At 42.5% G+C, this 70,193-nt stretch overlaps 6 protein-coding genes across 10 annotated transcripts in view; all 6 read left to right on the forward strand.

The window, feature by feature from the left end:
• The first annotated feature begins 742 nt into the window (after positions 1-742).
• On the forward strand, positions 743-7,521 carry LOC311507101 (uncharacterized protein). The gene is made up of 7 exons (XM_084571308.1): positions 743-861; positions 1,208-1,516; positions 2,528-2,812; positions 2,945-3,238; positions 3,350-3,673; positions 4,717-4,851; positions 4,946-7,521. Exons 2-7 carry the CDS (start codon positions 1,237-1,239, stop codon positions 5,287-5,289), a joined length of 1,662 nt encoding a protein of 553 aa, XP_084427434.1. The 5' UTR covers positions 743-861; positions 1,208-1,236; the 3' UTR covers positions 5,290-7,521.
• Positions 7,522-8,184: 663 nt separating this feature from the next.
• On the forward strand, positions 8,185-9,272 carry hspb9 (heat shock protein, alpha-crystallin-related, 9). The gene is made up of 2 exons (XM_084571551.1): positions 8,185-8,581; positions 8,734-9,272. Exons 1-2 carry the CDS (start codon positions 8,358-8,360, stop codon positions 9,203-9,205), a joined length of 696 nt encoding a protein of 231 aa, XP_084427677.1. The 5' UTR covers positions 8,185-8,357; the 3' UTR covers positions 9,206-9,272.
• A 19,019-nt stretch (positions 9,273-28,291) lies between these two features.
• Positions 28,292-33,873, forward strand: pyya (peptide YYa; the record flags this gene model as incomplete). The annotated part of the gene is made up of 3 exons (XM_084570358.1): positions 28,292-28,479; positions 33,367-33,447; positions 33,530-33,873. The coding sequence occupies 3 exons, from the start codon at positions 28,292-28,294 to the stop codon at positions 33,552-33,554; spliced, it is 294 nt and encodes a 97-aa protein (XP_084426484.1). The 3' UTR covers positions 33,555-33,873.
• Positions 33,874-39,506: 5,633 nt separating this feature from the next.
• On the forward strand, positions 39,507-47,416 carry mpp2a (MAGUK p55 scaffold protein 2a). Its single transcript, XM_084571474.1, has 13 exons — positions 39,507-40,703; positions 41,631-41,731; positions 42,632-42,784; positions 42,862-43,032; positions 43,166-43,273; positions 44,012-44,131; positions 44,333-44,464; positions 44,577-44,679; positions 44,883-44,951; positions 45,051-45,212; positions 45,756-45,958; positions 46,463-46,591; positions 46,679-47,416. The coding sequence occupies exons 1-13, from the start codon at positions 40,673-40,675 to the stop codon at positions 46,853-46,855; spliced, it is 1,659 nt and encodes a 552-aa protein (XP_084427600.1). The 5' UTR covers positions 39,507-40,672; the 3' UTR covers positions 46,856-47,416.
• Positions 47,417-50,968: 3,552 nt separating this feature from the next.
• LOC311506102 (all-trans-retinol 13,14-reductase-like) lies at positions 50,969-59,079 on the forward strand. Of its 4 annotated transcripts, XM_084569986.1 has the most exons (12): positions 50,969-51,733; positions 53,000-53,182; positions 53,510-53,648; positions 53,809-53,911; positions 54,655-54,850; positions 54,938-55,135; positions 55,332-55,451; positions 55,529-55,667; positions 55,897-56,006; positions 56,493-56,659; positions 57,218-57,377; positions 57,685-59,079. In XM_084569986.1, exons 1-12 carry the CDS (start codon positions 51,568-51,570, stop codon positions 57,834-57,836), a joined length of 1,833 nt encoding a protein of 610 aa, XP_084426112.1. In that variant the 5' UTR covers positions 50,969-51,567; the 3' UTR covers positions 57,837-59,079. The 4 variants fall into 4 exon arrangements, with proteins under 4 accessions (XP_084426112.1, XP_084426110.1, XP_084426111.1 ...); XM_084569984.1 differs by having other exon boundaries at positions 54,655-55,135; XM_084569985.1 differs by lacking the exon at positions 57,685-59,079 and having other exon boundaries at positions 56,493-57,224.
• A 7,740-nt stretch (positions 59,080-66,819) lies between these two features.
• LOC311506502 (SWI/SNF-related matrix-associated actin-dependent regulator of chromatin subfamily E member 1-like) overlaps positions 66,820-70,193 on the forward strand; it is a 10,402-nt gene continuing 7,028 nt past the window's right edge. For both annotated transcript variants that reach the window (XM_084570479.1, XM_084570480.1), the window contains exons 1-4: positions 66,820-66,865; positions 67,421-67,478; positions 68,887-68,930; positions 69,623-69,721. In XM_084570479.1, the coding sequence (XP_084426605.1) occupies positions 67,472-67,478; positions 68,887-68,930; positions 69,623-69,721 (150 nt within the window). In that variant the 5' untranslated portion in view covers positions 66,820-66,865; positions 67,421-67,471. The remainder of the gene's footprint in view (positions 66,866-67,420; positions 67,479-68,886; positions 68,931-69,622; positions 69,722-70,193) is intronic.

Genomic DNA, 70,193 nt, shown 5'->3' on the forward strand with positions numbered 1-70,193 from the left:
TTGCTTTTCTGCTAAAAAAAACAACAACGCACAGATACAAGAAATCGAAAGAGGAAGTGTTTCAGGAAAACAGGCAGAGTGAAGTGAACCTGTACACCACCACGGTTCTTAGTTCAGTTTTCTTTCATCTGTTCCCATAAGTGATCAGAGCAGCGATGGGCTACAGACGGCAGAGAAGAAGCTGTCACTTTCTGACACTGGGTAAGACATATTTTCCGTTAAGTAGTTCCTGATACTTGTTTTTTGTATAGAGCCACTACAATATACATTAGAGGTAGGAGGTATTTGAGACATTGAGTTTTCTGTGTCAATCTCTTTACTTCACTTTACTTTCAGTTTTCTTCTAACGTTTTTCAGCTGAATGTAATGAACCGTGCAATGTTTTCTTCTCCTACAGTCTGTTTTCTCTTGATCTCATCTTCACCTGCTGCAGGTCAGTCTATTATTCGATCATATATAAAATCTTTTACTTTTTCTTTAAAGTATTCATTTAAAAAAAACAAACAAACAAACAAAAAAAAAACGATCATTATGTCTTGTTCTTGTTAGGTCAGATCAGATTGGCTGGGCCTGGATCAACCCGGTGCTCTGGACGGGTTGAAATCTACCACAGTGGCTCCTGGGGAACAGTCTGTGATGACGACTGGGACTTAAATGATGCTAGGGTGGTCTGTAGACAGTTGGGCTGTGGGACAGCTGTGCGTGCTCCTGGATCTGCTCATTTTGGTGAAGGAACTGGAGAGATTTTGCTCGATAATGTGGCCTGTTCAGGAAGCGAAAGCTCTCTAACTAATTGTCGACACAACGGATTCAGGACACACAACTGTGGACACAGTGAGGACGCTGGTGTCGTCTGTTCAGGTAGGAAAACTTTTAGATAACAATAAGAATGCGCACCTCTGTATTTTTTTATGACTCAGTCACCCTGTCAGCATTCCCAAGAAGTGCCGAAAACTACAGGACACACAACATGCAAAGATAATATTGTAATTGTAATTTGAATATAAGAAATGTTCAGCAGGTCTAACTTGAATGTTCAGAAACATATTTTAACTTGAAATTTATTTCATATATTTTTCACTAGCTTCTTCAGAAGTTTGACAGATGCAAACTTTGTAACATTCAGAAAATGTGTTTTATGAAAGTGAAGAAAAAACAGGAATGTCTTGTCTTCTCCAGTAATGGTTTGTCTGTGGTCTGTTATCAGGTGCTGAGATCAGGTTAGCTGGGTCTACTATGTGCTCTGGAAGAGTTGAAATCTACCACAACGGTGCCTGGGGAACAGTCTGTGATGACAGCTGGGACTTAAATGATGCAAAGGTGGTCTGCAGGCAGTTGGACTGTGGGACAGCGCTGAGCGCCAGTCAATCAGCCGTTTTTGGTCAAGGAACTGGACAAATCTGGCTCGATGATGTGGCCTGTTCAGGAAGTGAGAGCTCTGTAACTCAGTGTCAGCACAGAGGACTTGGGACTCATGACTGTAAACACAATGAAGACGCTGGTGTCATCTGTTCAGGTGAGAAGAGTGAATAATTATAATCTGAAAAGAAGAGCTAATAGAATGAGCTAATGATAAACAAATTTAATATTTGTTCTGTCTTTACTGAACATTCCCATCAATCCCATTTGTCTGGGTCGGCGTGTTAAAGTCCTCTCCTTGATTTGAGCTACCACCATGCCCTCCACCTCCAAATTCAGACTTTCTTTACACTACCTCAGATGTCTTGAAGTTGCACGTGCTGAACAGACTGGTGAAGAAGGCCAGCTCTGTTCTGGGCTGTCCTCTTGAACCTGTGGAGGTGGTGGGTGATCGGAGGATGGAAGCAAGGCTGTCCTCCCTGAGGGAAAACCAATCCCAACCCCTCCATGGTGCTATAACAGCACTGGGCACCACCTTCAGCAGCCGACTGCTTCACCCACGCTGTGTGACGCAGCGTTATTACAGGTCCTTCCTTCCTGCTGCTGTGAGGCCGTACAACCAGACCTGCTCCCAGTACACCACATACATAGAACCACCATGTTTAACACTGCAAATTTCCCCACTGTGGGATAAATTAAAGGATTATTTTATCTTCATATTCTCCTACTGAAGAGAGTATCAAATCATTTGACTGATAGATTTGTGTGTTATTGGTTAAATTAGATTGTCCACTTTAGACTGACAGCTGTCGTGGCACAATGTAAAGCACACAATTTGTTTGCTACTAGCTAATTTGTTGTGTGGCTACTCTGACTCTGTTAAATTAAGCAGTTCCCCAAACATGACCAATATAGGAAGTGCTCAAAATATTTTTCATTTTCATAAGTCTACTTACCAAGAAAGAACAAAAACAGGCATTTGAAATATTCCATGCAATATAAAACCATGGATAGAATTATCAACCATTGAAACATCACTTCTAATGAATGAACAATCATTGTCATTCTCGTGATAGTTCCTCTCCTATAAACACAACAAGTCAAATCAAACTGCATAACATGTCTTAAATATCATCCTTGTGTAATTTTATTTTTTTTTTTTTTTCAGCGAGCGCCCCAAAGCCCAGCATCTCCATGAATCCAGGTGGTGAGGTTACCTGGGGTCAAGGGGTCAGTTTCACTTGTTCAGTCACAGCCGAGGCTTCAGGTGGAACGTTCATCCTCCAGAAGACGTCAGGCTCCTTCAGAAAGACTCAAATGGGTTCCAACTCTGCTACCTTCACCATCTCTAACGTGGACCTTGACCATGATGGCTCGTATCAGTGTCAATATGAGAAAAGCATTTTAAGTCAAACGTTCAGCTCCTCTGTCAGTGACTCTGTCAGACTTTCTGGTAAGAAAAACAATTCTGAGGTTGCTGCTACATTCACTTAACATAATCCTTTAATTTATCCCAAGTCAGAATCAGTTTAGCTCAATTAATCAGCAACACATCTAATGCTCTAATATTGTGTTGTTGTTTCAGTGACTTTCCCGAAGCCCAGCATCTCCATGAATCATGCTGGTGAGGTCACCTGGGGTCAGGATGTTGGAATCACTTGTTCGATCTCAACTCGGGTTTTAGGTGGAACATTCATCCTGATGAAGACGCGGAGTTCATTCAGAAGGACACAAAGTTCAAGTACCAACTCTGCTACCTTTACTATTCCCAAAGTGGACTTTGATAATGAGGGATCATACCAGTGTCAATATGAGAAAAGCAGCTCAAGACGTACATTTAATTCCCCTCTAAGTGACTCCAGTGAACTCTCTGTTACCGGTAAGAAAAGCAAAATAAGTCATAAAACAAACTAATTAATCAAAAAAATAAAATAAAAAATACAGCATAAAATCTGTCTTGACATAATTCTGTTGTCCCTTTCCTACACAGTGAGACTGCCGAGGCCCGATATCTCCCTAACATCACCTGACGCAGGGCTGGTCTGGGGGCCTGAAGGTGCAGTGGTCACAAGGGGTTACAGCTTCGTCTTCAAATGCTCTATCAACACCAGCTTTTCGCATGGGCATTTCTTCCTCTTTCACTCCAGCGCTAACCCCACCGACACCAAGCAAGCCGTCAACAACTCGGCCTCCTTTGACTTTCCTGTAGCAGAGTACGAACATCAGGGCAACTACAGCTGCGTGTATGAGGCCACAGTGTCCACGAGGAAATTCAATTCTACTGAGGCAGCACCAATTAGCGTCACTGTTATATGTAAGTAGAAGTTTTTTAATGTTTTTACATTTTATAAATTACATTATAATAGCTAATGCCTTTCTAACTTCACAGTGTCCTCGCTAACTTCTGCAAACTGTAATTAAAATGCCTTGACATTTCTGTGTCTGTATCTCTTTTAGTCCTCCAAAGCACAAGCTGACTTGAAAATAAAGTCTTGAGAAAAACTGTGGCAGAGAGGAAGTAGAGTGGGCAAGGATAAAAATTTAAATGAACAGAAACAGGAACTTGGGTAGCTTGCTTTTTTGTGTGGTTGCATGAAATGACATAGACTAGACATAGTAAGCAATGCAAATGACCGATTAGCTCAAGTTCTTGCAGTTTGTTTGCAAGAAGCTCTGCAGTGCAATATTTCCTGCCTTGGTTTTAAATAATCATTCATCATAAGTGTTAAGATGGATATCTCTACCATAAAGGCTTCAGTATGGTACAATGAATGAGAGTAATAGTAGAGTGGAATGAGGAAATTTTAGATGTATGTAAATGCATACTGCCTTATACTGCCGCAAAAGGAGGAACAAGAACAAACAAGTTTACTATAGCACTAACAGAAGAAAAGCAACTGCATGAATGAATTAGTTGTGAATGATTAAATGAAAAGGGGTGAGGAAGTTATGTTAGTTAAATAGAGTCTTACAGTGCAAGTGGTTGATGTGCTAGTGGCCATTCTATAGACCTGTATTAATGACGGGAGTTGTTTTTGGCTGAATGAAGACCAGACTGCATGCAGCACTGTGGCTTGTCCGCAGGGGTTTGCACATGCGATTGTTATCACAGTGGAAAGAGATGGCCAATGTCTATACAAAGAGTTGGGCTGCACACTCAGATAAGAGATTAATCTTTCTGATAGTATACAGAGACTTGACCCAACATTGTCACTGAAAGTTGGTTGGTCTAGTTTTCTTGCCGACCATGTGTTTGCTCAGAAAGTTAGGGGACCAAGCAGAGATCCTTGTGGCACTCCAGTGGATAGAAATTGACAAACAGATAAGGTTAAACTGATCAAATGTTGTTTCTCCTAGTTTCTTTGCTGCCGCTGGTCTCCTCGGTAGCTGTTGGAGTCCCACTGCTGTTCATGCTGATCTTGCTGGTGCTCTGTCTGATCCGAAGAAGAAGACGACAAGCCACGGTGCCTACAGTCCTGTTCCAAACTCCAGGTCAGTGCATATGAGGATTTTTACATTTCAAATGCATACGTTCACCAAAGTGTTTCCTGTATATTTACATTCCGTTGCGTTTATTGTATTTCAGTAGCTGCCAGAGTCAGCAATACATATGCATCTGAGCAGAACGATGAGGACGACTATGAGAACGTAGAGCTAGTGGACACAAAGGAGAACCTGAAAGAGGGTGCCGGGGTAATGGATGAAGAGGATGGCAATGATTATGAGGATCCAGAGGGTGACAGTGATCATGATTATGAGATGGCGGGGCCGGATGTTAATTACACGAAGACCGAGGACTTATGTGAGAGGGCAGATGATAGTAGCGAAGAAGAAACCAGCGATGATGAAAATGACTATGAGAATGTCACCGGGCAATTAGATGGACAATCTCTGGGTGGAAGAGATGAGGACATATATCAGAACTTTTAGGTTTCAGTTGATTTCAATTGAACTTTACCTATTGTACAAAGTGCAAAAAATGTTCAACTTTACCAGTGTATTTAACCAAGTAATTTCCCGGAATCCTTTTATGAGATTGCTCCTCAGGGTGAATTGCACTCTTGGTAAACCTTTAACCCTTTCATATTCACCAGCCCTGAATACGGACAGAGTGAAAATCCTGCACTGTCATTTTTTTTTTTTTTTATCAAATTATACAGAATTTACCACAGGGCCTCATGATTCAGACCATAGTTACTAATGCAACAATAGTAGGAGTGTCATTGCTTGCGCTGTAAAACAGGAGCTTCTTACCTGTACTGAATCACTGCATGCTGGACAACATTTTTACCAAACAACAAACTGCAAATTGCTTTTATTTTTATTTAGTTAACCTTCTCCTTAACCTGAAGTCAAATATTTTGGTTCAAATAGTTTTTAGACATTCCCATCAGCTTCAACTGTAATTTGAGTGTCAACATGTATTAGCTTGCTAACATACATATTATACCACGCAAGAACTAATTCATTTGGGGGTTTTATGCTGCATATATTATATATAAAATTTATATTATATATAAAATTTTAATTCAATTTTAATTAACCCCTTAAAGCCTAGTGTTGCGAATTCGCAACGCACTGACTCAGACTGCAGCCGAAATAATGCATATAATACTCCAATGTCGGTCTGTGCACATTCAAAAAATTCCTAGGAACCTTTTGCAAGCACTAGTTTCTTGTAGGACCGGCCGGAGTGGTAAGCAAAAATACAAATAATTCACTTCTTTATATAATTGAAAAATCAATTCAGGTGTTAAGGGGTTAAGACCTCTTCACTGTGGTTTCTCAAAATGATCTTTATGTCCTATGCTTAAATTTAATTTCTTGTCTTTTTCCTTGAAGTTGGACGACACGATGATACCGCGCTCATTTCCCGTGTTATGTATGAAACAACTCTTTGCGCTAAGCTAACCTGCTGTTTGTTGCAGCAGCTTATTAGCCATGAAGATGTGTGCAATGTCGATATTTGTTTTCATTTAACTTGCAGGAAGAAAATGTTTAAACGTAAACGTATTAATGCCAGGATTGCTGCTAGAGTAGCAATCCCTTTGTGTGCAATAACCACGCTAACATTACGTTAGCAATAATAAGTGTATTTTTCCTACATGTTGTAATGTGAACTAAACATCTCAGGGTCATTGCTAACATAATTATCTTTCTGTTGGCCAAAACAGTATTAGGGTTATTACTAATGTAATTATGCTAATATAATATAACTCTTCATGCTAGCAACAGCCATTTTAATAGCCAGATCTAAGTGTTATTTGTTACAAATGAAATCTACACCTATATGTATTTTAAAATTAACCTCTAACAGAATTAATCCTTTCAAGTATATTTTTGTACATGCACACACACAACACAGTTATAACCACGTGTCACGTATGCACAAATAATAACCGGACTGAACTGGGTAGTATAGCTATTAATGTCCTCATAATTTGGACCCTGGCTAAAGGCAGAATTTCCCTCTCTATTTCCATCCCTGGCATCCCCTGGTCCACTGACACACTGCTTTATTTCTGAAGTAGTACCGCTGATGACTCAAAGCTGACTATATGGGTTTTCTTCTGTCTTGTTATGTCTTAATTCAGTTCAGATCTGTTGTGTTTACAACTCAAATACAGCCACAGAACAATAGCTAAAATTCACCGGGGAGTCTCAAAAGCAACAGTAACACTGTTGACACAGTGATAAACTGAATTAAACACAAGTATATACCCGAAATACAGAACATCCCACAAGATAAAGTGTGTTTTTTTTCTCGGCAGGCTGCCACATTCACAAGTGGTAAATACCACGATGAGACAGCTCTTCTCGGCCAATCACGTTGCAGCTGGTTTACAGCTCTGAGCTAATGACGTGGCGGCAATTTTACAGTGTACCGCCTAGTAGACCACAAATAGACGTGACACGGACCTCTTGGAACGTTCGCATGCTGCTTCACACATACACACACACACACACACACACACACACACACACACACAGAGAGACTGGGAGGAAATGTTATCGCTCTGAGCTCATCCTGGGAAGAAGCAGTGATGAAGGCCTCGTAACCTGACACAAGGCTTTGTTTTTATTGCCGGCCTATGTACACATATCTGAACAGCTGCTGAAGTCAATTCGTGCTTGTTAAAATACACACACACACATATATGTATATATAAATAATGTGATGTCTGGAGGAGATGTCACAATCTATTTTTCTCACTTGTTGAAAAATGTTACAGTGGGTTTTTCCATTATTGGTGCTACTTAATGTTTGTTTCTATATCTGCATTCCATTGTTTCAATGAGTTCTTCAATGAAAAGTCGCTTAAATACCATTTATGAAAACTTGATGATTCACCTTTTTGTCAAAAAAAAAAGCAAAATAAATTGATAGCCATTCGAATAATTGTGTCCTCCAGCTGTTGTTCCCTCCGTCGTTTGTCAAATCTTGTGATAAAATGGTCAGCGATACAAGATTTTCTGCAGTAATACAAATGTTGGAAATTAGATTTTCTTTGTTCGTTTTAACAAAGAGTTTATACTGAGCAGAAATGCCTTTGTTAAATAATATGGTTCGAAGTTTTTTTTGGGGGGGGGGTTCCTTGACATCAGTTATTTTAACCTTTCTCAGCCTGGCGCATCTGCATAATGCAAAATGTGTAACGAACGAAAAATGTGGACACAAACAGGACGTGACCATGAGCTGTCGTGAGCTTTTTGATGAGTGGTGGGGTATTCCTGACCTCCCTGGCAAACTCTAACAAACAGCAGTGAGCTCATGGGGTTTAAATAGCATGGTGGGAGGGCCGCAGGAGAGCAGCTGGGGTGTATAAAAGGGTTGCCGTGTAGAATCCCGTACTAAGAGAAGCCTCACAAGACGGAAGAGAAGGGAACATCCAACAGTGACCGCTCACTTGAGCCTACAGATACTGAGTAGGAACATATACCTGCAATCAAGGAACCGAAAGTCAAGTTTTTGTCTGGAATTGTCTTCTGAAGCCGACATGATGTCCCAACGCACAGCTTTGACCGGGCTCTTCAGCGATGACCCTTTCTTCAGCCAGGATCGGCTGCTGTGGCCACTGCACCACAGCGCTCTGTCCTCTCTGCAGCAAGACTTCTTCGACCGGAGAGCCAAGCTGGCCGACAGACTCCTGATGGAGCTCCACGATGGGCCCCAGCTGCTCACACTTGGCCAGCTGCCCCTCGTTTCCTCCACGTTGGCAAGGTATGTACAATAACAGATGCCCTCAGTAGTGGATACACTACACATGGTGTGTTTTTTCAAACCTAGAGTTGGTTTGATCTGGTCTGAATGGGTGGATGTGCAGGCAGACATGATGGAGCTGATTCTGATCCACATATTTGACTCCCTTTCAGGCTGAATGATGGCACAGAGAATCAGAGAGAGGTTTGCAGCACGGAGCTACACAAGGACATCCAGCAGACCAGCGACAACAACAAGGACTTCCTGGTGACCCTAGACGCTCGTGGTTATGCCCCAAATGACATCACTGTCAAACTAGAGGGGCGGAGCCTGGCGGTGGTGGCCATGAAGCAGGCCGGAGCGGAGGAGAAGCAGTCCTGCTCCTCCTCCTCTTCCGCCGCCTCCTTCTGCGCCTCGGCGTCGTCCCAGATGGGGTTCGCCCAGAAGATCGACCTGCCCTCTCACCTGGATCTCTCCGGCCTCTCCTGCTCCCTGATGGATAACGGACAGCTGCGTATCCACGCCCCCGTGGCCAAGCAGCCAATCAGCGAGGAGTGCGAGGAGCGCCAGGAGCCCGTTCGGTTCAGGACATCGCTGGAATTTCCCATCAAGAAGGACAACACAGACGGAGAACATACAGACTAATGCACACACACGCTGAAAGAAAACACGTTTTAATGTTTTTATGCACATGCTTCCACTTAAAGACTCTTAATAACGAGTTAAGTTTACAATTCAAATGAAGACAATATTTATTTTATGATTATTATTTGCAATTTGTATAAACTGTTGAAAAATAAAATGCTTAATGGAAATTATTTAACAAATAAAAACACTTTTGTTAAGGATTTTTGTGACCACATGATGGTGCCAGCAACCAACTTACATTCAGGATGGAGACGGAGGAGAGAGAAAGAGACGAGGCCTAAATGCTACAATATTACTTCCAACTCCCCTCAGGTGAATGAATTAGTACCTTTAAAAGGTTCAAGTGACATTTGGCTTCCCGGGGAGAACTTATTTTGTGGGAAACAAAAGCAGCAGTTTAATATTTTATGAGTCCTGCCTCGAGGGTGTCGTGATAGAGGAGAGGAAAAAAATAAAAAATAAAAACGATGGGAAGAAATGAAAGAATGAGCACATCGCTTCTGTTCAAATACTGGTTCCTCTTTTTTTTGGTTTGGTTTTCGAGATATCTGCTGACCTCTCAGTGGAGGTGAATGGTGTTCCGTTTTCCTCAGTAAGAAATAGTCCATATGAAATCTGTAACAGCTAATCTGATTTTTTAATATTTATGGTGTTTCGTGCATTTAGTTCAGTACTGCACTGCAAACAGAAATCCATTGACTTCCATTGTTTAAACCTAGACAACATAACCCAGGCTGGGTAGAGCCAGAGGTTTGGACTGCGGTGGCAAAGGTGCCATCTGGAAGATGACCGAGCCAAAGTAAGAGGGGAAAAAGTGTTTGGCATGTTAGTGGCAAGACGCCCAAATAGTGCAACAGTGACCTAACACCTAATGGTGGCTGAAGGAATGAACAAGTAAGGCTTCATTTGCACAGTCTGAATATTCTGTGCATGTAAACATTGCCCTGTGGCTTCAGGGAATGTACTGTGCTCGAGTGTCCCGGCTAAGGCCCAGATTTTCCAAGAATGACGACGCGTATTTAAATTTTCACGTCATTTTCCAGCACTGAACGATGCCGTCATGTTCTGTATTGAGTTTCCTGTTTGAGTTTGTGAAGCTCTTCCTTGGTTTCTTGTCTGGCTTTCCTTTTCTGCGATTCCCCCTTGTGATCGCTTCATTGGTTTCTCCTTGTGTGCTCCGCCCTGATCAGCTTCACCTGTGTCTCGTCACCCCTCTGCCCACTTGTGTATATATAGCCCTGCCTTTCCCTTTGTTCTTTGTCGCGTTGTACTTGTCATCCTGGTGTGTTCATGCCTAGAGTTTTTTTTTTTCTTGTTGAGATTATGCTATGTGAGATCAGCAGCAACCACAAAGCATTTTCTGCTCGCCATTGGCGTCCCTAGCATGTGGTGTCCCTAGCATGTGGTGTCCCTAGCATTTGAAGTCCCTAGCATTTGGTGCCCCTAGCATTTGGTGTCCCTAGCATTTGAAGTCCCTAGCATTTGGTGTCCCTAGCATTTGGTGCCCCTAGCATTTGAAGTCCCTAGCCTTTGGCATCCTGACTTGTGAGTTAGGTGATGCCAGGCTGCAGACTTAACCCCCAGAAATCATACGTGGAGAGACTTGAGGATGACAATTCACAAGCACTTCCCATTCAATCTGGCGTCCATTGTCATTCAAGGCGCCTTCTTTAAGTTGCTCTAGCCTGATTCTGCTTCTTCTGCAAGTCGCTTTGCCGCCCACCTCCGCTCCAGCTCTTCCTCTTTCACTCTTGATCTCTTGTAATTTCTGGTAATTGCTGGTGCACTCTCTGCTTTAGGCTTTCCATGTAGGTCTGCATGGAAGGACAGGGTGGTGTGCTCTGTCCCTCCATGTCCCAGTGTGGAAAGCCTAAAACTTGGATGTCCCAGAATAGAGCCATGCCGCCAAAAATAATCACTGCAGATGTTCATCTTTGACTAAAGTGGTCTTGCCTGGAGTAGACTGTATATGGCAGTGCATTTGAATTGAATTGAATCTACCTTCAGAGCACATTCTTAGTAATAGTGTCATGACTTTCTACGGCAAGTGTGTGTTAGGCCACGTCATACACTATGGTTTAGAAGTGACACTCGACTATAAATCAAGCCTTAATACTACCACTTGATTTAGGGTGGTGGAAAAGAGGAACTAACCCCTCAGCTGCATCCTCTCGCTAAGCTGCGAGTTTCTTATCCCTATACGTATCGGCTAAGTTGTCTTACATAACACCGGAAAAAAACTTTTGCCTCTTGTATATGCAATAGATTACTTGGTTTACGCTAAAGTCAGTGTTGTGAATGAACATATTTTTGTAAACTGTGAACTGAGCGCATAATTTTTCCCACTGTGAGCGCAGACGTGAGTTACGCTCAGTTTGGAGGGAGATAAAGACGTTCACCCCCGTTGAGGGAAAAAAAAGAAAAAGTTTCACGACAGCTGTCAGCCGACGTGCGATTTGCAGCATGCAGCACGAAAGAGAAAGAGAAGCCGCCTCCGCCACCGCAGAAGTGGCTGATGCACACAAACGGTTGAGTTATTTCCTAGTAAGTACAGTCAGTGGTTATTCAAAAAACCATTGCATTTCCTGGTGGAAAAAATATTACGGGCTGGGGATGGACGGACCGGTCAGTTAGAGATTCTATTGAACAAGAATAGCACGAAGCTGCTCATTTAAAACAACAACAACAACAAAAAACTATGAACTTGAACTAGTTCACTATTATCTGTGTGAACTTCACTTTGAACAAGTTGTTGTTTAGTATGAACTTGCACAACACTGGCAAAAGTTTATTGCTCTACTTTCACTAAATATTGGCATTTCTGTCTGATTGTACCCTGGAGCTTGACAGTTATAACATACCAAACACATTACAATTCTGGACCCAGTAATTAATGAAAGAAAGTAACATTCAAAACTCACTGATAATCATTCATTTGCACATTCCTCGTATCCATAATTATGAAAACCATTAGTTTCCATGCTATTATGACAGTTCTTTCTCGCTCTCACTGTTTCTGTCTCCCTTCAAATTCTCTGTAATTGTTCTCCCCGAATGAAATGTCTTCACAGGCTCCACAGGGGTTTGTTGTGTGTAGGTGTATGTGATTGTGACTGTGCATGCATTTGTGTTATTTGTGTATTAGTGTTTGCATGTGCGTAAGTTCCTGCATTTCTGAGACCGTAAGCACCAAATGTGCTCACACGCCTTCCAGAAATGTGTGTGTGTGTGTGTGTGTGTGTGCGTGCAGTTGTGGAGGGAAGTGCGCACAACATAACAATAAAGACCCGGACGTAGCGCCGCGTGCACACCTTTGCTGGAAATGACTGCACGACAGTTATCAGGTCATAATGATGACAGATCCGTCGGTTCATTGAGGTGGCAAATTTTGTTTCTCCTGGAGACAGTCTTCCTCATAGGATGGTGTTGTTTACACTGGCAGCCACTTCACTGGAAACATACAAAGGTTTCATCTCAATAATCTGATTTGTGCATGTGAGGGCCTCCAGTCCTTTCCTACTAAATGTTTAAACACCTCTTTGATAAAATGGTGGAAGCAAATGTGTTAGAACCTTAACCAAACCTTTTCAACTACCAACTTGCCATGAGCTGCTCTTTTCAACCTAATCTAATGTATAATATTTTATTTAGAAAGTTAACAGGAGCCCCTACTTACAACACCCAATGGACTATGACACGTACAAGCTAGGACCACACCACACTGATAAAAATAAGACATTCAGTGAATGTTCCAAATACTTAAATCACTTGTATGAATCTGTTAGGTTTCCTCAAAAAACTAGATCCACAATACGCAGAATACCAAACCCTGGCAGAATCATCACGTTTTTGAATGAACCATTGGCTTGGCCTCCAGTTCTCACTACTGCAGGAAACCTTGGGTTTATATTTGACCAGGATATGTCCTTTAATTCGCATAAAATCAGTGTCTTCTTTCACCTGCATAATATTGTCAAAATTAGGAACATCCTGTATCAAAATGATGCTGAAAAATTAGTTTATGCATTTGTTTGTTTCTGCTCAGGTTACTGTAATTCATTATTATTTTGTTGTCCAAAAAGCTCTCTAAAAATCTCAAATTGATTCAAGATGCTGTGGCAATTAGCAAGAGAGTTCAGATTACTCCAGTTTTGCTTCTCTTCATTGGCTTTCTGTAAAATCTAGAACACAATTTAAAATCCTCCTCTTACATTAATACTTACATACCTTAAAGGCTTAGCTCCATTATATCTTAAATATATAATAATACCATATCACCCCAATAGATGGCTTTGATCTCAAAGTGCAGGCCTATTTGTGGTTCCTAGAGTTCCAAAAAGTAGAATGGAAGATAGAGCCTTCAGCCATCAGGGCCCTCCCCTGTGGAATTCTCTTTTCCTTTTTGATAATTAAGACTGGCTCAAGTGACACAGAACAATCCCTTATCTATGCTGCTATAGGCCTAGGCTGATGGGGGATGATGCACTGAGCACTGTTGCACCTATCCTCTACTTTCTTCTCTCTCTCGCACTGAACACCTGTCCTCTACTTTCTTTCTTCTCTCTCACTGAGCACCTATCCTCTACTTTCTTCTCTCTTGCACTGAGCACCTGTCCTCTACTTTCTTTCTTCTCTCTCACACTGAGCACCTGTCCTCTACTTTCTTTCTTCTCTCTCACTGAGCACCTATCCCCTACTTTCTTCTCTCTCGCACTGAGCACCTATCCTCTACTTTCTCTCTCTCGCACTGAGCACCTGTCCTCTACTTTCTTTCTTCTCTCTCACACTGAGCACCTGTCCTCTACTTTCTTCTCACTCACACCAAGTACCTATTCTCCAGTTTCTTATCTAATTTCTTCACTCTTACTATCCATGCATTAGTGTGCATGTATGCTTTAAGCTGACGAGTCCACCCCAGATGAGCTGGGTTCTGCTCAAGGTTTCCTCCTGTTAAGAGGGAGCTTTTCCTTGGCATCGTCGCCTGAGTGCTTGCTCTCGGGTTTCAGGCTCCGGGTTCCGCGAAGTGTCTTGAGACTTGAGAAAGTTTTTATTTTTACGACGCTATATAAATAGTATAGAGTATTTTTGGCACGTTGTCCATTGTTCCAGAGTCTGTCACCAAATGAACCTTCGGTCATGCTATTACAATTTGTGGAATTAGCACATCTACAGTATTACCAGGAAAAAAAAAGAAGACTAGATTTGCTGTACAGTCTTTATAGTCATTTGAATCTTTGGCCTACAGGGGAGATCTGAAACCTAAATGCACTGAATTTGAACATCCACGTTGCCATAGTAGGGGAGGGAGACGCCGATTTTGAATAATGTTGTGTTTACTTGTATACCCAAAATGTGTTATAAACAAGGCCAGAATGAGAGTGACAATGCATGACTGTTTGCAGCTCAACACAGCTGCCAATTATGGTGTGAAGTGGGTGTGAATGTTAGATCATCCATAATGGGGTGACGTGGACACCCACTATAAGATGAACTTAGGTCCTGCTGTAGCACATCAGAAAGGGATGGACAAAGGAGGTTTCAGAAGCTATGCAACTGAGAATGAATAATGTTTTGGCCATAATATTCCACAGTCAAGAGAAATTACTTTAGCAAAATGGGATTCATTCATTAAAAAAAAAGAAAATTATTATTCTAAACTGCATACAGTATGTTCCAATGCCCCAATTAGGCAAGAAAACTGCCGACTCAAGCAAGGCATTCAATTACTTCTGCTTCTCCCATAAAAACAGTAAAAATAAATGTGTTTCCAATAGAAACGTACTGTTTAAACACACACAATGTGAGAGCATGATGGAACAGTAACTTAGCAGCACAGACTATGTAGCTCTGAGCGGTTACATTCTAATGCTGCAATACAACTGTTCTACCTTACTAATGCCTGAGTGTCTCAACAGCATTGTCATAAGCAGTGGAGAGAGTTTCAACCTGCAGGCTTATGGTTTTTATCTCTCTCCAGGTATCACAATAAGTCCATCATTCCACCTCTTGCATTAGTGAGCGCCCTGCCCTACGACTCCCTGCCAAAATCAGATGGATGACTCAAATAAAAGTAAGATCTCCTTACCTGAAGGAAAGACTTCACGGCGTGCTTGCTGTGAAACAACTTATTACAGACTAACGCTGATCTCTCTTTAAACAATTTCCTTTTCCTTTCACAGAAATGATACCTCCACAGTCTCGGTAGACGCTGCTTTATTCGCAGCCCTACGTGGAAAGAGTTAGACACTCTAACACCGCCAGGGTTAGGTCTTTTATTCCCACTGGGCCTCGCATGCTAAAAGTGCCTGGACTTTTGTCAGCTATTGTGAGTCATTTTGGATCAAGATGTCCACCAAATGGCATTAGTTATGACATGACGGCAACTGATTCATCAAAGGTGACAAATGTAGCCTCGCCGAGTACTGTCGATTTTTTTCACATCTGAGGAAAAAGAAAAATAGCTGCTTTTCACATTGTGTACTAGGGGGTATGTGAGTTTGATTTGTACAGCAATAACAAAAGACACAAGTATTGTACATGGGGGTTGGAGTCTAGGCCAAACTTAACAGGCGATCCCCAGCTCCCTACCCAGCACCATAACCAGATGCACCTATCCAGATGTGAAACAACATATCGCTGTGATGAAGGCCTTTAAATGATTGGTAGGGGGTTCTCGTACCAACCATCCACACCAACTCTTGCACTCTTTTCTGCCTCGCAGTGTTTCAGTAAATTAGTCCCAACTCCGACACAATCTGCTCAAGACGCCGTCGTTTGCAATACACAAAGAAACTGAAAATCAATGTTTTTAAGTGAAAAATCTGTTTACAATATCTAGCCCACCCCCACAGAAAACACTAAATATTAATCAATGCCTTATCCTGACTGATTAATGATTCCACCAGTCCTTACATCCACACTTCTTTCTATCATCATTCCCTATGCTGTCATGGCTACTGGTAATGAGTCCAACAAAACATAATCTATACAGAAAAAAGCCCGAAACACTTGAGGCAGCATCCAAATTGCTCCGTCATGCTCTGACGCACCAGGTGAAGTTCTGCTTCGCCACATTAACACCACTGACTGACACATTGGAGCCACACAAACTGATGTGTGTTTTGCTGGATGAAGATGCTGCCTTCTCCTTTTTAGCGACCCACAACCAGGGACGGACTGGAACAATAATATATTAAAAATATTTGTGAAGGCACCATTTTATGTGTTAACTTCTACCAAGTGTATGTTAAGATTTGTGCAGTGTTGACCTTATTTACTGGGCTACATCAGTGGCTAGTGCCGATTGCAATTAAAAGTGCACTTATTTTTATTTTTTTGGGGAAAACGTTGCACGTGCCAATTTGGAGTGTAGCTTTTATTGTTCAGTTTTGTCAGTCTACACCGATCAGACATAACATTATGACCACCTTCCTAATATTGTGTAGGTCTTGCGTTGTGTCTCCGAAACAGTTGTGACTGGTTTATAGCTGTTGTTGCAAAATGTGCCAAAAACGTAGCCGCCTGGGGGCTAACTTTTTCGGCAATGACGCCATTCTTGGTTCATGCCCCTCCTGCAGACACACGATTTATCCGTCAGCTTGTTACTACACTATTGTTGGTCAACTTGACTATTTAAACACCCTATAATGGCTAAAATGCCTTTCAGCGGTCAGGTCCACACAATAATCACCATCCAACTTTAAAACAGTGAATGAATGAAGTTAAACTGTACAGTGGACTGACTTCCAGATGTTTTTGTTCTTGCCATTTTTTCTTTCTGTTCAATCCAAGAGGCCAACAGGTTTGTGCAGGATGTGAGAAGATTGATGGATGAAATGAGCTTTATTGATCGAAGGAAAGGCTACCAAAAGCCCAGAGGCTCCTAGTCCACTTCTTTATCCTTCCCTCATGTCTCTCTTGTTTCATTTTTTTTTCTTCTTTTTGAAGATTTATTTTTTTACTTTTTAATCAGTTTTACTCTCTGAAACCACCTTTTATCCCTGGTCCTCTGTTTTTCTGACACATTTGTCACTAAAGCCCCACAAACAACAATTAACCTGCGTATAAGGACCCTTGAGGCTCCATCCAGCTTCCATCTAGCACCAAGATAGAGTCACAGTAGGACATGAGTTCTTTTTAAAGCTCTTTCTGGCACAATTTACAACACACACTGATCAGGCATAACATTATGACCACCTTCCTAATACTGTGTAGGTCTCCCTTGTGCCTCCAGAACAGTTGTGACTTATCAAAGAATGAACATGGGCCTTCTGAGGGTGTGCTGTGGTGTTCTGGCAACAGGATGTTGTTAGTGTTGAATGTTGGGGGGGCCTTTGGTTCCTATGGGTTGAGGTGAGGGGCCTCTGTGAATCATCCCACAGGTACCTGATCTAGTGAATTTGGAGGCCAGGTGAACACCATGGGCGGGGGTGCCTGGTCTGGTCTAGGTGGGTGGTACATGTTTAAGTAACATCCACACGAATGCCAGGTCCAAAAGTTTCCAAGCAGAACAATGAACTGTCACAAGATGCTCAATGTTATTGACTTCTCGGTGTCAGTGGTTTTAATGTTATAATTGATCGCCGTACCTTTTATACCAATTCCTTCAGTCAGAATGAGCCAGGCGTTGAGCGATGAGGATAGGGTATGGGACAGTCAAGATTTATTGACCAAGACCTCACAATGAGAACACTATAGAATTCTGCTTATTTTCCGAAAGTTGTATTTGAAAGTGCTCAAAACTTTCTCCTCACACTCATATATAGGACTCTCTTGTTTGTTGTTGGCAATTCTTGAGATGTTCATATTAAAAGCCAAAGACTGATGGAATCATATTGGTAATAAGGAGGTACAGATAACGAGTTTAGCAACTAGATAGAATTCATTTACTGCTTGTTAGTGAAAAGGAATACAGGCATAATAAACGGCTATGAAACCGGAGCTCATTCATCTCATCTATTTGTATTATCATTAGCTATATTTAATAAAGCAGGGGAGGCATTTTCCGTATGCAGCAGGTACAGATGTGCAGAGAGGAAACTAGAGCACAAGGCGGATGCACACATCAGGCAAACACAGTAATATACGATATGAGGCAAAGTGAAGGATATACACACTCAACCACATGCACACAAGCCCACAGCAGGGTCCATTAGTGTGATGTGTTGTTCTTGGCGCTGATACGGTTATCAGTGAAGTCTGGCTGTCATGTTGGCCTGACGGAGGGAGATACAGATAGAAGAATCCCAGACTTAAACAAACACTGAAAGGCTCCTGAACATCAGGACAGGAGATGGGCTTTAAAAGCATGTGTGTGTCAGCGCAAATGTGTTTTTGTGTGTGCATACAGATGTGCTTACCGTTTTGCCAAAACACCTGTGCTTATAGTGCCTGGTAGGTTTGCTTAGGGTGTGCTTCACGCGGTTAAAAAACAAAATACAAAATGAGACAGAGAATGACACTGTGCAATTTAAGACGCAAGCGTATTTGTGTACGTGAGTGTGTTTGTGGTGATCTTGAGTGATGTGCAGTGACAGGGACAGCGCAGCGTGTTTTATCAGCGCTGGTTAAATGTTTCCTGCCACTCTTCCTCCCCGCTTTCAGCGATTCCAACCTTTACAAGGCTGCCGTTGATATGATCAAATGCAAACACACCGATGCGAACACACACACTGACGCAGACACACTGGAACACTCTATGTAGTCTATTAATACAGAAAACGTGTTAACATTAACACACTATGGATCTGCAGGAAAACACATATGAGGCAGTCTTGTCAAGAAGTACAGATATTGGTACATTTTTTTAATATACACTGATCAGGCATAACATTATGACCACCTTCCTAATATTGTGTAGGTCTCCCTTGTGTTTCTAAAATGGTTGTGACTCATCAGAGAATGGACATAGGCCTTCTGAGGGTGACCTGTGGTGTCTGGCAACAGGATGTTGTTAGTGGGGGGCCTTTGGGTCCTATGGGTTGAGGTGAGGGGCCTCTGTGGATCATCCCACAGATATTTGATCAGTTTGGGATCTGGTGAATTTGGAGGCCAGGTCAACTCCTTTTGCTGTTTTTCATGTTTGTCTTTTTTGTTTGTTTTGTTCCTAAAGCATTTCTGTGTGTGTGCCTGTGTCAGGGGGATGGCTGCCATCAAGGAGTGTCATTGCTATGAGAGGGTTAGGGTTAGGGTGGTTAGGGTTAACCCTAACCCTAACCCTAGGGTTAGGGTGGTTGGCCTACCTCAACAAGCAAACGTTTGATCATATGAACAAATTGTACTAATTTTCACCATTTCTTAAAACAAAGTAGTAGTTTTGCTCTCGAACCAAAACAATGAGCTGAAAGACGCTAAAACGGTTTGTAGAGATGAGCAGGACCCGTAGTCTAAAGTGATGATTAACTGCGAGTTCATCGTTATGGGCAACCCATAAGAGAGTCACGTGATCCGTTGTTAATATAAAAGTATGGATTATATCAATTATGGTCGACTCACAAGCAGCCTTGTCCTAGATAAGACGTTAGCTTGCTTATCAATATCAGCTTGTGGTAAAGGTCAATTCACTTTGATCTGCGCATACATCCGGTTCAATATTACGCTCACTGTACGATGGGCCCCTTTTTGGTTTCTGTCAATATCTTTCATGTCCGTCTGGATGAGCCAAGTCGAGGCAATTTTCCGGATCATTCCATTTTATTCCATTGGGTGTCGTTCAATTCCTTCGTCTCTACGGCTGCCGAAATAAAAATCCGCTTTTATCTTTTTATCATCTGCCTTGTTTTGTAGATTAGGCTGGAATCTTAGGCGAAAAGGGTTCATGGACGGCGCAAACGTAGACACTCGTGACAATGAGGCCGCACACACACAAATACAATCGACAGTGATTGCCCTTTTAGCAACGCATTATCACAGATAGTGTTTGTGGAAGGAACTATGGTATTCTGGCTTCTCCAAACACACCCACATTCTCGACCACATGCACAAAGTAAGCTGTCGGCTCCCGTGTTTGCTCAGGGATTAGACAAAGGCTGAAGGCGAAGACATGTTTGCACTGCTTTCACTGATTTAAGTGAGATAGAATGGGATCATGCGAGACGGACAGATGAAAGAGTCCATCGTCTGTTTGGAAAAACTGTCAAAATAAGCATTACCATTTGTCTTTGTCGCGCATTTGCACCTAGACGACTCCACTGCGTTTACCCACACCTACAATTACTAACAGATAACAGGACATTTAGTGCAAGATTAATTTCCTTCCTTCCAGACAGCCACTTGTTTCATTTTGTACAAACGCGGCGTGAAAATGATATTGCGGGTCCTTTAAACCTGCTTAAAGGTAATCCATCTTTATTTATTTGTTATTTTCTTTCAACGCTACGTCGGAATAATTGCATTTACGCGATTGGATTTCCGCGCTTTGCAATGAAAACCTATATCTGAATGCATTTTCTTGACTAATATTCAAGTGGTCTCAAGTTACATGTGTCAAGCTTAACATCCGAGGCACACAGATGAATAAAAGAAAGAGAGATGATTACATATGACTCTTAATAAATAATAAATAAGTGATGGGTTTTGATAATTAATATATGCCTGTACATATACTCACTCCTAAAAAAATGTTTGAGTATGATAAATGAAATGTAATTGGGGAAACTACACCAGCTGTGAAAACAGTAAAGTGATTGTCTTCATTAGCAGCTGCAACAAAAAAAAAAAAGAAATTAAAAAACAGCCTAACAGATGGATGAACACATGAACAACCTAAGCATTGATGGAAGCACTCAGAAATTGACATGATATAAGAAGATTTTTTGGGGTTGCCACTTTTTAGTACACTGCTGGTTCTTCATGTGCCACAATAGCAGCTTAAACCTGCAGATGCATGGAATTCACAAGACCCGTGAAGGTGCCCTGTGGTGTCTCATGTCAAGACTTTGGTGGCAGTTTGGCTGATTGGACTTCTTTCAGCACACCCTGCTACCATTGCTTCTGCGTTTGTACCATAGACTGTATAAATATGGGCAATGCGTCCCCACTTCTTGCGACTTTGGAGCCAGAGTCTGTGCAGTACGGTCCTAGAGTGGAGCCACGCATCCGCCCACACTTCCTCCAGACTCACTCACGCTTTCGTTTAATTAATTCTACGCTCTGCTCTACCTCCACCAGTTACAAGGAAATGTTGGATTATACACTGTACCTGCGACTAGTAGTTTCCATCATGTCACGTCCTCTTTCTGTAGCATCAAATAACAAACTAAATCTAAACTTATCAGAAAAATTGACACTTGAACATGCATCAACATTATATTAACTACCAAAAATGACAGAAACCATCCTTGGAAAAGAAAATTATTTGACATTTATTTTAATGTTTTAGCTTGGCCCAAGTCCCATCCACTAACATGGAGGAGGCGGAGCTTATTATCTACACTTCCACCAGCCACCAGGGGGAGCTCTACTTGCTTTGCCTTCACTTTAGTGGAGCAGTTCCGCGGTCTATATTTACACTGTCTATGGTTTGTACCTCCATGGAGGCAGCAACCCCACAAACCATTACAGAAATGCACCACCCTACATCAAGTATTCAAACTTTTACCTCCATATAAAAACATCTATTGCAATAACATTTCTATTTCTTATTCTTTCCCATTCCATGCATTACTTTTGTACCAGACACTCCTTTAAAGTCTCTGAAAACCATTTTGTTAATGTCCTTGTGTGCACGTTCATTTAGCCCAGCAGGTCCTCAAAGTGTGAAACAGCTTTCAGACGCACTCTGCAATGATTACGATCCACTTAATTGTCGTAGTAATGACTACAAACAAACTGCAAACTGCAGAGTCGAGGGAGGGTGGCGATCAGTAAGTCTTATCGACCTGGATGAGGAAGCGTTCAGTTTCCAGCATATCTATTGGATTGGGAATCTGCTGTCGCGTTTTCATTAGATCATGCCCAACTGGTGTTTAACATGTAGCACGGCTCATCTTCACATTCGGGCTGCTGACTGTGATGTTTAAGGCTGAAATGGATGGTAGTGAGGTGGAGTTAGAAGATGCTAGAAAGTCGTGTTACAAGCTGCATCTAGCTGGATGAATTTGACTTAATCGCAATTGAAACATGCATTTATTCATAAGTGCTGTTCTGTACACAGTATGTTCACTTTAACCCCATTATCGAAAGGATGTTTAATTTCTATTTAATGTGAATTATTTCTATCTATGGTGGGTTTCTTCTACGCAAAACAGAATTTGGAGCAAATCGTTTGTTATGAATTGTCTTTAAAAAGGAAGTTATTCAACATATTAAGTAACAAAGTGATCTCCTGGATTCACTGGAACACTTTGTCAAGAATTTTATTTATGTAGCACATTTAAAAAACTGCTGTAAAATTGCTGAGTTTCAAAACCAAGAAGAACACGCACAATCAAAGACAAAGAGGAGGAAGAAATTAAAAACAGTGATTTGTGACTGGTGATAAAAAAAAAATAATTTAAAGCTCAAATGGAATCAAACGCCAAAGAATGACGATTAGTTTTAAAATGGGATTTTAAACGACAACAAGAAGGAAATGGACAGCGGATCTGACCGACCTTAATGAGATTTGTTGGAGTCTGTGATTTAAAATGAATCCTAAAACGTACTGGGAGCAAGTGAAGGGAAATCAGTATTGATGAAACCCCCTCCTCGTGATGTTTTTTTAAATTGCAACTAGTGCACTGGATATACACCGATCAGCCATAACATTAAAACCACTGACAGGAGAACACTGACCATCTTGTGACAATTCTGCTGGGAAACTCTTGGTCCTGGCATTCATTCATATGGATGTTACGTAGACATGTAGCACCCACCTAGACCAGACCAGGCACCCCCACCCCATAGCAATGACACTCTTTCATGGCAGCAGCCATCCCCAGCAGGATGCAGCCTGACACAGGCACACACACAAAAACGCTTTAGGAACAACTAAAAACACATGAAGAACAGCACAAGGTGTTGACCTGGCCTCCAAATTCACTAGATCCCACACAGATAGATATAACTTAAATCTATTTTTTCAATTTAGAATTGAGAAAACAGTGTAAAACAGATGAGGGCTACAGTGGAGCAAGCCAGGTTAGTGAGAAATAGGGTTAGAGACACTAAACGTTACCCTGATCTAGTCTGAATCACCTCCGTCAGTCGTGGCTTTGTATATTCAAGAGTGTTTCTACAGTGTCAGGTGTGCTGTAAGCCAGATTTGGTTTCAGTGGCCACACTGCCGAGCAGATTAGATTTTTAGATTTCTTCCAGGGTAACATGGTTGCACCAGATCTGGCAGGACACGATGCTGCTGCAGGTCTGCAACCAGGGGAGGAAGATCAGAGAAGATCAGAGTCACTCTCAGTGACTCACGCTAGCTGCAAAACAATGATGTCATTCATATCAAAGAGGGAGAAGGAGTGGAGGAGATGGAGGCGAAGGTGGAAAAAATAAAAATAAAAAGCGCAGCGTGCAAAGCCGCGTGGTTTGACCTCATGGCTGATTCCTCGTTCCAAGCCACTTCCTTAATAACAGATAACAATTATTTACCAAGGAAACAGTGGCAAATATTATTGTTTATTTATATTGTTGATAATGATTTGACCAGAGAAATTCAGCAGTTTGCTCATCATCATGTCACGATTATAGTGGCCGACTTGGATGTAGCCCCACGCCAACTAATGAGGCCAAACGGATGAAAGTCGGTGAAGAGACAAGACGAGATGACACCAGTAGAGAAATGAGAAAGTCCTTCACGCTGCATACACTCCTAAGTTTTGGTTTAGGACCTGGAGATGAACAAATTCGGTTTGTTGTTTTCCAGTAATTTAGTCTTGACAATAAGTAAGAAGAACTGTTGAGTGAAGAGTTGCCAAACAACAATTTGTCTACCAACAGTGAGCCAACTAGCGGTAACCAGCTAGTGCCTCTGGTGATATAGAAGGCAACTTGCTAACCTTCACACAACTCTAATCACTTGTTCAAACTGACTGCTGTTTCTAATTAAGTCGATTTTTAACGTTCCACTCAGATCCAGGGTCAAATCTTGACCAAAATGGAGAATGTGTCTGCATATTTGATGTTGTATAAAAACTGAATATCAACGTATGTGACTAAATATCAGAATTAAAAATAGTTGAGAATCATGTACTCTCTCAGTCTGTGTTAGCCAGATTTATCAGAATATGAGTCTGGTGACGCACCACTAGGATTCAAGTCAACCGTGGACCGGATAGGACAATGCTTCTTTTGGACTGTCACCCAGCCGCCCTGGTTTCCTAGCTGCTAACAGCAGCTAGCAGGAGCTATGCTAGCAGGAGCTACTCTAGGTCGGTCTGCACCAGCTGTAGGGCCCTGGCTAGCTACTGGTTCGTTAAAGGAGGCAGAAGAGTAACAAAACATGTGACATGACGTGCAGGAGAGAGAAGGAGAAGCAGAGGGAGACGGAGTAGCCATGGCCAACAGACTGCTAAAGCTGATTGAGCGAAAACAAGATGCAAGATTCGCAAGGATCTATGGAGGGCACGTGTTTGAGTAAAATGTGTGTAAGCTACACACAGATTGTTTTTCTGATTTCAAAGGAGCCAAATCATTTAGCAGCAAGCAGCAACACCACACGGTGCAGAAGCAGGAAGTGATGCAATACACTCACTCACGTGACGGACATCATAAGTCAGGCTGCTCCCAGGCTAGCAGTTGCAAATTTTTCATAGAATCTCCATGAAACCGTGTCCAGAAAGACATTTATTTCTGCATTTTGACTTGTAATAACCAACAACTGGAAGGCAAAGGCCCCACCCCCTCACTGATCTGATTGTTCAGATCAAATGGCCTGAGCAGGCTGCGCCCACAGCTCTGCTGGAAAGCTGCTGGCAAGGGAAAGGTGCACGGTGGGGGAGGGGCGTAAAAATTCTAGAACAAACATTTAATTGGATGCAAATTAATACACGCCTCTAAGTGCGGGATGAGTCACCAACATTTTAAAATCGTTTCCAAGGAAAAATGGCGACGATAAAACTGAAACACACCATTAAGACATACGTGGTGCTGCACATATTTTACTTTAAGGACTTTAAGGAAATAGGTATGAAGTAGATAATGACATATTTACTTCAAATGTGTAGATAATTATTAGCTAATCCTCGTCTTTATTCGCGCCTATTCCCTAGCAGACTCCATTCAGCAGGCTCCATTATCATCACCACTGTGCAGTCTAGGATTATAAATTATTTTAACAACATTAACATTAACTTAGTCATTCCAGATTTCTTTCTCATATGAATTTGTTCCTTTTTGTTTTTGATAAAATGCTCAAATGAAATCAGGCTCTCCACAGCATGGTCGTCGTATGCCTCCACACATAGTCAGCCTCCATTTGAAGACGCCATCTCCACAAGGGAATGAATCCCTTTTAGTTGTCATTTGTGTGAAGTGATACTTTCATGAATTTTTTATTTATTTATCTTTTCACAAGGGCCACACCTTTTGTGCTTTCTTAAAAGGGATCTTGCTTCTCGGGAGAGGTCAGCTTGGATTTTACGACCCTCCCTCAGCTTGGACTATGTGTTGGTCTTCTGGGGGACGCAGATGAAAAAAAATCACAGCAAACATTCTTTCTTTCTTTCTTTCTTTTTTTCTTTTTACAGCTTTTACAGAGTGTCACGGCCCAAAATGTCATCTGTTAACTCTATCAAAAAAAAAAAAAAAAGGGCACAAGACTGACTGCGTGACCGACGCGTTAGTAATGTCTCCATCATCATCACCATCTGACGCATTTGGCCTCTTCACACACCCTTTTCCTTCACACACACACACATACACACAGATAAACGCGTGGTGTAACCCCTCCTTCTTCTGCTGCTGCTGCTAAACTATATAAATCACCTCTGCCGGAGTTTGGAACCAAGGTGCAGGGACCTGCAGAGTGAAAAGAGACCGAAGAAAGCAGAAACTAGACCCTCTGTTCCTGTGACAGACCACCTGTGGCTCCGACTTCCACCCGTAAACTCCAAAGTTTTCTCAAAGTAAGTACCATACCTTTTGTGAATTTACTATCTATTTATATCTTTCTATATTACGCAGAAATCCAGAATGATACTTTTGCATTTTTTTTTTGTGCGAATCTTACCGGATTTGTTAGGGTTTCATATCCCAGTTCTGAAAAAAGTGGATTTTTTTTCTGAGCTTTTGCGCGTAGAGGAAAATTCACAAACCTACTGCTTTACTCTCGACTCGATCTAGCGTCTCAGTTCGACTAATCACCTGCAGAAGCGTGACTCGAGGGCTCACTACGGTGTTGTTCGCGCCTCTCTAACGGATGCAGGGAACGTTTAATTTTCTTTGAAAGTGACTAAAACACAGTCTTTTAAACCAAACATAGGGTTTTCATGACTAATTCCTGACGCAAAGTCAAATCTCCCGATGAAGTAGGGGTGGCTCAGAACCATGGACAGCTACGCGGAGAGTTTTTTTCTTGTTTCTTCCATATTTTTCTTTTCTTAGATTTTTGTGTTTTCCGTAGGGAAAAAAAAATAAAAAAAAATCAGAGAGAGCCTGAGTTTCATTTCCAAAAACATAGAGAAGCGGTAGGAAAGTACGCAGACTTATTAGCATATAAGTGACTTTGAATCAAAACTATGAAGCAGAGCATTTTTTAATCATATTTGTGTTTTTCGATTAATTAATAAAAACTAAATCTTACTGTCTTGACACATAAATATAAGAAGGAAACAGACGTGCTGACAGTTCATTGGAGCACCTGTATATTTACAAGTGCCATTTAGAAAAAAATAAATAAATAAAAAATAGAGAAAAGGGTCAAATAAATAAAAGGAATATTATATGAGATTTATTCTACATGAGGCATTATCTGGATAAATACTGTTAAGTCTTGCAGGTGAAGGTGGTCCATACAGGTGCACAAATTAAAAAAAAAAAAAAGTCAGAATGCCAAAATACCTGATTTAATTCCTCAGTTTTAAATCAGATCAGATCAGATCATAGCTGCCTATATGAGCTATGGTTTAAAACACAGTCACCAGAGAGTTAATTAGCATCACAACCAATGAGCAAATAAGGGCTGAGCCATGAGTTTGGCAAAAGAAGACATGTGAATGCAGGGCTTCGGGCAAAAACCTAATGGCTTGTTCTCAAAAAACTCAATAATTATTGAAGGAAATACAGGTCTCATGTTTTAATAGTAGGAATAACTGCTGTTACCAAATTGTCTGAGGTGCTTGTGAGTAATTCCTTTCAAAAGAAAAGCACACGGGAAAAAAAATATCATAAAATGCAAATGAGCTCACAATGCACAAAGACAAACCTCTTTATTCTACTCCGGTGATGCAAATTTGGAAATAAATTTGCAGTTAATCAAATTAAGTAGGCCTAAATTACACGCACTTAGTTGCGGTTCATTTTAGAGTTGTGTTACCTCGTGATGGAAGTCTGGCTGCTTCACTGTTTAGTTTAGTTTTTGTTCTGGTGGTACAGGTGGTGGGAGTTAATGCAGGATTGTTATTTTTTTTATTTTCCCGCCCATAAATCTAAAGTATTTACGCACTAGAGTGACAATCAAGCAGCTCCAGCAGAGTGCCAATTATTATTTGGAACACATTTCACGCATGCAGGTTGACTTGATATGAATTATGCCCATTTTATAACCTCCATCAAATGGTGTGTGAAATCAGTTCCCTCCGCTAGAGTCGATGCATTTTCTTCATCTTCCTCGGGGTAAAAGAGGTAACACTCAAGGAAGAGGAGCCTGACGAGAAGTCAATCCACAGCCTGAAACCCCCTCTCGTTTTTATTTTCCTTTGCATGATATTTATTGACTTGTCTTGCATCTCTCACACTATTTACTCAATAACCAACTGTCCCAGGAGAACAGATGACGCTGCTGTCCCCGCTATATGCCTCTCAGGAGAGGTTCGACACGGACCAAATGTTTTGTCATTAGAATGGAAATGGCTTTCGAGTCTTCCATCCCGGACCGGTCCTCCAGATCAGGTGATTGGCGCAGGATTCTCAGCCTCCGACTAACATCTTGCTGTGGTGCAGATGGCCGTGATGCTGAAGCCATGGACGGTGCTGGTGGCCGTGGTGCTCTGCGTGCTGGTCTGCCTGGGAACGCTGGCCGACGCCTACCCCCCGAAACCCGAGAACCCCGGCGAGGACGCCGCGCCCGAGGAGCTGGCCAAGTACTACACCGCGCTGAGACACTACATCAATCTGATCACCAGGCAGAGGTATGCATGCGTTAAAAGGCAAAGGTGTTGAGACTAGGAACTGTGCAAAAAAGAGTTTTTTTGTCTCATATATAAAATTACAAAATTATATAAAATACCAATCTATATCCCAGTATCCAAACTGACTTGAAGAATGAACGCACTAGAAAATGTATGACCCACAAATCAAAAGGCCAGAAATTTTCAAAATAAAAGACAAAATAAATATTAGTTTGGTTTTCTTCTTCCTAGAAAACTAGCATGGATTTATGCATTATTTGTACATTTCCTTGCGAGAAAGCTTGCAAGGAAAGTGTACGAACGATGCATAAATCTTTTCTGACCACCCCTCCCAACCAAATAATTCTCATGCAGTCCCTAAAGCTAAACTAGTAAATCTCCTTTGCATCCTCCATGAGTAAAATCCTCAGAAAAAATATCACCCTGAACTAATTCCAGATGTCTTATTTTATTCTTTATTTGTAAGTTATTACAGCATCCGTGTTCATACTTAAGCCAAGACCTCTGTCAGAGTGTGATGCCCTCCTCCCCCCCCCCCCCCCCCCCCCAACCCTTCACCCAGCATCCCTAGATTAGATTACTGTCCACTCTCCGAAACCTCCAGGCCTCCAAATCAACGGGACCAGAGCAATAAAAATCGGCACAGACAGATCCAAGGAAGAATCCCAAATTCAGTTAGCGGAGGGGGGGGCCCCCCGAGCCGAGGGCCCTGCTGCTGCCAGGTACAAAAGTGTGGAACTGTCAGATGGCGTATGGTTTCATTTGAGGCGCCGTGGCTCTGGTTCTTATTCATGAAAGTCAAATAGGTCATTGATATTTAAATGCTGGGCTAAAGAGGAGCCGCCGCAGGCCTGCGGAAAGTTTTTGCATTTCGCCGGAGAGCTGCGGATGAAGACGTATTGCGCGCGATAAAAGAATCTAGCGGTTGCATAAAGGTTTGACCGGGGGGAATGAGACGGTTGTGAGCTATAGGCGCTCCAGATACAAACGATGCATCCTCGGAGTCAGATCCATTGATACGTGAATATATATACGAGTGTACCTGGATAAATGGCTGGTGTTGAAGACACTGTAGCAGCCTTTAAAGGTCATATCCTCTGCATGTTTGTCTGGGAAGTTATGAGTTTTCGCAACTTTGACCGCTAAAAACCTGCATTTTTGACCCATATATATTTATTACTCCCTCATTCTCTTTCTTAGCGTCGCTAAAATAGAACTTAAAAACCTTCAGCAACTAAATATGATGCAGTTTCCATTGTTTTAGACAGTTTAGACACATAAATAGAACCTCTTTCATTATTTTAGAAAAGTGGCCGCTCCTGAACGTCAACTCAGGACCAGATGTCTTTTCTGGGGACATGTGCAGACATTTTCCCCCATATTTTTAAACCTTGTAGAAAGACAAATTGCGCCTCTTTCATATTGATACATGCAGTGTTGTAATTTTGTCTGTGATATATTAGTTTTACATTTAACCCAAAAACAGCACAAGGTGTTGACCTGACCTCCAAATTCCCTAGATCCCAAGATGATCAAGTATCTGTGGGATGATCCACAGAGGCCCCTCCCCTCCCCTCAACCCATAGGACCCAAAGGACCCCCACTAACAACATTCTGTTGCCAGACACTCTAATGAGTCACAACTGTTTTGGAGGCACAAGGGAGACCTACACAATATTAGGAAGGTGGTCACAATGCCTGACCGGTGTATATCCCAGTGTGTGAAACTCAAACCAAAAATAAAAATGGATTAAATTGAACGATGCTAGAGAAAGAAGGAAAAATTAGACATCAATGGAGGCGACAGTCAGCAATGAAAAAGAAAAGAAACGAGGGCAGGGCCGGCCGAGGAGACTCTGGAAGATATAGTGTGGTTATAGACGGGCCATTATTGGTGGGGAAACATTTCACATCTTGATATGTCGCCAGCTGTGTGACACCTGAGACGGAGCTTGTGTGCTGCTTGATTGCTTCCCTACAGGGCAACGCACACTCCCACACAGAGGAAGTAACGGAGCATAAGATTGGGTGCTGGGGTCGTAGGGGGTGGTGGAACAGGTGGTTGATGGGAAAACCGAGGAACTGCAGGTCGATCCGCGGGGGGTTGCGTTGTTTCTCTCGCGCACACAAGCATTACCAGGTAAAGATTTCTGCTGAACGGCTCTGTGATTTTACATTTGCAGGCTCTCTTGGAACCCTGGTTTCCTTATCAAGGGAACGACGAGAGCCTCCGAGGCGCTGAAATGACGCCCTCGTACGCACATTAAGACACACCGGAGTCTGAATCTGACTGTGAAATTAAAGCGTTAGGAGCGAAGGAAGGGGAACAGTTCAGTTGAGGCAATATTACTGGAAAGGCAGAGGTAAGAGGGCAGAGGCAACAGCTGGACAGACAACTGTGAGGCACCCAAGCCAGAAATCTAAAAGAGAAGAAAAAGCAACGATTTATGGCAAAATAGTCATGAGTTTGAGTCATACTCAAACAAAGTGTACTCTGTTTTGACAGGAACACCGCTGAGTTCACAACTCACATGAGAATTTGAGACAGGAGGAGTAGCACTCTCGCTTGTGAAGACATTCGTCCAGTATTGTCTCTGGAAGAATCAAATACAGTAGGACAGGAAGGCTTAGTTGCTAGAATGATATTGGTTGCTAGAATGGTTGCTAGAACGCTATTGGTTGCGACAATGGTTGCCAGAAAGCTATTGGTTGCGACAATGGTTGCTCGAACCCTATTGGTTTCAACAATGGTCACTAGAATGCTATCGGTGGCTAGAATGTTGGTTAGAAAGGTTGCTTGAGCACTATTGGTCACTAGAATGGCTGTTAGAACACTATTGGTTGCTAGAATGTTTGATAGAATGCCATTGGTTGCTAGAATGGTTGCTAGAATGCTATTGGTTGCTAGAACGTTTGCTAGAAAGGTTGCTAAATTGCTATTTATTGCTAGAATGTTGTCTAGAAAGGTTGTTAGAACGCTATTGGTTGCTAGAATGGCTTCTAGAACGTTATTGGTTGCGCGAATGGTTGGTAGAGTGCTATTGGTTGCTAGAATGTTTCACAGAAAGGTTGCTGGAATCCTATTGGTTCTTAGAATTGTTGCCAGAACACTACTGGTTGTTAGAAGGGTTGTTAGATTAGTTGCTAAAAAGCTATTGCTTGCTAAAATGGTTGCTAGAACACTATGGGTTTCTAGAATTGTTGCTAGAATGGTTGTTAGAACACTAATAGTTGTTAGAATGGTTGTTAGAATGGTTGCTAGAGTGCGATTGGTCGATGCGTCTGAATATTACTTCATGTGACTTTTTCACAATAAAAGACAAACACAGACAGTTGAATACTTTTATTGTGAAGAAGCAGCATTGGTAAATGTTAGCATTGCCATTAGCGAGCAAAATCTCTCAAGGAGGGCAACACTGGCGCCCACACACCTCCACACACCAGCACCACCATGTGGTCCATGTGCTGGGGATCACACCGCTGACCCTCTGCTTTGTGGACAACCTGCTCTACCTACTGAGTCATAGCCACCCCATCAATGATTGATCTGCCTGGGCATAGTCACTATCATAATTATTTGCACATTAAAGTGTTTGACATACACTATATTACCAAAAGTATTCGCTCACCCATTCAAATGATCAGAATCAGGTGTTCTAATCACTTGGCCTGGCCCCAGGTGTATAAATTCAAGCACTCAGGCATGCAGACTGTGAAACAAGACATTTGTGAAAGAATGGGCCGCTCTCAGGAGCTCAGTGAATTCCAGCGTGGAACTGTCATAGGATGCCACTTGTGCAACAAATCCAGTCGTGAAATTTCCTCGCTCCTAAATATTCCACAGTCAACTGTCAGCTCTATTATAACAAAATGGAAGCGTTTGGGAAAAACAGCAACTCAGCCACGAAGTGGTAGGCCACGTAAAGTGACGGAGAGGGGTCAGCGGATGCTGAAGCGCATAGTGCAAAGAGGTCGCCGACTTTCTGCACAGTCAATTGCTACAGAGCTACAAACTTCATGTGACCTTCAGATTAGCCCAAGTACAGTACGCAGAGAGCTTCATGGAATGGGTTTCCATGGCCGAGCAGCTGCAGCCAAGCCACACATCACCAAGTGCAATGCAAGGCGTCGGATGCAATGGTGTAAAGCACGCCGCCACTGGCCTCTAGAGCAGTGGAGACGCGTTCTCTGGAGTGATGAATCACGCTTTTCCATCTGGCAATCTGATGGACGAGTCTGGGTTTGGAGGTTGCCAGGAGAACGGTACATTTCAGATTGCATTGTGCCAACTGTGAAATTTGGTGGAGGAGGAATTATGGTATGGGGTTGTTTTTCAGGAGCTGGGCTTGGCCCCTTAGTTCCAGTGAAAGGAACATTGAATGCTTCAGGATACCAAAACATTTTGGACAATTCCATGCTCCCAACCTTGTGGGAACAGTTTGGAGCGGGCCCCTTCCTCTTCCAACATGACTGTGCACCAGTGCACAAAGCAAGGTCCATAAAGACGTGGATGACAGAGTCTGGTGTGGATGAACTTGACTGGCCTGCACAGAGTCCTGACCTGAACCCGATAGAACACCTTTGGGATGAATTAGAGCGGAGACTGAGAGCCAGGCCTTCTCGACCAACATCAGTGTGTGACCTCACCAATGCGCTTTTGGAAGAATGGTCAAAAATTCCTATAAACACTCTCCTCAACCTTGTGGACAGTCTTCCCAGAAGAGTTGAAGCTGTAATAGCTGCAAAAGGTGGACCGACATCATATTGAATTCTATGAGTTAGGAATGGGATGGCACTTCAGTTCATAGAATGAGTAAAGGCAGGTGAGCGAATACTTTTGGTAATATAGTGTATATATTTTTTAAAATGTCTTTCCTTGTGGCATAGGTATGGAAAGCGCTCAGCTCAGGAGGATGTGGTTGCAGAGTTGCTGTTTGGCAGTGACGGCAACAGAGACCAGCGATCAAGGTAAAAGACCTCAGATAAACAGATAAACTGAAGCGCTCACATATAGTAAGTCATCCTTCAACATGTCTGTGTCTTTCAACAGATACGACGACTCCTACATGTGGTGACTTCGTCGCCACTCTCCCTCCTCTGGCTGCTTCCCAGGATGCACCTGGAGGGGTCTAGCTCTCACCTCTGACCCCAGTCGATGTCCATCTCTGACCGGAACACGAGCCCCCTCCGTCTCTCTCGTTATTGTCTCCCTATCTCTGTCACTCCAGCGAAACTGTACATAATTTATTATTGAATTACAAAACACATATATTATGAGATCAGAGCTACTAATCAGAAGGTGGAACTGTCTGTTTGTCTGTTTGTTTGTTCGTGTGTGAGTGTGTGAGCATTGTTGTCCATCACTGTTTAGAGGAGGAAATTCATGTTTCGTGTTCAGAATACACAAATAAAAATGTTTTCTGTGAGGTTAAAATTTGTCAGTGGCTTCTTCATTTTGGCGTTTCATTTAACCATTTAACCATGGATGTTATTTATATAATTTTATAGCGCTTACATTACTAAATTGGCTGGTTGTGTCTCTTCATATGTCTTAAATTCAAACACTGCAGACAGGACAAATATGTCCACAACTATAACTGTGAATGTCAAGTTACACAGAACTCCCTGGTACCAAATTTAAAATGACTCATAGCATGTGTAGGCTATGATAATAAGAGTCAAGATAAAGAGAAAATGCAGACAAGCAGAATTCAGATGGTAAAAAAAGACCATCAGGTGACTTATTTTCAAAGTACGAGAACAAATCTATCAAGCCTGTGATCTCCAATTTCCAACACCCAATTATTTTAAGAAGTTACTTTGATCTGGTCCCACTATTTCATTTGAAAAATAATAATAAAAAAAAAAAGAAATAAAAATGACCATTGGCTGGGCTCCCTCTTGCTTAAACTACGCAGTGACTCATTAAAAAAAAATAATAATAAAAAAAGGGAAAAAAAGACCATTTATGTCAAAGTTTTTAGTGGAGGCGCTTTAGTTTCATAAGGTTTCATTTATAAATACTCATGATATTAGCATCACATTTAGCTCTAGTCAAAGTGACTGATGCTGGTGATCGTTCAAATTCACCATGCATTGATACTGTAGATCACAGAAAGTAGGTTGACGTGGCCACTGTGATCTGTGGTGTTCCTCATGGTTCCATCCTTGGCCCCTTGTTTTTTTTCATATATCGGTCACCACTGGGACTGACACTAACAAACATAAAATCCACTTAAACAATAAAGAAATCATCTTTTATCCTGTCCCAGAGACATCACTGACAAAAACTGCTACCTTTATTCTGGGCTAATATTTTTTTATCAGGATCTGTCATTTAAAAAACAAATTAGAGACATTGTTCGGTTGCACTGTTGTCAAGCCTTCCTCAGGCCAAAAACCCATCTCAAGCCTTCAGCTACTCAGTGGTCGATGAGTACCAGAAAACCAGATCATATTAACCCGGATTTCACCTCTCTTCATTGTCTAGCAGATAGATTTGGAATTGATTCTACGATATTACTAATGACATTTAAAGCATCTCATAGCTTAAATCCCCAGACGCAGTCTCAGGTGCTACCAAAGGGTTTGATGATCTGAAGCTTGTTATATCTTGCTTGTTTATTACCTCTGGCACACAGTTTAATTACCAGCATTTCTGTGTGTGTGTGTGTGTGTGTGTGTGTGTTTTAATCCCCTTTTCCTTGATTGGGTTGCACTGATAGGGGCATCTGAAGGAACAGCAGGTGCAGCATATTAAGAAAGACTGTGCTCCCCTTCTACATCAAACCAAACACATGTTCTAAGGGAACCCTGGTGTTACAACAAAGTACACCAGTAGTATGGCTTTATTTTCCCTAGGATATTTTCTTTGTCTTTGTTTTTAATAAGCTGCTATACAAAATAAAAAAAACGCCACTCGGGTGCAAGCTCAGTGCAGGTGTAACTCTCCTTTTTCTCCACTGGGTGCTGCTGTTGCACCACTCCCACACATTGTGGGCACACATGGCTTTCTAATGCTGGAGCGTGATTCCTGCTACTGAGCTGTGTGGGATGTTTCTGCCTTTGTTGCACTACTAGTAATTTTCCATATCAGATTTTTTATTTTTTTTTCCTAGAAACTGGAAGATCTTACAAGGCAAAAAACCAACAACGATGCACTAGCCCTTTAATACTCCCATAACACAAGGTGCCGCATCGACAAATGTTAAGTTCCCAGGAATAGGGTCAATTTAACCGGAAGTAGATTTATTTTTTTTGCATTCAAATTTACGTTTGACTGATAAAATAGTTAATATCCCGCCAGCTTAACAGTGCAAACGTTTATGATGTGCAATTCAGAGCGTAAAGTGCCATTTGTGTTTTCATGTCAAAGGAACAATGACAGTTTAACATAATAAAACATAAAAATAATAAGAGTAATAGTAACACAGCGCTTTTCAAATCACTATTACGAAGTCCTTCACAAAAACATCCACAATTTTAAAAACGGGCACGTAGAACAGTTTATAAAAACAGAGCAGTTTAAATGGGGGAGGGGAGAAAACACAATATTCATTCATTCATCTTCTGTACCCGCTTATTCCTGTTAAGGGTAGAAAACACAATATAATAATTAAAATATAAAAGCAGTAAAAACTCGCCTAGAACTCAAGTAAAGAAACAGAAAGGGCTCTCCAACTAAAGTTATGTTTTAAAGTAGCGGTTTAAAAGACAAATTACTGAATTATAGTACTGAAAGTCCAGGTTTTATTCTGAAATTTCCCCGGAAGTTTCACGTCATTTTTCCCCTCTTCACTTGACGTCGTTTAGGGCAACACGAAGCCAGACGACAACAAGAAGCGCACGAGACATCACAGACAGCGGGAAGCTTGTCTCATTGTTGAAAGGTAGGCGAACGGCTTCTTCTATTTATCTCAGGCTGCTATATTTTATTACATCTTGTACAGTTAATGTTGACCCCATATGATGCTTGTTTTTCTCTCTCTGTCTCTCTCTCTCACCACCGAAGCTCGTTTGTTATAAAAAAAAAAAAGGAAGAAGAAGAAGCTACACACGAGCGAGGGTGACAAAGGTGGGGGCGTGTCTTATTTAAATAGCCGCGCGCTATAGTAACGCTATATTAAGGCTTTCCAAATTGTGTTGTTTTGTCAGCACGTTGTGATGTAAGACCCCATTAGGCTAATTAAAAGACTTGTCCGTGCGTTTTAATGTGTGTTAAGGTAAGGACGCGGTTTGGATAGTGCTTTCATTCAATATTAACAATAAATATTTAATTATTAAAAAGAACCAAAACGCTCTAGTAAAGAAACAAAACACACACACAGAGACGCTGAGGACCAATCAGGTCCAAGTGACGTCAGGAAAACGACGATTACGCACCTTGCCCTTTACACCCACATGGACATAAAGATTGGTGTTATAGTGGTATAGGTTGACATTTTCCATTGAAATCGTCTAAAACAAAATCCACCATATTTGGATCAATGATTAAAAGTCATTTTTCCTTAAATTCAAGCTTAATTTATGCACCGATCAGTCGCAACATTATGACCACCTTCCTAATATTGTGTAGGTCTCCCTTGTTGCCTCCAAAACAGTTGTGACTCATCAGAGAATTGACATGGGCCTTCTGAGGGTGTCCTGTGGTGTCTGGCAACAGAATGTTGCTGGTAGGGGCTGTATCTGTGGATCATCCCACAGATACTTGATGAGTTTGGGACCTAGTGAATTTGGAGGCCAGGTCAACACCTTGTGCTATTCTTCATGATTTTTTGAGTTGTTCCTAAGGCGTTTTTGTGGTTGCATCCTGCTGGGGATGGCTGCAGCCATCGAGGAGTGTCATTGCCATGGGGTGCAGGTGCCTGGTCTGGTCTAGGTGGGTGCTACATGTCTAAGTAACATCCACACGAATGATTGCCGGGTCCAAAAGTTTCCCAGCCGAACATTGTATTGTCACAAGACGCTCAGTGTTATTCACCTCTCCTTGTTTCTATACATTCTGGCGCAGCCGAGCAGATGGATGGCGGTGGGAGACGGGAGGAGGAGGGGCGGTGATGGGTGGGTTGGTTGGTGGGAGGGGGCGTGTATAAATAAGGGAATAATGGAGGGGAGGGGAGGTTGTCAGGAGAAAGAGCAGAGGGAAGGGTTCATTAGGAGGGCCAGCGTGCAATGGAAAGCATAAAGAGAGAAAGGGGAGGGAGGTGATGGGGAAGCGTGGGGTGATGAGGATGCAGAAGCAGCGAGCGCAGAGGGAAGAGTGATGTAGGGTATGAGGCAAAAGAGGAGGAGGGAGAGGGAAGCAGAGGGATTTCACGGTATTTTAAGACCAGTAGTGGCTGTATTGTAGTAGTGGCCATTAGAGGGTAAACCTTTTCATAATTTACTTCAATGCACTAAAACAAAAGGGAAAAGCTGTCATTATTTATAGGTTATTATACTGTTATGTTACTGGCTTGAGATGGGATTGGTCTGTATGTGGCCCTGAAATAAAATGAGTTTGACACCCCTGACCTAGAATGAATCCACTTCACACCACTTACTTTGCATGTTTCAGTTAGAGGCCAGCTCTGTATACCGGTTTATAGCAGTTCCTTGCCTCCTAGCCTCCTAGCCTCCTAGCTAACATTAGCTCTTTAGTTTTCCCACAGCTGGGCTTTATTGTCGGTAGTTTTTTGATGCCGATTTGATGTGTCTGTGCCTTAAGCGAAATCCACAGAAAACATTATACTCTAAAAAGACAAACTTTGCTCTAACTTAAAGGTCCAGTGTTTAGGAGTTAGTGCCATCTAGTGGTGAGGTTACGGATTACAACCTAGTGAAATACCCCTAAATTAGTTCTCCCTATCCACGGGTGAAGCAGCACATCCAATTATAAATAAGGGGCCAGAACATAAATGACAGCTAATGTACAGATAAAAACAGCTGTCATGATATCATAATTTGGTTCTAGACTTCACCAACTAGACTGTTGCCTAAAGTTAAAAGTGCGTTTATATCTACAAACCTTCGGTTTCAAGTCTAAATTTACGTCGGTCTGACACCTAATCCTTCTTGGTGCAAGCCCGTCTCTAATTATTATTGGCCTCCGTCAGTAGTGGCTGCGCAATTAAAGTAACAAAGCAAATTAAATTGTCTCCGTGAAAACTTCTCTGACATACAGTATGTCTGAAGAGAGTATTGGGGCATATCAGAGATGGATGGAGCTCAGCTGTCATCAGACTTGCTCCAAATGGACCGGATGACTCATAATTAGCGCCTCCCAGCTTCTCATCACATCTCTTGTCGTCGCCTTGCATCAAATGTGCTCGAGACGCTGCTCCCGTGTTTCAGATGGCATCATTTGCGTGCAGTGGTTGCTCTGCCCTCTTCCCATTCGCACGTTTTTAGTGTTTACAGCTTTTCTGTTTTGCGTCATCTCCTCTTCCACTCTCTCCCGCTCTTGCCTGAGGTGTTGTATAATGCCTACTCTAGCATAAGAAGCAAGGCTGAAGGAGAACAGGTTACCATGGCAGCAATGAGCTGCAGCAGCAAGCTAAGATAGATAGATAGATAGATAGATAGATAGATGAGGGGTGCGTGCTTCTTTGTTCTCTTCTCATTTCCCAAATTGCCATTGCATTGTGTGTGTTGTCATGGCAATGTATAGATTAGTTACGCCCACGTGCCCCTCCTTGTCCACCCAATGTTTTTGTTCTTTTCCAATGGATGTTCATTTCTGGAACAATCACCGGGGCGCCACCTTCCCTTCGCTGACATCACTGCCTCGCTGTGTGCGCTCGCTCTGCCGCGTTATGGAGGGAGGGAGGGGGGAAGTGTGCGTAGGATAATTCCAAAATGCGAGCACACACATGCTCCAGGTGTTTCTACGCACAGCCATTAATAATTTCTGTTTCAGACGCATGCTTTCAAGGATCTGCCGATTTATGGCTCAGACTGCAGTGACTAAAAACTTCCCATCTTACCGTGCAAGGGTTACAGAATCCACCAACTGTCAAGGTCTCCCTTGTGCCTCCAAAACAGTTGTGGCTCATCGGAGAATGGACATGGGCCTTCTGAGGGTGTCCTGTGGTGTCTGGCAACAGAATGTTGTTAGTGGGGGCCTTTGGGTCCTATGGGTTGAGGGGAGGGGCCTCTGTGGATCATCCCACAGATACTTGATCAGTTTGGGATCTAGTGAATTCGGAGGCCAGGTCAACACCTTGTGCTGTTTTTCATGTTTTTTTGAGTTGTTCCTAAAGTGTTTTTGTGTGTGTGCCTGTGTCAGGCTGCATCCTGCTGGGGATGGCTGCTGCCATCAAGAAGTGTCATTGCTATGGGGTGGGGGTGCCTGGTCTGATCTAGGTGGATGCTACATGTCTAAGTAACATCCACATGAATGAATGCCAGGTCCGAGAGTTTCCCAGCAGAACATTGTATTGTCACAAGATGGTCAATGTTATTTACCTCTCCTGTCAGTGGTCATAATGTTGTGACTGATTGGTGTATGTGTTTATCTTGATGGCCTAATGTTTATGTGCATGCACCACATTGCCATAAGGATTTTTAGTGTTTTCTGGCAGCCTGATCTTGTTATATTTGGACAGAGCCTGTTATGAAGAGACGGGAAAGCCTGAACCAGGGCCCAGAGTTAGAAGAAATAGGAAAAGGTTTGTTTAGTGTTTGCTTTAAGGTAGTAGTGAAGATGTGGGTGTGAAGACAGGGGTGTGAGCATGGCTGGACGACTGCCCGGCACGCAGAGAGAGGATCATTACATGAGGCAAGTATGTAGTAATCCTGTGGAACAGACGATCAGTCCAGCCATAAAGAGTCAGCCTCTGTGAACTCCAGTCAACAAGAAAGATTAGCAGAGGATGGTTTCAATCCATCAACCTCTGGGTTATGGGCCCAGCACGCTTCCGCTACGCCACTCTGCTACCAAGCACCCCAGACGGGATTCAAACCCACAATCCTTGACTTAGGAAGAGAGACTCGCTCCCTTTCTTTTAGTTGGGAACAAGCTGACAAGAAGTGAGGGAGTATTCATTAAAAAAAAATTCTCTGTCCTACTGTGAACATTTCTCTGGAAAAAGCTGCTCACGTGGGACCGAAGAACGACAACCTATTTATCGCCAAAGTGTCTGCACTCACATTCCGTTTGTTGGCCACTATTTATTCTATTTCTGTCTCTCTCAGATTTTACTGAAGCTCTACCATGCCTGTGGCCTCCACCAGGACAGAGCCTGGTGAGACCAGACACAATGTTCCACATTTAAAAAATATGTGATGTTGTCTTTATTCACAGCTCTTTCACTTTTGTATTCTATGACTCACTCTCAGAGGATCCCTGATGGGAAGTGGCTGTCTATGAAGGTTCTCAGTCATCCAGGTCATGGTATATCCAAAAAGTCTTTAAAAAGGCAACTGGACTTGTGGAGTTTTTTTGAGAAGACGTTTCACCACTCATCCGAGTAGCTTCTTCAGTTCTAGGGGACTGGTTGGAAGTTTGAGGTTTAAATAGGAAACTCTGTGGGTAACCCATCAGAAACTTGCTTGTTTGTGTAAACAACCAGAAACTGGGGCAGCTAATTTTCATTAACAGTTAGATACTTACCTGTCCTAGGTGGGTGGACTGTTTGTCCCTGTCCTCTTGCCCTATGAATGGTGCTCTAACGACCCATTATCAGTCAGAGTCTCCAGTCTCAATGTGTGAGGGGTTTAAGTTAAAACTGTATTGTAAATTGATGGCAGATTAAATCATTAATTAAATCCTTTGTTAGAGAAGGTTTTTCCAACCTGACGTAGAAGATCTTAGCCAGAGAAGACAGATGGTTTGAAAGATGTGCAAAGGTATCCTTCTATGTGGCCATCTGGAAATTAGCTACACCAGTTTCTGGTGCACAGAGTTTCCTATTTAAACCTCAAACTTCCCACCAGTTCCCTAGAAGTGAAGAAGCTGTTCGGATGAGTGGTGAAACGTCTTCTCAAAAAACTCTACAAGTCCAGTTGCCTTTTTAAATGCTTTTTGGATATACTCTTGGCTTTTTTCAAAAAATTTATTTAAATCCCACTTAGAGTTAACAGCTCAGAGATGCAATAAGATTGAACTTGTTTAAAACCTGTAGAAGATTTTTTTACCCTTAGAGACCCTTTGACTTAAACTCTTGTTTCAGCGCCCCAGGTGTTAGACGCAATGAGCGACACCACCACCAGCTCCACCACGGCCAATGACCTGGACCTCATCTACCTCAAAGGCATCATGGAGAGCCCTCTGGTGCGGTAAACACACACATAAACTGTGGTTGGGGGTGTGAAGTGAAATGTGACACAAAGGATGTGACACATGTAGTCTCACATTAGTATGCATCAAGCCACGGCCACAGGTGATTCACTCGTAGTCCGTTGCGCGGACAATTGATCCTAGTGGTCGCTCCAAGCCCTGGTTGTGGTCAGTGTTTGCTTGCGGTAAAAATTTTTAGGGAACTCCGCGTTTGTGATTAGTTCGAAGTCGGTCCTTTTATGCTGCCAAAAACTGAAGCTGAATTTCAGCTGTATTCAATGGTCTCTTGTGTGCACATCTGTAAACTGTGCTTGAACGCACAAGATAGTTTTTTTTTTTTTGGGAGGATGATGTAGCGAGATAATGTCTCTAAAGCCAGAGAGTGGTGTGGAATTTATGCATGTGTCACACAACAGTGGTGCAGTATTTGCTCTCCAAAGCTCTTTTTCCTTCAGTTCATTAAATCCCAGCAGCATGTGAAGGCAGCAGGGCTGAATTGCTGTTAAGTCCGGTCGTTCTCTGCATTCACAGTCATTAAATCACCTGAAAATGACTCCAGGCTACAGTACAACCAAACACCTCTGCACTCATGCTGCTCAGTTCTAACTGGGGAAAAAAGGGGCTTTTGTCCACACTGCACCTTTTGAATGGAATATGTTGCAGAATAATTGAAAACTGAGTTAAATCCAAACAGAGATGACTTGAGGCCGACTCCACAATATGCACTTGTTTTTTGATAATCTGCTAGGATCTTGTACCACTTTATTTTTCAGCAAAAAAAAAAAATATGTGTGCTTTCACATATTTAAACATATGCAAATCTTGTTGTCCGCTATGTGGGACTCATACAAAAAAAAGACACATCTCTGACTTGTTGTTGATGTGTGCTAGGAGCAAGAGGAGAGCCTGAAAGAGCCACGGCTGTCCCCGGTGAGGGAGAACAACGTGGAGCTCCTGCAGGAGATCCTCAAAGACCTGGACCCCTTCATGCAACGCTCCGACACTGCTGCCGAACTCGCCCGCATCCTCACTCAGCCTCACTTCCAGGTGCGGAACGCACTCATACGTCACATTTTATTGCTTCCAGAAATAGTGCTGACCGCGTGTGGTATTTTGCGTCGCAGTCTCTGCTGGAGACTCACGACTCAGTGGCGTCCCAGGCGTGTGATAGCCCACCCCCGAGCCCGTGTGATTTTGTGGATCATGAACCAGAGGACAGCCAAACGAACAACCAGCACCCGCCGCCCGACGCGATCCGCATGGTGGGCATACGCAAAGTGGCGGGGGAGCATCTGGTAGGTCACTTTAACATTTTGAACTGTTTGTGGTTGAAGCTATGTGAAGTTTGGCTCTACCTACTGATACAGATGCTGATGTCATTACTGTGAAATAATAACAGGGACTAGCCTGAAGTAACTGTTGTTTCAGGGTGTGACGTTCAAGGTGGAGGGTGGAGAGCTGGTGATAGCCCGCATCCTCCACGGTGGGATGATAGACCAGCAAGGGCTGCTGCATGTCGGAGATATCATCAAAGAGGTAAGGAAAAGTAGGTTAAGTAGGTATAAATTCTTTATGGAGCCCTTTGTTGTTGCTTTTTTGATTCGTGGTTGCTTTAGTAGCACCTTTAAATCCCAGTTGTTCAACAGCTATTCCTCAGTTTTTGAGGCGTTCAGCTGGACTGCTATGCTAAGCTACTTGTCTGCTAGCTGTAGATTTATATACACCAATCAGCCACAACATTAAAACTACTGACAGGAGAAGTAAACAACGTTGACCATCTTGTGACAGTTCAGTGTTCTTCTGGGAAACGTTTGGACCTGACATTCGTGTGGATGTTACTTAGACATGTAGCTCCCACCTAGACCAGACCAGGCACCCCCACCCCATAGCAATGACTCCTTGATGGCAGCAGCCATCCCCAGCAGGATGCAGCCTGACACAGAAACACAAACACAAAAACGGTTTAGGAACAACTCAAAAAACATGAAGAACAGCACAAGGTGTTGACCTGGCCTCCGAATTCACTAGATCCCAAACTGATCAAGTATCTGTGGGATGATCCACAGAGGCCCCCGCTGACAACATTGCCAGACACCACGGGACACCCTCAGAAGGCCCATGTCCTTTCTCTGATGAGTCACAACCGTTTTGGAGGCACAAGGGAGACCTACACAATATTAGGAAGGTGGTCATAATGTTATGCCTGATCGGTGTATGTGGAGGTTTAAGATTTTACAAGAAAAATATATTTTAATCTCTTTTCCGTGTTGGCAGGTGAATGGACGAGAGGTGGGTCGGGACGCCAGAGTGCTGCAGGAGGAGCTGCAAGCTGCCAGTGGAAGCGTGGTTCTGAAGATACTCCCCAGCTACCATGAGGCCATTCCACCGAGACAGGTGATCCATACTGTGAAGCCACTCACAGAACAAGCATACAGTATGTGTTTCCTTATTTCATACAAAGTGGGCTCAGACTCCAGGAGTTTTAAGGTTTGCAGCACGCACTTCAGAAGAAACTAGGAGAAATCTCAACTTGGCCTGGTAACTCAACTTGGTAATGCTTCTTACAATTTCCATAATTTCCGTTAATTTCTCCAGGTGTTCTTCAAGTGTCACTATGACTACGACCCGGCCAGCGACAACTTGATTCCCTGCAAAGAGGCGGGGTTAAGGTTCGAGACGGGCGACATCCTGCAGATAGTGAACCAGGACGACGTCAACTGGTGGCAGGTGCTGCACAGTGCAGCATGCGTACATAGTGTGCAGTTTTTTTATTTGTCGGTGTTGGGGTTTGTTAATAATCCCTACGTTTGCTGTGTCTGTGATTTTTTTCGTTGCGCAGGCCCGTCATGTGGAGGGTGGGAGCGCTGGGCTGATCCCCAGTCAGATGCTGGAGGAGAAAAGGAAAGCTTTTGTCAAGAGGGATGTGGAGCTGGCGCCTGCGGGTAATTGGCGTTCGACTTATCATTCACTGCCATCTAGTGGTGAAATCTCAGGCCTGCAAGTCTCACTGTTTTACACCTGCATGCACATGACTGGCCATTACTGATCAGCTGGAAGCCAAACAGCTGAAGAATGAGTCAGTGATTGTGAAGCACCAACGATGCCAGGATGCCTACACTAAAGCTGTGCTCCATTAATCTCGCAGGAAACCTTTGTACCGCCGTTGGAGGGAAGAAGAAGAAGAAGGTGATGTACGTGACCACCAAAAACGCAGGTAACAACACCGGTGCGACCGTCGTGAATATTCCTAGTTTTTTCCCTCCTTGTTTCTTACACTTTCTTGGGCGTCCGATCTCCATCTCTCCCCCCCCAGAGTTCGACAGACATGAGATACTGCTCTACGAGGAGGTGGCAAAGGTCCCGCCTTTCAAGAGGAAAACTTTGATCCTGATTGGTGCCCAGGGTGTGGGGAGGCGGAGGCTGAAAAACAAGCTGCTGCTGAGGGACCCGCAGCTCTTTGGCACCATAATTCCATGTATGAAATCTGATATACTAAAGAAGCCTGCTAATTCTTTTCACACTGTTTTCTGCCAGACACCGTTCAAACCCACTCAACTCTTCTTGTGCAAATTCACAAAACGTTTCCAAACCATTATGCACCACCAATATTTCTGTGAAGGTTCTCAGTCATCCAGGTCACGGTATATCCAAAAAAAGGTTCAAAAAAGGCAACTGGACTTGTAGAGTTTTTTTGAGAAGACGTTTTACCACTCATCCGAGTAGCTTCTTCAAGTTTTTTGAAGCTACTCTGATGAGTGGTGAAACGTCTTCTCAAAAAAACTCTACAGGTCCAGTTGCCTTTTTTGAACCTTTTTTTGGATACACCACCTTCGGTTCTGAAGAAGCTACACGGATGAGTGGTGAAACGTCTTCTCAAAAAACTCTACAAGTCCAGTTGCCTCTTTTGAACCTTTTTTTGGATACACCAGCAATATTTAAACTTGATGAAATATATACAGCACCCTGAGCTGGAATGCACTGGTTACTGTGTTTTTTTTTGTTTTTAATATCTGTCCAGACACCTCCAGAAAGCCCAAAAAGGGCGAGCGCGAGAGCCGCATGTACGCGTTCACCAGCCGCAGCAAAATGGAGACGGACATCAAGAACGGACGCTTCCTTGAACACGGAGAGTACGAGGGCAACCTGTACGGCCTGAAGATCGACTCCATACACGAGGTGGTGGAGGCGGGACGCGTCTGCATATTGGACGCCAACCCTCAAGTACGTACACGCACTAAGGGATACGATTGATTTAGTTTTAAGCGTTAAAAAAGAGTATTTCAGAAGGTGCAATTAAACCCAGATGACCCAGTCAATATGTGTTAAGAAATACATATAGTAGCATAAAGTGGAAACAGAGCAACCACAGTCCAGTTGTGTCCTCACCACAGCCTGTCAATGAAAGAGCTTCTCTGCCTGGTTATAGTACAGGGTTGATAAGAGTTGCCAGACTGAGCCAAAGCAGCTGTGAAGCTAAATCCCTGAGCCCCATTGCATAAATCCCGCCAAATGTATTATTACTTTTCAATTCTACTCTTGCATCTGCTCTATAACCCCAATCCCTGATGGCGTTTGAGGAGCTCCATTCATTCAGCTGGGTGTCATGTGCCCCTGCTCAAGGGCATCTCAACACTGAACACTGTGGGAACTCTGTAAGACGCTAATTTCAAATTGAATGCGCTGGCGTGTCTAAACTACATGTGTGTGTGTGTGTGTTCGTTCCAGTCTCTCAAACTGCTGCGGACGTCCGAGTTCTTGCCCTATGTGGTGTTCCTTCAGTCTCCGGACTTCGAAGTGCTCAAGGCAATGAACCACTCAGCGGTGGAGGCAGGGGTGGTCACCAAGACGCTGACGGTATGAGGCGCTTCACTGCGCGATCGTGCAAATATCAATGAGGAATTCTTGTGTGAGTAAAGCCAAGCCGTGTGTTTTCCACCTCAGGACGAAGAGCTGCAGAGGACGTGCGATGAGAGCGCCAAAATCCAAGCGGCCTGCGGTCACTACTTCGACCTCAGCATCATAAACGACAACCTGGACGAGACCTATCGCACGGTCAAGGCTGCACTGGAAACGGTTTCTAAGAACCCCCAGTGGGTCCCGGTCACCTGGGTGTTCTAGAAAGAGGTTTTGGAAATCACAGGGAAATCATGAACGCAAGGAACAAGAAAGGAAACACTGAAAATAGATCGCTGCGTAAATAATGGATCTTCAGATTTGGTTTTTAGGAGCATGAACGTGGCAGGAAAAGATTATCCATTATTTAAACAGGATTATATGTTTGCAGCGCAGGAATGAAGGAATTGACAGGGAGGGAGTTAGCTGAAACATCCTGAATGTCAAAGATTCACGTTGTTGGGGACTCGTTCTTGTGAAGTGCCCCTAACAAAAATCATTACATTTTATTATGCAGACTTTTTAACATCTGGGTAAATCTGCAGGAAATGAATGTTACGTCCCCAGAAATTGTCACATTTGTTTACATTTCACAAGATAAATCACCTCTAATACGAGTAAAAGTAAATTAAACTTACGAAACACCTTTTAAAGTAGTACTTTAAGCACTAGTGCCAACCCCTACGTAGTAAGAATACATGTGTAAAGCACAAAAATGCACATTTCCTCTTGTCAATAGTCATTCCTATTGGTTTTATAAGTGTAAATCACATTTCTGGTCTTGTTCTTTAGTTACTGTAGTTTCACACAAACTCCCAGACACATGAAATGCCACATCTAGAACCACACTGGGGGAAATGGAAGATTGATTACTCTCTTTTGCCAAATGTTCCCACCATGCGGAGTCAGAACCTCCACAAGAAGGGTGGCTCATTGCTTTTGTCCGTCTGACGTCCGTCGTGCTGCTAGTAGAACATTTTTGTACTGCTTGAGCACAGTAAATGAAATGTCTAATTGAGATTATGAGCCAGAAGTTCATAAGTAGGCATTTCTTACTGCCTTAAGGCTGATTACCCTGATCAGTTCAACTTGCCGGCCATCTAGTCTGTTTATGTTGACTTTCAAAAAAACCTGCAAATGTTTGGAAAGGGTGGAAGCCGGCTCAGCTGGTGGCAGTCTTGTAGTACTGTAGACTCATGCAACTACTACGACTGGAGAAGGATGTCATCGCGTGTCCTCCATGGGCCAAAAACTGAGGAAGCGTATGATACACCTGGAAAACTTCTTAAAGGAAGCTTTTGCATATGCGTAACCTTAAACCTAGCCTGCCTTTCATTCAAATTAATGAGGCGGCATCGGGTCACCTGATATCCCAGATCCTCTGAATGCATCCAGGATGGAGTGCTTGATGCTATTAGCTATTGGAGTATGAACAGCTCGACTGGAGGCAGGGTAAATTTAGTGAATCAGAGATAGTTATTGGTGTATCAACCCTGACCCTAACCCTAATCCTAACCCTCTAACCCTAAAGGCTCTTTTAGAGTACTGCTGGACATAGACGCCGTAACCTATGTACGTAGCCTATGCCGGTGCGAGCCATTTATACTTGCGCGTTCGTCAGTCTGGCTCACTCTGTAATAACGCCACCCAATCGATGGTCGGTGCTGTGTCTTTTTTGCCAGTGGCGACTGAAACTTTCGCCGATATTCTGCCAGAGACGAGTCCTACAAATGTTTGTATCTCCGAACCTCCTCAGTTAACCTTTCCTCAATGTGTTCCATCTGTATTGATCCAAAACAATCAATTCAAAAACTGCGGAGATGGAGAAGCAGCTGGAAGTATTAAAGCGGAAACACGCCCCTACCAAGCAGACCAATCACAGCTCTTGCGGTCTGCGTCGCCGTGGTGTGCAGTTACATTTCTGGGGAGGTGCACGTCAGCTATGGCATTAGGGTCTGCGCATGATCTGCGTTTAATCTGTGTATGCTCCTTATCCGCCTATAACCCTTACCCTAACCCTAACCCTAGGGTATGTCTCCGATTATGATCCAAGATACATGGAGCATACATTAAAAACTACCTTGCATGGCCCCCCAGTATGGCTTATAGGGAAATCATTGCATAGTTTGAAACCCCTTCTTCACACATACCATCATTCTCTATTTGCACTTTTGTAGTATTTATTATTTAACGTATTTATTCGCTCAGTTGTAAACAGCTTGTAGATAGCATGTAGATACACAACGATATAATAGATACTCATATGGTAGGATGAGATTGTTGCCTAGTTTTTGCAGTATTCAACACTTAAGTGACATTGTTCAGAAAACGTACAGTGTACAGTAGCCTATGAGCGAATAACGCAACAGCTCAGACATTTTAAATATCAACGTATATGTTTTTTTTGCTTTTGAGTTGTTGTGTTGTTCACTCTTAGGCCAACGTACGTGTTACACCGGTGCCAACTGCAGAAAGCTCCCCGAGCAGATTATCTGTACTTTTTATTTTTTTTGTTTGTGGCAGCTAATGAACACTTTCGATGCACAATGAATCGTTTACCGATGAATTAGCAAAAACCGGCGCTAGTCAAAGTAACTCACGGATATCTGACGCCGGTTATTTTGAGCTGTGTCCGGGGAGAGATTTCTAGTCACTCAGTCTTTGTAAAGTGACGTTTATATTTGTGCTCTAGTTTTTAAAAAGTGAATAGATAGATATTTGAGTAGATATTTGTCTGGCAGCTACGGAACCTGTAGGGTGAGGAAACGCTACTCTCCAAAAACCTCACTGTGTTTCTTTTTTCTACGAGATCTCGCGAATGCAATAAGACCTTTGGTGTCGCCACATCTTTACTAGTTTACAGCAGCTCTAAAGTCATTTGGATTTTTAATCTGTTTCTACAAAAAATCGAATCCGTTTAAAGTTAATGAAACTGCAAAGGTAAACCCTTTTTACCTTAACATGAATGTGCTAAATATGTAGCTACTACTGAAACATTCCATGATGTTACTTGACAAGCAGAATGACTTCACTACAACGACACCAAGGTTATACACAGAGAGTGAGGGAATAAAGAACATTAGTTTCAGATATGCAATTTTTGTATTAAAGTCAATCGGGGCCAATTACTACAAAGCAGATAGAAAGATGCGCACTACACACTGTTTCCGCCGCCTTTCCTCATAGCAAAAGGACAGAATCTCTGCCGCATGCCTGTAAAACTGGACAATGAATCGAGCTTGAGCCATGTCGTTTTGTTGTCGGCTTGCCATGTAATGATGCTTCTGTCCATACGGAATAAACTATTGATTTGAATGAAGTCTGTTTGTGGTTTTCTGGGGTTTCTTTTCCTGCACGTGGTTTAACTGATGCACTGGAGTTAATCAGTTGACAGGATCCAAGGGATGTTCACTGTGAAAGGATGCAAGAGGTCAAATGTAGGGATGGACAAGAAAAGTAAACAACATTGACAAACTTGTGGCAACACAGTGTTTTGCTGGGAAGCTTTTGTACCTGGCATTCATTGGTGTGGATGTTACTTAGACATGTAGCACCCACCTAGACCAGACCAGGCACCCCTACCCCATAGCAATGACACAGACACACACTCAAAAACCCTTTAGGAACAACTCATAGGACCCAAAGGCCCCCACTAACAACATTCTGTTGCCAGACACCACAGGACACCCTCAGAAGGCCCATGTCCATTCTCTGAGGAATCACAGTTGTTTTAGAGGCAATGAGGCGGGCCTACACAGTATTAGGAAGGTGGTCGTAATGTTATGCCTGCTGTTACTTAGTGCTATTGAAGCTTAACATTTTGTGGACAGTCGACAAAAGCGAAAAACTAAAATTAGGGACCATCTCGAAAGTGTGTGTAAATCATGGAAAACATTGACACTTTACGCAGTCAAAGGTCCCCAAAGGAAGAATTTTAATGACTTTGACTATCCACCAACATTTTCTCTTTGGAGTCACCATAAGCCCGCGTGTTTGGCTTTGAGTGAATTATCTCAACAACTATTAAAAAAGAAAGTGGAACGCTATTCAGCTTAGTTCGGCCTTGTTTGCTCTCGAGCAGATGAACAATCATGTAAGAATTTGCCCACTGCTTCATTTCGTGTGCTGTATTTCAGTGAGCTCCGTGCTCTGCATAGTTGCTGCAGATTGGCAAACGTTACCCTGATAAAATGAAAAACTACAATGGAAAACTTAACATTTTATATCCTAAAACTCAAAGATCAAATTCACTGTGTTCAAGTTTCTGCAAAGATTTTACTACATTTATTGTATGAGTCTGGACAGACAGCAAAATGACTGGTTGGCGGAGTACTCTAGTCAAGTTGCAGCAACGCTATGTATGACCTTAAGGTTTAACACAGCATTTTACCTCTGAGGGCATCTTTATTAGCAGTCATGAAGTGGAACTATGATGGGTTTCAACTGCACAGTGTGATTTTTTTGTAAAAACACATCCTGCCTACAGCAGTGCAGTAATGAGCAACAACGCAGCTTTTTTGGAAGCCTACACCACCGTGAAGGACTCTGGTCGAGAGAACAACCAGCTCTCTCTTCTCCGCTTGTCTCATGTCCTCGGCATGGAGAATTTGTTATCTGCTCTTTCAATTCTAGAGAAAGACTTTCCAAAATGTCACATGTTGTATATCCCTATATATCTCTTTTTAACCTTAACACCCATCACTCCCATGGTTGCTTATTAACTCCACCCATCATTTCAACCTTCTCCTACGCTCCGGTTTAATGTTCTTTTTAGGGTGAAACCTTGTTGAATGGCTTTCCATTTTCTTCTACCCAGCTTTGTCCCTAACTCCTGCTTCTCAGTGTTTTCTTCTTCTCTCTTTTCTACTTGCCGTTGCTCCGTCTGATCTCCACTCCGTCATCATTGCTGTTTAGTAGATTCAACGTTCTCTCCTGCCATGTGGTGGTGGCTGCTTGGAGTACTGAGCTGCGTGCTGCTGGCCTCGGTCGTCGCCTTCTTACTGATCACCGGCCAACGGTACACGGTGTTCAGCGAGAAGTGCCTGAGGCCGCCGGCACCTCTGGTCACCGACAGCAAGCAAAGGGATGCCAGGCTGAAAAAAGGTAAAAACAAAAAGTTTTCAATTTGACACCTGCGTATTTTTAGTTCTTACAAGTAAGTCTGCAGACCAGTATGGAGCAGTGGGAAGATAAGTGGCTCTTGGGATGGCAGCGTGACTTGGATGCATGGCATTCAGTTTTTGTTTTGTTTCAAACTGACCTAGTCCTCAGAAGATATCATGCCAATGTGGACCTATTGAATGTATTGCTATAAAATATTCTACACTGTAAAAAATTACAGCGCCCGTTAAGTTATGTGAACGTTTTTTAGTATTTTTGTTTCTCTTTAACTCCAACAGTCATGGCAAGTTTTTGATATTGAACTCAATTTTGTAAGTTTTCAAAAGCTAAAGTTTTGTGAGTTTTGTCTGTTTGGTCGATGTTCATTTTAACTCACGTCCTTACGTTTTAAGTTGAAAAACCCAGCTCTACCAAATATTGGCATCATGAGCGTAATGGATGGGTGGATTTTAGAGCCTGTTCCAGGAATGTCTTCCAAAGTAGCTGTTTTTTGGTGTGTCAGATTTTAATGTCCTCCTCTCTCAACGGCCTAAACGGCGTTAAGTGAGGGCCTTGTTTCAAATGCCGGTACCAAATATCTTGTCAATATCTATGTAATACAACAAATATGTCTGAAGTAAAGGTAAACTTTAAATGGTGCCATAAGTCTTCAAGATGAGAAATATAAGTAGAAACTATTGAAAAACGTCACTGCTCTCAACTTAAAATGGCATTTGATATGAATGTACACTAGTATAGTTGTTTAGTTGAAACAGTGAGGAATTGTGAGATCATTTGACAAGGTAAAATGAGTTTTCGTCAATGCATCGTGTAACCTAATAAGTTGTTTTAACTCACAGTATCAAGTTAAACGAGAAATGATCAGTAGTTATAACATTTTTAAGGCAGTTTTACCAACTTGAAATGTGTTACAAATATTCACGGAGGACAAATTCTGATTATCTTGGTTATCGTTTGACACCACCTCTAGTAAAATCAGCAGGTCCATTTCTTTAAGGATTCATTGTCATCACTCTGATAACCCAGACCTATTTTTTTCATTTGAGCAACACTGGGCGAACATCATCTTTGGCTCTTTTTGGAAATGACACATGATTTGTTATGGATGTAATGCATCCAGGCCTTTAAAAAATATAGAAACTTTAACTGTGCTATATAGTAGATCCTGTACAGGAGAGCCGTGTTACCAATAAAATCAAACTCAAACAACCTTCCACCAGGCTGACTCATAAAAGTGTTTCCCTGCAGGGTTTCGCGTGGATCGCGTTCCCGCTGATCTGGATGCCGTGGTGATTGGCAGTGGCGTGGGAGGTTTGACAGCAGCGGCGCTTTTGTCCAAAGCCGGGAAGAAGGTTTTAGTTCTGGAGCAACATGATCAGGCTGGAGGCTGCACGCACACTTTCCAGAATAAGGGATTTGAGTTTGATGTGGGTACGTTGCAAAACATAATACGCAGAAAGCATTGTTTCCTGCAGCTGCAATCTTCTGAACCTCAAAGTCCAACTAAATCAAACTTTATGAATATGCAGAAAGTCTTAAGAGAGACTTGTTTCCTTTACATTTCAAGGACCTTTTGAGGCAGAACTCAGAGTCTGGTTAGTCTGTTGCCAAGTCCCTACTCTCTCTGTAATATTGTGAAATATCTGGACCTTACTGAGCAAAGTACCTCAAGCTGACATACAGTTTGTTATAATTTGGTGCTATAAGAATTAATTAATTTAAACTTAAACTGATGTGACACACTGCTACCACCACCAGGTATCCATTACCTGGGCCAGCTTCATGAGAACAGCATGCTGAAGGTTGCCTTGGATCAGATCACAGAGGGACAGTTGCAGTTCACAAAGTTGGATCAGCTCTATGATAAGCTGATCCTGGGTCAGTCTGAGCAGCGCAGGTGGGACAGCTTTCTTACTTTATACAGTATTGTCGAGTTTCTTTCTTTACTTTTTGCCATATTGCATTTTTCTTTCTTTTTACCTACTCGAGTCAAAACTTGTCAGTGCGGTATTTGATTGCATCTAGCATCTTACGTCGTTGCATCTTGTCATATACAGGGAGTATCATATACATTCTGGGAAGACTGAGATGGCAGCTAACCTGAAGAAGCAGTTCCCAGGAGAAGAAGAGGCCATTGACGAATTCATGAGACTGATGAAGGTAAAGCAAGAGGGAAGATGAAAATCTTGATGGAATGTTTGGCGACAAGAACATTCCATCAAGCCAATGAGGTGATTGACGAATGTTTACAGGCCTTATTGTGGTATGTAACAGTAATTTTAAGATGGTCATGTTGAAAAGGATGACATAACGAACACGTGGAGTGAAACACGAGTCACATTTGACAGGTTTTCTGTCTATTTTTGCAGAAAACAGTGTTTGCTGCTATGCAGATGACACCCAATTCTATATTGCTGTTAGGGTTAGGGTTAGGGTTACACACCATAAATACTTTTCACTTTATTATTATTATTTTGAAGTTGTATACCTCCCTGTGCTTTTAGACATCTCTTCAGTAGTTTGTTTTCAATTGGTGGCAGCTGGTCGGAGCTTGGCTGCTCCTCATTCTACCAACCTGTGTGCCACAGACTGCCGTTACGCATCTAACAATAGCAATAATCAGTTTAGCAAGCTAATCAATAACTGTATGTGGTCTATATCATCTGTAAAACTTGTCTATAATCCGGTGTTGCTTCAATATTGCTTCTCCTCATTGAACTGTCTTGTATCTGGTGGTGAAGAAGTGTAACATTCAGACAACAGCAGCAGAGCTACTGCTTTGCTCACACTGAAAACACTGGATGTAGCTTTGGCAGTTGTTCAGTGTATAGAGGCATCTTTACTTCAATATACTACCACTGCATTTCTGTTGATTCAATATGTGAATCGGTGTCCGCTTGCAGCTAGCCTCAAAGAGGACGCCGCTAATCGCCATCTTGAAGATTATACCATACTGGCTGGTTAACTTTTTGGTCAGGACGGGCCTATTGTATCGCATGTCTTCAGTGTTTCGCCTAGCCACGACCAACCACTCGGAAATGATGTCCCGCCTCACACAGAATAAGGACCTGCAGGCGCTGTCCGCCTATCTGTTCTATGGTGCTGGACACACACAAATGCACATTGTCATACAGATTATGCACACACCGTACACACTCTTCACAATCCGTTATCCTGTTCTTGCAGGTGTCCCTCCTAAAGAGTCCAGCTTTCTCATCAATGCCCTCCTTCTTCACCACTATAAGCGTGGTGCGTACTACCCTCGGGGAGGTGCCAGTGAGTTTGCCTTTCACATCATCCCGGTCATTGAGCAGGCAGGTGGAGCAGTGCTGGTCCGGGCTCCTGTTCAACACATCCTCCTCAACCACAAGGGGGAGGCATATGGTGAGTAATACCGAGACAGTGTACTCATCTTGTTCCGTTTTTTAGATCTCTAGTAAACAGTGCATATTTAGTCTTGTGTCTCATGTCTTGTCAAAGTCTTTGAACTGTATATAAAGATGGACAAACCCTTTGACATCACAGGGCTGGTTTTGAAGCACAGTCCTTTAACTGAACAGTGTGTGTATATGTGTGTTAGGTGTAACAGTGCTTAAAGGACAAGAAGAGATTGAGGTCCATGCCCCTGTTGTAATTTCCAACGCTGGAATCTTCAACACCTTCCAAAAGTTTCTACCTCGGTATATCCAGGACAAGCCAGGTGTGTGGACTTCAACTGCACTGCATGTCAGACAACATATTGCATTGGTGCCATCTGTGGTCTTTGTGTGTGTCTAGAGATCCGGTCACTGCTGGGTATGGTACGTCCTGGCATGGGGTCCTTCTTGGTGTTTGTTGGTCTGGATGGAACCAAAGAGGAACTGGGCATCGTTTCCACCAACTTCTGGATGTATAAAGACAATGACTTGGACTCACTGTAGGTTCTACTCGTCTACATTTTTATCTATTGCTTTGCTTGTCTATTTGAATTCCTCTTCCTCTTTCCACTCTTGATGTCATCTGGTTCATTCCGTCTTTCTTTTGTATTTAGAATTTAGTTCAGTAAATTCGTCATAACCATGTTTTATTATATTATGTATTTTGCATCATATGGATTTAACTGATATTTTTTTTCTATATATTTGTGTCTTTGTTTGTCTGTAAAGTATTGAGAAATACTGTTCTCTGAGCAGAGAGCAAGTGTTAGGGAACATTCCTATGATGTTCATCACCTTCCCATCCGCTAAAGACCCAACATCAAACATCAGACACCCAGGTAAAGCACACTCCCATGTTCACAAACGTAGGATGTACTTAATGTACTGGCTGGCTGAACATCAAATATAGTGTCTTCCACCGTGTGATTTTACCACCTTTGATGCTTCCTGAAGCCTTTTTTTTCCTCGAGTACTCCTTTCTGGGTGAATGCCAACCCTCATCCATCATGCGGCATTCCTCCAGTGTGATTTCCTTCTCGGTTTTACTTTCTAGCACCTTCTCGGTTTGACAAATTTTCAAGTCTTCAGTTTTACTTTTACGACTGTCATAGTGTAAACTTCCACAAACAAGCACTATCATGCACCTCAAGCCTGGTATGACTTTTGGCTAACAACACATATTGTCCAATCAGTGTATAAAACAAATGTCGTACATGAGAATATTTGAGTAGTGTAGATGTGCAGAGTCAACTGGCTGCAAAATGTATTGGGCCATTTGGGATGGGTTGGTGCATTGCTACAAGTCCGAAACATTTGTGTTACAGGTAAGTCCTGTATGACGTTGTTAACCATGGCTCGCTACGAGTGGTTTGAGGAATGGGAGGGATCGAAGCTTGGCAAGAGGGGACAGGACTACGTGGATCTGAAAAACAGCATGGCCCAAGAGTTGCTGGAATGGGCGCTAACCATCTTCCCTCAAGTGCGAGACAAGGTATGTGCCGATATTTGCACAGGGACGTGCTCTTTGTTTCACTGTTGTACTAAGTACACCAAGCAATATGGTGCATTGTCAGTGATAAGAAGTAATAAGGTACTACGCAGTGGTTTCTCATATTACAGTGGTAAATTGTTTGAGGCAACACAAACAAAAACAGTATCAGACTGTATGCTATCTGCTCAGCACCAAACAGCTGACAAATTTAGCAACAAACAGCCAGAGATCAAGGCGTCTACCTCCGAAGCTGGTGGAGACCTAAATAGAGCTAAAAGGAGAGCAAATATTCATCTTCATGGGCTGAATAGTCAGTGTTGTGTTTTGTTTGTTTGTTTTTTAGTTTCTACTAACTCTGGTAGCTTATAAATTGGGGTTGCTATACCACACGCAGCTACATCTTCAAAGAAAAAAAAAAAGTCTTCCTAATTTGGAGCTTTTCTTTCTGGACAAAATGTACACTCCGATATTTATCATTGTCATTTATGTGAGATGAATTTACTTTGTTTTCCACAAATACAGTTGTAATTTGTATATTGTGTTTGTGTGTGTGTTCAGGTGGTAATGGTAGATGCCGCCACCCCTCTAACTAACGTCCACTATTTGGGTGCTTCAAGAGGTGAGATGTACGGTGCCGAACACAACTTGGAACGCTTCATCCCGGAAACGGTGGCTAAGACACGGCCGCAGACGGCGATCAAGGGGCTCTACTTGACAGGTGAAATTGCTACAGAGACAAAAAACACGAACCAACCGATTCCAGGGAGAAGCGAGAACATAAAATACAGCATGTGATTTTCTTGGTATTGTGATTCCACATGCTCACGTTATCTAGGAATTTCTCTTTGCATATGCAAAAAATGGATAGAAAAGTATGTGCATGGCAGGGAAATCAGCGTGTACCTGAAATCAGGTTTCTCTCATCTACTCAAGTCAGCTGGAATAAGCCAACCGATACTTGGTTACAGAAGTGCGTGTACACGCTCTGTGTGAAAATCCTCAGCATTCCTGTTTTGTGTGTGCAGGTCAGGACGTATTCTGCAATGGCATGGCTGGTGCGCTGCACGGTGGACTGCTCTGTGCCTCGGCTGTCCTCAATCAGATCCTCTACATTGACCTTCTAGCCTTGAAGACCCGCCTCAAACGCAAACGGGCCTCTCAGAATCTGACCCAGTAGCATCTCAAGTAGATAAGGAACAAGGTCCTCTTCAAATGTCCTCGCCCTTTTGAGACTATTTCATACCATATCTACGAATGCAATAAAAGACTCATGGTGGCAAAAATAATCCGTTCATTTCTTTAGCCCTGTGCCCAGTGTTGCCAGATATACAGTAATTATAATATTTATACAATAGCTTCAGGGCCCATACGATATAAAAGGGCTGACAATGAATAAAGCAGTTGTTTCATTCAAATAGCCAAGCCTCCGTGTTTATTCCTTAGGTCACATGTGTCAAACTGATCCGTGAAAGGGCCACTGTGGCTGCAGGTTTTCATTCTAACCATGCAGCAGCACACCTGACTTGGCTTAATCAATCAACAGAACTGCCTTCACACAGTCACTTCAGGTGTCCTCTTGCTTGACTGGAACAAAAACTTGCCAGCCACACCCACTGCATGGGTGCTGCATGGTTGGAATGAAAACCTGCAGCCACAGTGGCCCTTTCACGGATCAGTTTGACACCCCTGCCTTAGGTTGTTGCAGTTCCATGCACATAGAATAGCTTTGATTTTAAATGCACTGTCCTAGCATGTGTTTTTTTTTCCAAGTTGTTTTAGTACATACCATAGTTTGGGTCAAAATACGATCATTTTAAAGCAACAGTACAACATTTCTTCATCTGGCAGCACCGACTGTACCTGTCTTTGTCACTTCCGTTGAGCATCTTTTAGACTGAATAGAAATGGTGAGTCACATCTATCTGTCGTGAGCTGCAGGAAAATGACACCGACTTCGACTTCCTGGTTCCTCCACCGATCTGCCTTCATCTCATCCATTCCACCAATCCGAAGGCGGCCTCCATCAGGTTAAAAAGCCATTGTTTTAATGACATTCGAGGCAGCTGTGTGTCGAGATTGCAGTTCTGTTTTGATTTCACATTACTGCAGAAGAATTCTGTCAAGAAACACTAGGTTTAGCGGTGCTACTCCCATCTGTTTTCTGTTTTGGATGAGCGTTCACATGAGTGCCTTTGGTTTGATTTTGAGACATTATGTACATTATGGCGATTTTCTCTGCGGACTTCTGGGTAGAATTGTTGAGGAGATCGAAGGCGACGATGCCGACGGATCCTCGAGCCGTGCCGGGAACCTTGGCGAACAAGGCCTCCCCTTCTGCGGACAGTGGAATGGTCGGTGGAAAAGGAATGAAGCAATGTCCGCTCTCTGTGTGCACGCTACAGATAAGAAAATGCATATTCATGAGTACTCCCTTAACCGTTTAAAGGAAAATGCAATATATCATGTGTCAATTACCTGGGGTTACATAGAGTGTAGTTGGAAGACTCATTTTTAACGTGCACTGTGCATTTGCGATCTGTTGGCAAGGAATTACCGACACCTATGCCAACTGACACCCCTTTTTCCAGAAGGTGAGTTACAATTCCGAAACCGTCGCTGATGTCCATCTCTGGAGTGCACCTGCTTAGATGCAAAACACACAATGGCACCTTCTGCATTTATTTCATCATTTATGAATCAGAAATGATACCAAATGAATTACAGTGATTGTAACAAAATCTTTTAAGAGGGCCAGTTCTGTCAGTACAGGGTTAACAGTGATGTCTGTTGCTCAACAGCCAACAGCCACACAAATACTGCCCTTGCAATGATATACATACTGACTGCATATGCACAACTGCAAATATGGATAAATTGTACAAAGCTTGGCAAAGTGGAGAGGTGGATAGTACAGCAAGAAGGTCCCGGGTTCGAATCCATGGGCCGACTGGACCTTTCTGTGTGGAGTTTGCATGTTCTCCCTGTGTCTGCGTGGGTTCTCTCCGGGTACTCCGGCTTCCTCCCACCATCCAAAGACATGCTCATTAGGTTAACTGGTGATTCTAAATTGGCTGCAGGTGTGAATGTGAGTGTGAATGGTTGTCTGTCTCTCGAGTTAGCCCTGCGATAGACTGGATACCTGTCCAGGGTGTACCCCGCCTCTGGCCCGATGACAGCTGGGATAGGCTCCAGCAGACCCCGCAACCCTTTGCAGGAATAAGCAGTTACAGAAGATGAATGAATGAATGAATGTAGAAAGCTTAAGAATTTGCCGTTGGGCCCTTAACAAACATCTAGAAAGAAACGCCAAATCTAGCATCTCAGACACGAATATTTGCTCAATTTCCTGCTTTCTAAAAATCTTAACCACTGTGGAGTTTTGTCAATACCGAATTTATTTAAAAAAGCACACATAAAAACAAGAAAAGTCAACCAAAGTGATGTACAGAGCTGCAAGAGCATATGAAAAGACATAAACACACAGGTTGGGATTTTAAAAACAACTAAAAACTGTTCCAGAATTTGGACACTACAGCTGCAAAGCCACGATCTCCCATGTTCTTCTGTCTAGTTCTAGGGACAACCAGAAGCAAGTGGTCAGTAGTAAACATGAGAACACACTTAAATTTTAAAATCTATCCTAAAATGCACTGGGAGTTGGTAAAGGAAGGCCAGAACGATGGAAAAGAGTCATCAGTGCAGCATCGTGAGGTAAGAACACATGTCGAGGTTTATTCATATTCATAGTCCAACAAATCTGATTAAAAATCGCATTACTCAAGATAAACCCTCAATAAATATCTCATTCACTGGCTTTAAATGCTGTCTGCAGTCCTAGTTCCAGATTTTGAAATGTCTGAATCTTGCGATTATGAGCCAAAGTCTAGGGGAATCATTTGTCATGATCATTGGTTGATTGCAGACATGTATTGTTTTATTAAGTTTGCTTATTGTAATCTATCATTACTGAGCACTCCTCTCTAAAATGTCTAAAAGGTCATTTATTATACAACTCTTACAACATTCATAAGCTTGAATAATCTTTAAAGGGTATTTTGCGTCATTCAAATTTCACACACACAGAGGTTTCCAAATGGCACGTCACTCATTTAAAAGGCACAACAAATAAATGCAATAAATAGGTCAAATGAATTCATGTACGGCTGCGAGAGATCCCTTCAGGCATTTCCCCTCTCCATCTGGTCTTCTGGATGGAAGATTTTACCGTCAGGCTGCTTCCTCCACACCAGCTTGGCGTTTTTCATCAGGGCGTGGTTGTGGTTATACAACGTCTTACTCATCTAAGAGACACAAACATTTTTATTTGGAGACATCACAAAAAACATAACAAGAACCGTGATGTGTTCCGAGCAGATGTATGTGAGCAGAAAGGTACACAAGGTTTTCGAGATGCTTCATTTCCTACGTTTGTTGCTTCGGAACACCTGTACCAAAGCAACACCTAACCCTAACCCTAACCCCTAGATTCTGGCCTCATATGGACCTCGTCTGAGTACTTGCGTAACTGCTGAACCCCTGGATTTGTACTATTAAAACCTCCCAGTCTCATCAAGTGAGTGGCTGTTCAACCTGGAGCAGGACGGGCTGCAACAACAGAAGACTACAGTGGGCCGTTCAGCCAAACTGCATCACGTTACCTTCTGAGGCTGCAGATGCCAAAGCACGGACTCTGGCGACATAAACCCATGGTCCCATTTGACTTTAAAGTCACTCCCAACGTCTCCTTCCATCACGATTATGCAGAATCGCAGAAAACATGACAAAGAGTTCTGATCTTTTGGATCTGGTGACTGGGCAGAAAGGTCAAGTCTCTTTGGTTTTTGGAATATGTCAGTTTTCTAGCCAATAGTTGGCTCTAGTTGGTGAGAGCAGAAAAAGCTAACCCTCTGCTTAGACGTCCTAGGAGTTTAATATAGTCCATCTTTGCTTCACAACATGTTCCTGTGGCTGAGACGTTCATCTGACACCTGCAACATTCATCTTATAAGCAACTTCGACAAATGCCTGCACAGGAGCTTGGATAAATATCCAGCACCTACAGCGAACCATGAATACACACACAAAATCTACCATCTGCCCCTTTTATCTTTGCTTGTGTTCCCCTCCTGTACCTGTTATAATGATGGGATGTCAGTCAATCTCCCTGCTTGTGGTGCAGCTACAATAGGACTTTACTAATACCTGCTGCAAGATGGCATCTGCTGCATCCTCCAGGTTCCACGAAGACTCCTTTTTAGTTACTCTGATGCGCAACACCTGCTTCTGCACGAACGTGTCTGGTGTTTTTTAAGAAAGAAATTAGCATGTTATTTTTAAATATGCTGACTCTAATTTAAGTATCACTTAAAACGATCCAATATAATGCATCTCAAAGCTCACCAAAACAGACAAAGAATAATTTTGTTGCACAGTCTCTGCCTTCCCATTTGGCTTCATGTATGAGCACACAGGGAGAAGACAAGCTGCCATGTGGTTCATTATCCATTGTATTCCACTCTCTGAATGACATGGGGCTCTCGTCTGACCACTTCCACTGGCCTCTACTGAGCCCTATCCACTTTGCATTCCCGGCGGCCATTTCCATTATCCGATCATTCTCATATTGGTTCCTCACACTGGCCAGGTCAGTGTAGTGTTCCCTGCAGTAGCTCTGAGCCTCGTTCCAGGACTTCAACTCAGCAGACACGACAAGGTTGTAAGAGTCCACCGTTCCTGATGAAATGGATTAGAAAAATTGAAAACGTTAGCAATCAGCGTGGAGAAATATTTGAAAGATGCTACTTCTGAAAACTCTGGTTTACATGCATATAAAACCAAACTGAAGCTTTGCTCAGTGTCTGTTGGATGTATAAACTGGAACTGGTTTGCTGTGGACTTATAATAGGTAATGATGTGTATTATCATAGAAGGACCTGAATAGAGCAGACAAGAACAATCCTGAAGAGATGTGGGATCCTTAGTGGTTAAAGAACACAGATTACTGAACGACTAAACTGAACCCAGTGGACAAACTCAAAATCTGCTGACCAGGAAAATGACATGCTCTTGACATGATGTTCAGCATTTATTATGATGATGTACTTTTCTTACCATTAATGCAGACAAACATGTACGCATTACTGCACTTTGCGTCGTTCCACGTGCCTTTGCCACCCATCATTGCACAGTTCTCAACTCCACCATGGTTATTGGGCTCTCCTAAGTTCCACTTCCTGAAATCTTTCTCTCCTGCACCATAATAGTAGTCGTTTTGCAGTGACCAATGCCAGGCATTGCGGTCGAGATGCAGTCCTATCCATAAATGACCACGAAGATATTTTTTTCCAGCTTCCACCAGCTGAGCCATCTGTTCCACGGACTCAACCGTGGCCAGGTCGGTGTACTTCATCCTGCAGTAGCTCTGTGCTTCAGGCCAGGTCAGTGCCTGTTCTACAAGGATGTACATATGGGGAAAACAGAAAGGCAGGAAACACAGGCCTGTGGACGTGGGGGAAAAAAAAGATATTACCCATGTACGTCGGCCACAACACTAAATTCATTATGACATATTCAACATGTTTAATAACTTCATAGTTTTCTGTACTGACTTTTAAAGTGTTTAATGAACAGGCAACAGAATGTTGTTAGGAGCCTTTGGGTCCTATGAGTTGAGGGGAGGGGCCTCTATGGATCATCCCACAGACGCTTGATCAGTTTGGGATCTAGTGAATTTGGAGTTTTTTGAGTTGTTCCTAAAGTGTTTTTATGTGTGCATGAATGGGTCAGGCTGCTTCCTGCTGGGGATGGCTGCTGCCATCAAGGAGTGTCTGGTGGGGGTGCCTGGTCTGGTCTGGTCTAGGTGGGTGCTACATGTCTAAGTAACATCCACACCAATGAATGCCAGGTCCAAAAGTTTCCCAGCAGAACATTGAATTGTCACAAGATGATCTATGTGATTTACTTCTTCTGTCAGTGGTCATACAGTTATGCCTGATCAACACCAGCTACAAGTTCCAACAGGTAAATATAGGGGGCGTGTTTATCATCTAGGAAGAAAGTCAGGTGTTTTTATCACTGACTTGGTGGAGACCTAAAACAGAGCTAAAAGCAACCTTTGGCAGTAACAGAGGTGCGGTTCGAATTAACATTCCTACACTATCTATTCATAGCAGAATGTAATTAAACTAAATGTGGGTGTAATTCATAACTCTTAATTTTATCTAAAATTCCCAGATGTTAAAATATTTTATCATGTTTGAAGGCTGAAATATTAACGGTGAAGTTATTATTTAAGGGTTAATCAACCACTCTTGTATGTACCTTGGACATATTCATCAGAAAGCTCGCTCTTCAAAACTTACAAACAAAAATTACACTAACCGGTTAAGACCGTGACAATAAAGCGTTTCCCATCCATGGCGGTGATAGTCCTGCTTCCTGTTCCTTTCACTGCAAGGTAAAAGAAAATGATAAGATCATGATTTAATGTCACAACAGCAACAAGTGCTACGCTTCATCTCCGCTGGTCTATCAACCCATTATTCCTCTAATCTCACATGCATTCTGTTTCTAAAACATAACTCAGTGGAAATAGTAGAGACGTCCATCATTATTTTAAAGTAAACGGCAAAAACTAAGATGAAAATCTGGAGTAACTCATGCTCTGAAATAAAACTTTTGGTAAGATTGTGTAGTTAATATAACAGTTAAGGGTAGGAAGCAGAGAAATCAGACTAACCCTTGTTTCATAGTGATAAAACATTGCATTCACCCTTCCTTGTTTCCTATTTCCAGTTATATGATACTATTACATTGTGAGATCAAGTCCATGTGTGCTCTGTTCTTTCAAAGATGATGTCTTACCTTTGCTGTGAGAGTAAAGCTGACCGACAGACAAGGCAATTATAAAGTTAGTGTTTGCAATTAAGTATGGCCCCAAATTCAAATGGCTGTTTGGAGTCATGGTCCTTTAATCCAAGTTTTGCATTTAATGCAAAAATGGTGAACATGTCATTTACATCCTGTTACAAAGAGTGAAAAGAATGAGCCCCTTTTTTTTGAATTTGTATCGATTACGTAAATATTTATACTGAATATACTGCATGTGAATCTTGACAGAATCTGTATTTCCGTAATGCAAGAAGAAAAAGCCGTGGTGCAATCATTTTAAAAAGAATGCAACAGCTTGGTAAATCTAATTTGAATAAGAAAGAGAGCAGGTAGTCAGGCGAAAAGAGCACTCAGCAAGAACAACATACAATTACTGTAACCATTTCTGCATAAATACTGCATGCAAACCAGACACGTTCACTGATATTGGAACACCTTGCAACGACAGCTACAGATATGATTCACTCACTGTAGGACATGAATTCTTGTGAGTGAAGGAAGCGGAGCAGAAATTTTTTTCTGTTTTATTATGAATAGACATTTATTTGAAAAGAAAATACAGTAAATGCCATCTGGGTTCGCACGGCGCTCCAGGACCACCATCAGCATCGTGACTTGGACGTCATGGACATACCGGGCCGTGTCCGTTGTCAGATTAGTTTTGTGCCTATCATTGCAAAAACTCATTAAAATTCAGTGGTCTCTTGTTGTGATGCCGCTGCTACCATCAAGGAGTGTCATTGCTATGGGTTGGGGGTGTCTGGTCTGGTCTAAGTGGGTGCTGCGTGTCTAAGTAACATCCACATGAATGAATGCCAGGTCCAAAAGATTCCCAGCAGAACACTGAATTGTCTCAAGATGGTCAGTATTATTTACCTGTCATTGGTTTTAATGTTGTGGCTGGTTGGTGTATATGGATAAATATATAGTAGTATATATATATAAAGTATATATAAAGGTATACTTTTGTATTTTTAGTTATACTTTTTAGTTTTACCTTTCACTGACTTGTATTTCCACCAAAATGTGTGTTGCACATACCTGACTTAAACTCATCACAACCACAAAATGTTTCAGGGTTGTGAAAAACATGGTCATAAAAGGGTTCACTATGTGTGGTTTGCAAATTTAGGTTTTGCAAATCACCTGTCTATACACAGAAATGTTTACATATTCAAATTCCTGCGAGAAGGTCAAGCCGAGGAAGGCAAATGACTTGGCTTTGTAATCTCTGTGACCATTCAAGCACAATCCTTTGCTTAAACCAGTCACTGGGAGTATCCCTATTTTTCTGAAAATGTTACTTTGTTATTTGTCTCTCTTTGTCTCTATTATTTGCCCTGACCCAAACCCGATAGAACACCTTTGAGATGAATTAGAGCGAAGACTGCGAGCCAGGTCTTCTCATCCAACATCAGTGTCTGACCTCGCAAATGCGCTTCTGGAAGAATGGTCAAAAATTCCCATAAACACACTCCTAAACCTTGTGGAAAGCCTTCCCAGAAGAGCTGAAGCAGATCGGTGTATTTTACTGTCTGAGGTAAGGCAGGGGTTCCCAAACTTTTCCATGCCAAGGCCCCCCAAACAGCATTAGCTTCTGGCCGGGGACCCCCTTTGCAAACCTACAGACAATTCTACAAAGTATGTAAAGAAACGTCATCTTTTATAATGTTTTTTCTTACTTTTATTCACTATTCAATAACTATTACATTTAGTTTTTTTTTTTGCAGCAGTGTCCTCCACGACAGGTCTGTTCCTTCTGTCTCTGTCTTGTCAAAAACCTGCCCATTTTGTGCTAGCTACATGCCAGCTTGAGGAGCAAAGCAGCTTGATAACAGATTATGAGGTCATGAACGATGTTTTGACTGGCAGGGAATCAGAAAGATGAGCATGGCAAATAACATTTAGATATGATATATTATTAATAATTATGGTTTATGATAATGATTTAAAAAATAATTCGATTATGTTTTAAAATAATGATTAATAAAATAATTTGATTATTTTTATAATAATGGTTAAAAACAATTCGATTATATTTTTTAATTTTTCTAAAAAAAAATTTAAAAAAATCTTGTCTTCCCTCCAATTCTCTGAGGCCCCCCTAGAGCCCCCTGGCGGCCCTCCAGGGGGCCGCGGCCCCCACTTTGAAAACCACTGAGGTAAGGTACGACAAATTGAAGTAGATGTTATTTTATTTTGAAAGGATCATTTCCGCCGGCCCGGATGATTTTTTATTTTTTTTTTTTTAAAACTTCCGGTCTGTGTGTGAAAGGCGGAACAAGCGGCCCTACAGAGGGAACAAAGGACGGTTGAGTGAGTGTGTTTACGTTGTTTCTAGCGCAATTACTCAAAAACATTAAATTTGTGCAGTTATTTTAACGCAGATATATGCACGAATTACAAGCATTCCGTTTTGTTTGTTCGTAAATTGTAAGGCTAGCTCATTTACCCCATGTGCCGAGAGGTAGCGGCAGTTGGGGACTTATTGTCCGTTAGCCTAGCACCGACAACAAGGTTTATTCAAACGTCTTGTAAGCCCTCCGCCGATTAAAACCGCCAACTGGTTTTATACAAACGCGTATTTATATATGTTTGTGTGTTATGAACTAAACGGTTAGCAAATAAATTAAATTACACTTGTTTTTTGAACAAAAAAAAACGTTTACATTTTCTCTTTGTGTTAGCTAGTTTAGCATGTAGGCTAGTCGGTTAGGCCTGGTGAGCTAATGCTAACATTCTAAGCCCGGTCGGCCATTGTTGTCGTTAATCGGCAGCGCTCGTTCATTGTCGTTTTTCTTTTAATTTTGTAAAGTTGTAGTTGACCTAATTTGTGTGTTCTCATATTTATTTATTTTTTTCCCACACAGTTTAAACAACATGGAAACAGTCTGATAGCAGTAGCCCGAGTCTCCAGTCGCGATGTCAAGTAAGTCAACGTGTGTTAAAAACGCCGCAACAATGTTTGTTTCTATTCATTCATTAGCTTAAACGATTTTCCTTGGATTTTATTCATAACTTTCACTTAACGTAAATGAACATGTTACTTTTAAGTACTAGTCACAACCCTCCGATTCCCACTCTTGATCTTATTATTGATAATAGCCCCCAAACGGAAATGTTCGTTGCCTTTGTAAATAGTTGCAGCCAATAGTTGTTTCTCTCCTGTGGACCAACTATAAAACACATCTCTGCTGTTCTTCTGCGTTTTTATTGATTGCCGTTTCTGCTGGTGCAGATAGAGCCTGCTGTGAGCCGATCAGCCACAACATTATGACCACGGACAGGAGAAGTAAAATAACACTGATTGTCTTGTGACGATTCAGCGTTAAGCTGGGCAAGTTTTGGACCTGGCATTCATTCATGTGGACGTTACTTAGACATGTAGCACCCACCTAGACCAGACCAGACACCCCCACCCCATAGCAATGACTGTCCCTTGATGGCAGCAGCCTGACGCAAAAACGCTTTTAGGAGCAACTCAGAAAAACGCGAAGAACAGCTAAAGGTGTTGACCTGGCCTCCAAATTCACTAGATCCCAAACTGATCAAGTATCTGTGGGATGATCCACAGAGGCCCCTCCCCTCAACCCACAGGACCCAACGCCCCCCCCCCCCCCCCCCCACTAACAACATCCTGCTGCCAGACACCACGGGACACCCTCAGAAGGTCCACGTCCATTCTCTCATGAATGACGACAGTGTTTTGGACACGCAATATTAGAAAGATGGTCATAATGTTATGCCTGATCGTTGCATCTGCCATTATATTAGCACACGGGGGTCCCTCGTTTATCGCGGGAGTTACGTTCTAAAAATAACCCGCGATAGGCGAAATCCGCGAAGTAAGTCAGCTTTATTTTTTACGATGATTATAAATGTTGTAAGGTCACAAAAACCCCTCACTACACACTTTATACACTTTTCTCAATAACTTGCAAACATACCGCACTTCAGTCACACTGCCAGCGATCATAGATGCTGTGTATGTAAATTTGGCAAGCTGAACGCATTCTGTACTGTACAAGAGACACCGTACGGAGGAGATTGATTGACAATGGTCTACAGTCCCTTAGCCAATCAGGACGCAGAAAACAATGCGCTGTTTCAAAAAAAAAAAAAAAAAAAAGCATGCAAAATTGCACAAAAACAAAATCCGCGAAAGGTGAACCGCGTTATAGCGAGGGACCACTGTATCTCTGTTTTCTTTGACCCAGAACCCAGTCTACACATGTTTTGTTTTCACTATTCAAATACTTGATTCCATCACCAAAGCAGTGTAGTGCTTTATGCTAAATTATACTAATGTCAGTCTTTTCTCTCTTTGTCTTCCACAGAACGCCCATCCTACGCCCCTCCCCCTCCCCCCGCCCCTACAACAGTAAGTGTCTCCGGCTCTCGGCTCCGGTCCTCGCACTCACCGTTCAGGGCATCTTAGCTCTTCAGACGCTTTCTTGTTTCCCCTCAACTTCTATCTCTCTCAACACACAGAGGTTGCCACAATCCTTGTTCGGTTTCTCCATCATCACTTTCACTCCTGCTTTTTCCTGTCATTCCACCACTTGTTTGGGGTCTTTTGCACCACAAAGAGGTGTGTTTGCCTCGTGTGTTTTTATTAAACATTGCTAAAGGGGGGAAGAAGTGTTCTCAACAAAAGCTTTTCAAGTACTTTTAATGTTAGCGGACGTGTGAGTTACAGAGTCAGAATGCTTGTTTTGATGCTTTTTCATTTTGTTCCATTCAGCAGCGGGGCACAACGTTGTGTAAAGCTGGGACATACGGGTGCAGACACGGGATAAATAAATGTGACATGTGCTACAGAGGTCTAAATTTGAGTTTGATTTACATGCAGCGTTCGCGTGTTGTGCACTCGTTCTGAATGCCAGCCCGCCACCGGTTGCCTTTTTCTTTTTTTGCACAATGAGGTCATGGAAAACAAACAAGCGAAAGAAATCTACATATATTTTTATGTCCCCCCCCCCCCCCCTTTCACTTATTTATGTTTATCCCTCTTCCTCCTCTTGTTTGTGAGCCATTTCTCATTCGTGTTTTGTCTCATTTGTCTTCCATCAGCAAATGCCTTCCACCCCAGGGTTTGTGGGCTACAATCCTTACAGCCATCTGGCCTACAACAACCTCCGACTGGGAGGGAGCTCCGGAGGCTCCAGCAGGGTAATGCATTAATGGGGGGATATGAACAACAGAACGGTGTATGGGGTGGAGAATAAAAGGGGGGGGGAGTTTGGTACTTGAAACAAATGTCTTAGAGTAAATATAAAGGTACAGCTATGAGAGGAAGTGGGCTGTAAGAAAGGCTTAGAGTCACACTCTCTACTGAGATTATGATGATGTAAAATGTTTTTTTAAGCTTTTTAATTTAACAAAAACAAGAAACGGTCACATCAGTCAATGATGCATTTAAACAAGAGGGTTTGGGAGCTTGTAGAGCTTATATTGGCAGCAGCAATTTGGGTTTTGGATGATGAAAGGGAGATTTGTTCACTTTTATGTTTGCGCCTCATTTACAGTTTATTTACGCCACCATTCTTTCCCCTGCCACATAAGCAAGCACAGCTGGGCTTGGTGCATGCTAACAGTTGTTCTTGGGCAACTCGATGCTATTAATTGACAAATTAATAGTATA

The sequence above is a fragment of the Chelon labrosus genome, assembly GCF_963514085.1.
Source record: "Chelon labrosus genome assembly, chromosome: 21".
In the NCBI taxonomy this organism is placed as follows: domain Eukaryota; kingdom Metazoa; phylum Chordata; class Actinopteri; order Mugiliformes; family Mugilidae; genus Chelon; species Chelon labrosus.

What these genes read in the sequence shown, in the direction of transcription:
- LOC311507101 (XM_084571308.1), top strand. Translation starts at nt 1,237, where the DNA reads ATGTGCTCTGGAAGAGTTGAAATCTACCACAACGGTGCCTGGGGAACA. An exon ending in CGCTGGTGTCATCTGTTCAG is followed by an intron (nt 1,517 to 2,527) that starts GTGAGAAGAGTG and finishes TTTTTTTTTCAG; the next exon opens with CGAGCGCCCCAAAGCCCAGC. An exon ending in TGACTCTGTCAGACTTTCTG is followed by an intron (nt 2,813 to 2,944) that starts GTAAGAAAAACA and finishes TTGTTGTTTCAG; the next exon opens with TGACTTTCCCGAAGCCCAGC.
- hspb9 (XM_084571551.1), top strand. Translation starts at nt 8,358, where the DNA reads ATGATGTCCCAACGCACAGCTTTGACCGGGCTCTTCAGCGATGACCCT. An exon ending in GTTTCCTCCACGTTGGCAAG is followed by an intron (nt 8,582 to 8,733) that starts GTATGTACAATA and finishes ACTCCCTTTCAG; the next exon opens with GCTGAATGATGGCACAGAGA.
- mpp2a (XM_084571474.1), top strand. Translation starts at nt 40,673, where the DNA reads ATGCCTGTGGCCTCCACCAGGACAGAGCCTG. An exon ending in TGTGGAGCTGGCGCCTGCGG is followed by an intron (nt 44,680 to 44,882) that starts GTAATTGGCGTT and finishes TTAATCTCGCAG; the next exon opens with GAAACCTTTGTACCGCCGTT. An exon ending in TATTGGACGCCAACCCTCAA is followed by an intron (nt 45,959 to 46,462) that starts GTACGTACACGC and finishes TGTTCGTTCCAG; the next exon opens with TCTCTCAAACTGCTGCGGAC.
- LOC311506102 (XM_084569983.1), top strand. Translation starts at nt 51,568, where the DNA reads ATGTGGTGGTGGCTGCTTGGAGTACTGAGCTGCGTGCTGCTGGCCTCG. An exon ending in CCACAAGGGGGAGGCATATG is followed by an intron (nt 55,136 to 55,331) that starts GTGAGTAATACC and finishes TATGTGTGTTAG; the next exon opens with GTGTAACAGTGCTTAAAGGA. An exon ending in ATCAAACATCAGACACCCAG is followed by an intron (nt 56,007 to 56,492) that starts GTAAAGCACACT and finishes TTTGTGTTACAG; the next exon opens with GTAAGTCCTGTATGACGTTG.